At 38.9% G+C, this 72089-nt stretch overlaps 1 protein-coding gene across 2 annotated transcripts; it reads right to left on the bottom strand.

The window, feature by feature from the left end:
• Positions 1-11542: 11542 nt before the first annotated feature.
• On the bottom strand, positions 11543-68115 carry GABRG1 (gamma-aminobutyric acid type A receptor subunit gamma1). Of its 2 annotated transcripts, XM_081998996.1 has the most exons (10): positions 67893-68115; positions 50617-50765; positions 41689-41756; positions 41446-41481; positions 24695-24915; positions 21858-21940; positions 20446-20583; positions 20169-20321; positions 16859-17070; positions 11543-11866 (listed from the first exon to the last, which is right to left on the bottom strand). In XM_081998996.1, the coding sequence occupies exons 1-10, from the start codon at positions 67982-67984 to the stop codon at positions 11591-11593; spliced, it is 1428 nt and encodes a 475-aa protein (XP_081855122.1). In that variant the 5' UTR covers positions 67985-68115; the 3' UTR covers positions 11543-11590. The 2 variants fall into 2 exon arrangements, with proteins under 2 accessions (XP_081855122.1, XP_081855123.1); XM_081998997.1 differs by lacking the exon at positions 41446-41481.
• Between the last annotated feature and the right edge of the window lie 3974 nt (positions 68116-72089).

The following is a 72089-nucleotide window of genomic DNA, read 5'->3' as shown; positions in this document are numbered from 1 at the left end:
TTACCATTTCTTGTCAGATGACTTCACACCAGACAGAAGTCTCTGAGGGGTTCTTCAGACAGCAGGAGGCTGATATACTGCATTGTCAGACTGCTGGTGGTGTGCGGGGAGGAAAGGTCTTGTTTCTCATGTCAGTGTCACTTCCGCAGCGATCATCTCTCACCTTTTACAGTTTTCACCTGTGAATGTGTGAATTAAGTCAGGACTAAACAGAAAATGTACGGTGGAAGTTCAAAAAGACACAGGGATTTCTAATGCAAGGAAAAGAACCAGATTTGCTGAGGAAAGTTATGAGAAGATGGCAGCCAATAGCTCTAAACAAGGAGAAGGGGTGAGGTAACCTGAGGGGGTGTTTCCCACAGAAGGGAATACATGAGAAAGCAGAAGAGCAGCAGCTAACCTGACACAATCCACCAGGGACTGGTAACAGATTATGAAATTTTTCAGTTACCGATACGCAGCTAACATTAGCTACGGGTCTGAAAGCTGTTACCATATGCTTGCTGCTCGCTGGCCTGTGTGGGATGACTTCAGTGCTCACGGTCCCCTCTCCAAAAGGGGGCCCACGGCAGCTCCGTTGGCAGTCTCAGGGCATGCGGACTGGGTTACTCCCTCACAACAAGCCACAGTGCAGGACCTTTAGGGCATGAGAAGCTTCACCTAGTACTTTGGAAGGTAGCAGTTGCTTCTTCTTGACTAGGATTGTTAAATATCTACAGATTTCATTTGGACACTTCAACCTCCTAATCCACATTTGAAAAGAGCTCTTCAATTTCTACTGCAGATACTATTAGCAAATAATAATATTGGATATTACTGAGAAATATTTATTTATAATGAATTTTGTTTACTAATTATTACAAAGTAAAGTCTAATATTAGATACTACTAAGATAAAATAGATGTGAACACTTAAAAATTTGCTGCATTAGTAACTTCAGTCAGCAAGACTTATGCCCAACCCGAGTCTTAGCAGTCTCAGTTTTGGAGAAAATAATATGCTTTGACCCATGAATGAGAAATGAATTCATTTTAGCTCCTTGTAGGCATGTATTGCTGAAATTCACCCTATTGACAGTAATGAAAAATGTTTACCTTAAAAATATAGGTGACAGATTTTACTTTGAACTCTGTATTTAAAGGCATTGTCTAATTCCCTCATTCATCAGGTACTTCAATACTGTGGAAGCTAGAGGTCTGATCCTTTTGAGCTAAAGAGCCATTCAAAACATGTTCTCAGGGGCTTGGTGTTATGAAATACCACAGTTCATTGTACCATTTGTACAACGAAGAGGACAATAACAATACAAAAGAAAAAGAAAAATAGGTTCTATTATACCTTAAGTAACCTTAATAATTTAAGTAACAGCTGGCAAGACATAATACTGGAGGTAGTTACCAGGGAAAAAAGAACATACGATACTAAAAGGAATGTAGGCATTGCGGGGATCCCTGACTTTAATCTGAAAAGGATGTATAAGAGGCTGCAGAAATCTGTGGCATTTTCCAGAACTCTCAGATGCTTAAAGCATCTTTGACTCCTTTCCCAGAGTTTTTATGTTAACTGCATCCCTCTTTCATCACCTTTACACACACTGTTTAGAATGAATTAAAAACCTTTCCTGGGACTGACCACATGAGGAAGCTGATGCTTACAGGCAGATGCTTCCTGTGGGCCAGCAAGACCAGAGAAAAAAATGTATTTGAGGAAAATGATGAGTGATTTTCCCCTGGATATTTGCTTTCAGCCCCCAGCATATCTAATAGAAAGTTACAATCTTTTCTAAAATGGCAGACAAGACAGAGAAAAGGGAGCCACACATCGTGGCCCTGAGGGATGCTGGAAGGGGACGGAGAGTGGGATTAGCCAAGCTCCAGCTCTGGCAGAAGTGAAGGGGTTGTGAGGGAGAGCAGGACCTCTCCTCTTGGCAGTAACAAGCAAGAGATCTTTCATTAGCTCACTGCTACAAAACTGCTCCCAACCAAAACGGCTGATAAAGTGGAATTTTAGCTCCAGAGCTTTACTTCTGTGAGGTGACTGATGTTCTACTTACATTATTATTTCAGGAAGGAAAGAAAGGGAAAAAGGAGGAAAGGAGGGAGGAAGGAAAAGTTTTAAAGCAAGTGAAGGCAAAGCTCTCAGTCAGGGCCATGTATGAGACTATTTTCACCAGAATAACTGTTACCATCGTGGTCCTAAAGAGAAAAGAATGTTGTCATTTAGAAAATAAGTAACATCAGAAAGTAAGTAGCCAGGCACTATTTATTTTTTCACAGTGTAACCAATCAACTTCACAGCAGATACAGTAAAAACAATGCATTACAACTGCTTTACGAAGTTCAGTGTTGAAATTCTCTTGATTCTTATCAGTTTAAGAGACAGAGCACAAACATCTAATCTGTCCGTTCTGCACAGAAAACATGGTACTCAATGGTGGTTTTTTGGGGTTTTTTTTTGTGGGTTTTTTGTTGTTTTTTTTAAGAGTATGGCTTTCAGTGTTTTACATTTAGAAGACTACAGGCTACATCTCAGAAACATCTGTATGAACCACGCACCAGGGTGCAAGCACATTTCCATTCAATGCACAAGGACTAGTGCAACATTTATATGAAAATTCAATAGACATTACCATTCACAGTACAGTCACGAGCTATAAAACCTATCCTTCGAACTACTCAGTCTTCTCCTGGCAAGAGGTTTCTGAGATTTTGTTTTTTCTAGAAGTCCTTATAACCCAGCTCTCTCCCATAAACTTACTTCAGACATTCTGTTTCAAAGCCTTGAGCAGCCAAGCCCCTTCTGGTAATGAGGCCCACCAGCACCCCCTTTTTGAGTTTGTTAGTATTATTCCAGTCATCAGTCTCAAAGTCTCATCAGTCCTCAAACAAAATCAGCTTTTGGCAGCTGAAGTACTACTCTGCATGAGGTATACTGTTGTTAAAACAAACAAACAAAAAAAAAACCAACCACAGGGTGAAATCCCTTCATTTGCCTTCATCTTTACACAGACCTCAAGAAAATTAAAAAAAAAAAACAAAACAACCCCCCCCACACACACACACAGGCGGGAGAGAACAAAAGGCTGAAAATTCTAGCCTTGAACCATATTTGAACTTTCTGCAATGTTCTAGAGCAATCTAAACTTTACATTTATTTAAAGCACTATCAGTGATGCCTAGTTACTCACTTTTGGAGTGCTTTAAACTGAAAGCTTAAGGGATGATTTTTAGAAAGGGCTAAACATTCATGATCTGAAAAGCAGGCCTTTTTCATATACCTTAAACTGCACATTGGAAAATGAGGCATCCAAAAACTAAGGGTATACCAAAAAGTGTAAAACTCTGAGTCCATCTTTTACTGTGGTAGCAAAAGACTTCTCAAAATAAAGAGCAGAATCCATCTACCCTGCAAATGCAATCACAGTAACTTCCTCAGAACTGAAGAAATTTGCTCCTACCTATATCTATAAATCAACTTTTCACCAGAGAGGATTTTCATGTTTACCTTCAGTGATATCAATGCCTATCTTCAACCAGAACATTTGTGTTCTCCTTTTCTTCTTTACTAAAAAGGAGGTAAATTAAAAATTAATCCACAAGACTCATCAAATGGAGCCTTAATTATTTTAAGCTTCTGAACCACTTCTACATTCTAACTGTGCATATCTAAATGGTTTTTTTAGGACATTTTTGGTCACGTTTAGAACATAAATTTTTGGGGGGGGGGAGGGAAAGCTTGTTAAAATTACAATCAGAACTTGATTTGTATGTCAAAATTTTCATGTCTTTCCAGTCTACGTATGAATTTATATGTGTGCCTTTGTCATTGCCAATATAATTTCTACCACACTCACAAAGTCTCAGCTGTATGGGATTTAGCCAAGAGCATCATCAGTTTATTGTCTCTCAAGTTTTCTGGTGCAGCCATGCTCATTAATAATGTTGTCAAATATTAAAATGATGATATTAATGTTTCACTCTAACCTGGCAGACAGAGTTTATCAAAATGGAGAAACAACTAACAATAAATTTAATACCTGCAAATGTTTTAGTTTTGGCATTGCACACAAAAGATTACGGTATTTTAAGAGAGGCTGAAGAAATCATGTCTTAATCACATTAAAAGCCTGTGAGGATACCTTGATGTTTCTAGGTAATTGAATATAATAATGGATGAGGCTATACCAAGGCTATTGGAAAAGTACCAAATAACTGTAGAACTGTAAATATCAGCACATGTATAATAATAATATTAGCCCCACGAGAAGGTTTCTGGAAGGAAAACTGAAATGGAAGAATCAATTTGCATCAATATTGTGTATTTTAGATATAATCCTTAGAAGCAGCACTGAGACTTACACAATTTATCTTCATGTTCCATATTTTTTTCAGTAAGTTATCCACAAGGGCTTTAATAAATATTTTTAAAAGGAACTTTGATGCACAATATTGCAACATTGTCTACTGGTGCGAAAACACTACCAAATTAAATGCATGGTATGAATGTTCACTTAGGTAGTTAAAAATGCTAGCATTTCTTAAAATGAAAGAATGAAAAAAAAAAAAAAGGATGCATTAGTAAGGGGCAAACTGTGAGTCACTGAAACACTATGTGAACTATAGATGCTGAGACAGAGACTTGCATTAAGAGTATAACTGAATAATGGAACCCTAATATAATAAATACTGAGCCAAATAATCAATCAAAAAGTGTTATTTTTGAAGGATATTTCTGTACATTTAGTTTTTAGACCATACATTGTAATTGTTTATAAAACTTCAATGAAGGGGAATACAAATTACAGCAATATTATTTATTTAATTGGAAACAGCAATCAAGAACAGATATTAGATTTTTCAAGATAGGAATCACCATGCAATTGCCAGATTCTGATTCCTCAGTTTCATTTAAGGAAGTATTTATATTCTATAGCAATTTAAACTGTAAGTAAAGGTATCATAAGGCAACCTTTCACATTCACACAAAAAGTATAAGCATTCACAGTGGACAACGGGAAATACAAAAGATACTGTGAGGATGCACAAACCAATAAGATTTTTTTCAGTGATTAAAGCGTGAACACAGGTTGTATATTTACACTATGCCTATGAATACGCAAATGTCCACATTTACCTACCTTGGAAAATCTGAGCCATAGTGCAAGCACCTTCATTGTTCCTGCTCAGTGGCAGAGGGACAAACAGGACTTCACCTGTTTAAAATAACCATGACTGGTTTTCTGCAGATTTCACAAGCCAAAACTGTCTTGCTGTCTTCCTAAGGAGGAAAAACAATTCAAGGGGAAATAGACTTCTGCAGTGAAATAATGGCTCATCCGCATCCCACCCACAGTAGCTGGTTTTGGGTTTTGTTTTTAAATATCAGATTGGTAAAAGCAATATATCTTCTGCGGGGGCAGTACTGGTCATTGCTGCTAAAAGTCTTCAACTTTTTCAAGTCTAAATGACAAAGCAATCTTAATGCCGTCCTAAAGAGCCAGTCTGCCTCCTCAGATGGATCAGCTGAAAATCAGTCTTCCAATGTTTGTTGGCAAGACATCTCATACCTGCAATGCAGGTCAGGGAAAACTTCAGGGGGAAACCTATTCTTCTGAATTCAGCAAGGCTCAAACCACGATGATAAAGATCATTCTGTGAAACTAGAAACACCAAAGAATTGCTTCCAACCTGAAAAACGTTTGAGTCTCAGGTAGGCATGCAGAGGTGTACGGAAAAGTAGCTATCACAAAGAATTACAAGAGAGAAGCCTTATTATTGCAAGCAGGCTCCTGTCTCTCTTGATCCTGTCAGCTACTGAGACTCAGGCCCTGTTGTGAGTAACAAAATTGTCCTCATTTACGCACGATATACACCTACTATTTGGAAACTCTTTTCTTGACTAAGAAAAGGAATGGAGAGGAAGAACAAGGTAGAAGAGTTCACAGGTCTTCTGCCTTACGTCCCCTGTGGCTCTCCTCACACAGCTCAAGTAATGTTGACCTACCATAAGCAAGATTTGCAGGCAAAGCAAGATTTGTCACTGTGAAGGGGAAGGCAATTGCCCAGGAATTTTACAGATTTTTTTTTTTTTTCTTAAAGTGCCATGAGGCTTTTAAGATTCTTTTAGAAACTATATATTGCTAGCGAGCAACAAGGCCCACCTATGGAAAAAAGGGATAGATCCTTTTACAGGCCTATTCCAGTTCTAGCTAATATATCTCCATGGACTGCTGAGGTTTCCTCTAAAGCATTTGTAATGCTCTGGCTTTCTCAGTGAGATTTACTAGTAAATAACATCACAAGTGTAATATTTGCTGCCTTTTCACTAGCATCATAACAGATCCAAAAGACAACTCAGAAGCCACAATACTGAGCCCTGTAACAAGATTTAGACTCCTGGCCCAGGAGTGCAACCAAACCTCTCTCCCTATACCACACATCCCTCAGTGCCTCCTGACAGACAGTCAACTCAATGAAAGTGCTCCTGTGCAAAGGTAAACATTAAGTGCAGGGATGCTTCTCCATCGTTCTGGAAGTTACAGCACACATCCACCTTCTGAAGGTAAGCACGTACCCTATTTCAAATTATAGTCTAGCAGGCAGAAATCACCCTCCCTTTTAACCAGAAACCATTACCCTGGAGAACATGAGCTATCCTAGTTCATGTCTGATGTGATCACAGTCCACCTTTCCCACTCCCTGAACGAGAGAGGGACTCAATGATTGAATGCAGTCTGGGTCAGCTTTCCATTCCCAAAAGTTTTAGCCCTCAAGGGGACTAACAGTGGTGTAGACACCTGGGTACTAACTCTTTCCCAATGTTTATTGTACTTATTAATACTCAATAATTTAATAAAAGTTTTTATCATTAATACTAAAAGGAGAAAAAAGATAATCTTTTTCTGATTTAACCTGATTTCTGACTTTCTGTCTGACTTTTCACCAGGAATGATCACTCAGGATAACTGTCTATCGCTCATTCAGTCTGTAATTGATGTATAGGAAAGGCACAGGTTTTGGTGGGGTTTTTTATAAATTAAAAAAAAGAAAAAGATTTAATTATGTTGCAGATAGATGCCTGTTTACTAAATATAAGTCACTTAGATCCATGACAGTGGATTCTGGAATCACTTCCCCTGGCAACCTTTTCTCCCCCATCTTTCCCCTTCCTCCACACCGGCTTTCAGTGCAGATTCTCAACAGAATGAAATATGCCCATCAGAAGAGGCCACCCCTCTGCCTCCAGCTGCAAGCTCCCATCACCTGTCTTGGCCCAGAACAAATGGTCATAGTCTTGCATGTCAGTCAGATGACCCCACCCATCTTTTTTACAAAAGAGTAAAATAAAGATAAATTTTCAGGTTTTGATCTATCTGGCAGCATAGCTTTACAACCGCTATTGCTGGCACAAGTGAAGCAGAAGCAAGAGGCAGCTAAAAAAGGAAGGACAGATCTATTCCTTTCATTGACTTAAACCACTTGGGTAGCGATCCCATAGCATGAACCAATGCAGAGGCCTTTTGTAAAGCTCAGAGAATATTCTACCTCTCCCCATGAGTCAGTCTCCCCGACAACACATTCATTGGAGCATACAGACATTCACTGAGCTTTTTCAGAAACAGAAGCACAACAATTCTTTCTAATTCCTGCCCTTGTATTCTTTAGCTGAGGAATTCTACATTAGTTTCTATTTTCTACATCTATTATAATGACTACAAAATGCAGTATTATTTCACAAACATAAAAGATCACATTTAATGTATAACCGAAACTACAAAGAATTAAAAAAAATATTAACAACTACTTTAAAAAAATTAAATTAATTTGCACTAATTCTCAGAGTAAACTGAAATGATGACTGACGCAATTAAACAAAACATACCTTACTTTAGGCAGATAGATATTTAAATCTAGACTCCTCCTCTTGGGCTTTTAATTGAAAGGTCAAAGTTGTTCACAAATTGCAAAGCACAGTTCATATATCAATTTTAAACAAACCTTTTACTACCATAGCAAATAAGCAACAGAAATTTATAAACCCCATGTTGGAGGTGATTCTCCTTCGAAGTCTTACGCAATCCTACGTCTCTGAATGTCAGAAAATTGGATGAGGTTACAGCCTTTGAAGCACATCAACACATGTATATAAAAGCTCATACTTTGGTGGCACTGCCACTACAAAAAACAGATTCGTTCAGACACAGAAGACATGCGCTGAATATCAGTGAGGTACAACCATAGACAAAACCTTACCAAAAAATAACACTGTGCTGTACTCACTACTAAAACAGACAAGCAGCGAACGCCAATACCAGAAATATCAAGGAAAAGCCTCTTTTTTTGAAAACACATTTCACAAGATGCCTAAGATAGGTGCAGTATAAAATAGTTTCCCCAGACTTTCACCTCTCTGCCTTTATGGTAATTTCTCCTCTTATGTCCTTCTCTTTCGGTGAGAAAACTTCTTACTTAAGAGACTCTGGCTCACATCCTTAATGTTCAATCATTTGAGCTACTGAACACTTATTATTGAAATTAGTGCAAATTAAGCATATGTTAATGGCATCAATTCAGGACAGCATCATTCTTTATGACCGTACATAAGCACACACTTTTCTGAATTCTTGTCTAATTACAATACTGATTAGGAATAGGTTTAAGCATGTGCTTAAGCAGTAATGGTCAGAAAAATATGACTCCAAATATTGTGATCCCAGCTATCAGAAAACAAACTTTTATCCAGGTAGGCTTGAAAAATGATTGCAGCATCTAAGTCCAAGTAATTATAGTCTCTGTTTTTTGCCATTTTTTTGAGTATCACTTAGATTTCTTGGAATCAAGCGTTTACATGCAGATTTGAAAGAAAACACAAAGGACTAAAATAATACATTTATTACATGCCATGTTACAGTTCACTGCATTCCCATTCCTGTTTGCACTCACAGTACTGTGGGAAACTAAAATTATTTCATCAGAAACAAATGAAGTACACAGAAAAGTTTGTCAACAGACAGAAGCAAGTGTATCCATAAGCCAAACAGCCGTAACATTCAATAGCTTTAATACTCCATTACATTGTTTCACAGAAATTAGAGATGAAAGACTTCTTATCCATCCCTTGCCAATTCAGGATGTTTTCTGTTCTCCAATTCAGTCACTGGAGGCTGATTGGCAACTGACAACCACATGAATAGAAAAAGCTAACTAGATGTGCCAGAGGAGAGCGGGCTGTGAAATTTGTATTTCCCCTCGTGAAGTGCCAAGTTCTTTCAAGTTCCTTTTGTTTAAAGGTGAATTAATGAAACTGAGGAGCTCACAAAATCTGGGCCTTGTATTGTGTAGCGAGTAGACTGCTTTTCATGTAGACAACCAACATACTGCTGCTGGAGCCACCTTCATCCCTCCTACAGAAGAATGTGTTTAATGTGCTGTCAACAAGCATCAAACTGCACTATGGAATTAAAACTGACACATTTCCATTGTACTGAACATTTTCTGCAAATAAGACTCTAAATTATAGTAGGTCAGTGTTGTTAATGATGCCATACTTCTACGCTCAGTCTAAGAGTCAGAAGAAGTTGGTGCTCAGAAAGGTCACACAACAAAATGTCAGCCAACCTCGACAGCAGGCTTTCAGATTCTCTCAACCACTTTCATATTTCATCAACTAAATGCTGAAACAAAGTTTGCATTAAAATGGGATCTTCTCTGTTACACTTTCTTCCAGAATCACTGCACGTAGTCTTGCACTCTCTATTAAACTTCAGGACTGAACACTGCAGTAACATTTCATCTGAAATGTGTATCGCATATCATATCTTATTATGTCTGGTACCAACCAGAATATAAAAATACATTAATCTTTTCTGAGAAATTCAGAGGAGGGAGCACATTCAACAGAAATATTGGGGGGAGTCCTTCACGTATCATTTTCTACCATTAGCCATTAATCGTGTCTTTATCTCCAGTACTGAACATCCTTACCTACAACCAAATGCTAATCCCATTAATCCTCTTTAAAGATCTGTAAGGTCTTCTGTGTAATTCTGACTTTTACTTAATGCATATCTTAATTTTACAGCGATTTTGCAAGCTCACTTGAGACCAGTTTCTTTTTGAGAAAGGAGGAAAGACTTCACTTCTCCGTAATGAAGACAATGGATTTAAAAATAGAAATGAGTTACTAAATACTTCCAGCCAGCAGTAGTCAACACAGAGAAGTCAGTCCAAAAAGGCTACTACTGAAGAACTGCTGCCAAAGTGAACAGAAGCTCTGATCACAGAAAGGCTGGAGAACTCATCCCGTGATTTTGGGGGGATACATCCCATCTTGGAGAAGGATCTGCACTGCATGAGGGTTATTTTAACACCCCCCCTAACAGGGCTTTTCCATTAGAAACGAACAAATATCAAGGAGGTAATTACACAGCAATCCATAACACAGGTTCAGTAAATTCATACCGTTTGGCTTTGGCTTAGTGAGTAGCTTATATAGCAACAAGCAGAACCTACAAAATCGTCCTGTATGCAAAGTGGAGCAGGAGACACACTACGCTCTTAGGGCTGGAGATTTAACATAGTGGCTTTAAATACAATGAGTATAGCACTGTTACAGGTTTTCCAAACTCTGACGGTAGAAACTCTGCTCTCATAATGTAGAGTTATGACTTTTCCTCTGGCCCCAAGTATGAAACAGACAAAGGAGAGGGCAATGGGGAAGAGGTGAAGAGCACTATGCTTTAATGGCCAGAATCTCAGACGACATCAGTCTGGTTTCCATGAAATAAGTAATGGCAGCTGGGTAGGAAATTCTGAAAGTTGTAGCCCTCTTGGAGAATTTCGGGGAACTCACAACAGTGGAGTAATGGCAGATGGAGCACAGACATAAATGTAATCTGAGGTTGAAAGCCAAAAGCCTGTATCAATGGTCAGGATAAGACAAGCTCAGAATTACCCTTGGTTTTTTTGTGATATATCCATTTTTTGCTGCTCTAATCTCTGCATTATGTATAAATCTGAATGTGATTAATTATGACAATCACTCTTTTTAACATACTGCAGAGAACAAATGGCTGGTTGAAAAATAGAATTGTTCCATTTCAACTTTTTAAAATCAAGGATTAATAAAATCATCACCTTATAGATGAAATGGGTGAGAATAATTAATCCCATTTTATTAAGGCTTTCTTTGCAAAGGTGTAAGAGACGCTACAAAATTCATCTGCATTATCATTTAGGATTAAAATTGAAAACTTATATAGAACTGTCCGGTTAAATAACATAGCCTCTTGACTGCATTTTGTTAGAGCTGGACAAAAACAGGTGTGTGTTCAAGGCAAGTTAAATCTTAGAAGTATTTATTTTTAAATTTTCTCTTTAAAATAGCAGTATCAGTTCTATAGTTGATCACAAGAGGGAGACTACATCACCATATTTCCTCTCGTCGTTTCAAATTTTTAAAGCATCCAAACAATTTGAGACATTTTGAACCACCTCTAATCTTTGAGCTGGCTTTGATCTAATGCTCACTGAAGTGACTGTTAATGACTGTTCAATTAGCATTTTTTCTGAGTTTGTCAAACCTCTGAAATTTATAGATAAAGATAGCCAATCCAGTAAACAAGATTGAACAATGCAAAGGCAGTTGGAAAGAAGATTCGAGAATAGGAGTCAATTTTTGCAATACGGATGTGTATCCTTCCTTCTCTCCAAGATCCTGTGCGGCAGTCTTCAAAACAACAAAAGAAGCTAGCACAGTCTTTCCCTTCTAGGCACTCATATCCATAATCATCATCACGTTCAGGGAGATGATTAATGTTATTAATTGGAATTAGTGTTGATCCAGGTCGAAGAGCAATTGCAGGTTTCTTAAGAAAAACAAAAAAGAAAAATATAGTTTTGTGGGGGTTTTTTATCCTCAGATTAAATAATTCCACAGGCTTTCCATAGCAAATGCCAATATAAATGCATTCAGTACAATATACAGAAATTCTAATATTAAAGAAAACAGTTTGTGGAGCTTTGTGAATTATGAACTGCTGTATATAACTAGCTCATGCAGGCAAAAGATCAGGAATGATTTTCACCTGCCACAGCGGAAACTGGGTTGTTCTGGGATTTGGGAATAGTGGATAATTAGTTACACAGACAGGGTTAGCTGATCCCATCTACACAACACAAAAGAACATTTTGAAGTCAGTCACAGCTTGACAACTGGGTCACAAGCAAGTCCGCAAGCAGGCCATAAGCGTCATTACCAAGGGAATGATCGTTCTCCCATCATTTGGAATCTTTAGAACCAGAGTGGATGTGTTTCTGGAAGCTACATTTTCACCAAAAAAAAAAGTGCCAGTGGGAGCAGTACAGCAGTACTGGTGAAGTTTAAGAGAATGAGACACATAGGGCCAGGCTACATCATCTAACCCCTGATGTTAAATCCCTAAACAACATGCCCCATTTTATTAAGGCTTTCTTTGCAAAGGTGTAAGAGATGCTACAAAATTCATCTGCATTATCATTTAGGATTAAAATTGAAAACTTATATAGAACTGTCCAGTTAAATAACATAGTCTACTATGTTATTAGCCTACTACTACATAATTTCTACTTTAGAAACCAGGACATAAGACACCTTTGGAGAATGCCATTCAAGTCAGAGAAACTGATTAATTCAGCTCTTATTTCTTACTTTTACTTTCTGTGGGCATAACTCAACCCTCTTGCAGTCTGGTAAAAACTCAGTGTAACAGATGTTAAGGTTCATAAATAATTTCCATAGAAAAAATCTGGGTGCCCTATTGCCTAGTACATATACTGTTTGCTATTCCCTTTCCTGCAACTTTTGCCTTTTCACCTTCCTTTTACTTGCACTACCACAGCCCATCTTTCCCCCTTTTATTATTTTGTTTCCACTCAGTTCTTCACTCTTCATCTTTGTTTTCCTGAATGTTTAAAAAGACTCTCTCTGTCCTTTTTTCTCTTTCTAAATCTCATAGCCTTTTTAAACTACTCCATAATCCTCTTAATTTCACACCCCCACCTTTGGCATCTCTTCTAAAATCTTCAGACTGAGGATAAGGGTTATGTCAAGAGTACTCTTACATTGTCTTCTCACTTTTCTACTATCTCCATATTTTGTCATGTAAGGAATAAATACAGCAGGAAAGGATGCAGTCAGAAGAACTAACTGGGTGTTGAAGTCTAGAGAAGAATCTCCCTTAAACAATTATACATGATAGGCAATGAAAAAGTATAAAAAACTATGAAAAGCAGGAAGCCACATCGTTTAGATTTTTGTTGTACGTTAAAGTGCTGTTGTCCCACTTCCAGGGAATTACTTTGGCCAGTATACAGACCTCTGGACACCTAGGCACTCTGCAGGGACATTTCACCCAGTGTCCCAAGGGGTGATGTTAAAGCAGTGCAGCATCCACCACGTTTTTGAATAGCTTTATGTAACAGGTGTCTTTACCAGAGGAGGTTTCGCACAGACTGCTCTTTCAACACTTTTTAGACATGATGACCTAGGGAGCTAATAATCATCCTAAAGGACCTCATTATCCTTTTCAGTTATGACAAAATACTGACAACACTAACAAACAGCAGTTACATGCTTCTACCCTAATTTGAGGCATTACAAACAAGGCTTATTTTCACAAAACATAAAAAGTAAGTTCAAATTTTTTTTCTTAACCTACAAATCATTATTTTGTTGAAGACCTATAGGGAAAGATGCTTATTTCTGATTCACACCTACGCTGGCTTTACAAGGATTTTCTGACTACCGGTTCTGTCAGTGTGAGATTCATGGCATGATTCGTTTCTACTAGTAGGGTGAAACAGGAATGCCCAACTCAGAAACACCATGGGAAGAGACAAAAATAACAGTACTGCTTTTCACTGCTCATGTCACCAGCACAGACTTTAGCTGGCTACTGGATTACAGGTTTGAAGAGGTGGTCTGAGAGAGGCAGAAAGACAGTGCCATCTTATAGGTCTAACTACCTACAAGGAATAGATAAAATGTGTCTAAGAAAGAGACAATATGAGGAAAAAGGGGAAAAGACCGACACCTCACAAGAAAATGACCTTATATCAATTGGCAGAGACTTATTAAAACCCCAACAAACAGTAGTACATGCTGATTGTTCATGTACAATCATGTTTAACTACTGATATTGTAGATAAAACCCCACGTATAATGAGAAGCATTTATAATACACTCTGACAGGACCAAAACCAAATTACTCTGCGTTAACACTAACACACGTACAAAAGAAAGCCATTGTCTATGGAGATCATAGCACAGGTGATACATTCTCTTCAGGTGAAATGATGATCAGAACAAGATCCACAACTAATTAAACTTAATCCTTCCTGCCCAAACTCATTATCCTTACTAATGTGGATTTACATAAGCCAATTCATACTACCTTTCTTGAATGATGCCAGCACATATTTTGTAAGATAAAACTGCTGTAATCATCTGTAAAATCTCACCATTTTTTCACAAGATCATCTACTGCACCTTATTGGCATAGTTCCTGGAATAATAAGCTTTTATTGCATTTTGCAATAGAAATAGACAACCTATGCAAGGCAAGTTTTCCAAAGAAAACACACCTGTAAATGAGAACTTTTCAGAAGGAATTAAACTGGCTATTTTAATTAAATTGGTTTTTTGAGTTACATATCCATAACTACAAAAGAAAAAGAATGAACAGAAGTCTCTGACAAAGATAATGGCGGAAAAAAAAGAAAAAAATTGTAGTTCTATAAATTCCCATTAATTAATCAGATGGCTTCTTTAATTGTTCTATTTGGAACAAGAAATTTTATAGCTTTTTATAAAACATCGCAAAAAAACCCTATTTCTCAAATTGGAATCCTTGCATCTAAGTATATTAAATTTAATTCCCCCCTATTTTCAAATAAGCTCTTATCCAGTATGGTCTTATAGCCATAATGTGCTGAAACATATGTAAAGCATTCTGTGTGAAAACATGGTTGTTTTTCAACTACTTAGAAATAAAAAGCATACTTTAAGAACACAGTTAAACATACCTGAACGGTGTTTTGAGGGTTATATTGCTAACTTGAATCTTAGTCCAAACTCTACATTTTAAATTGCCATACACACTGAAAATCTCAAAGCATTTGGTAGATTATTGCACAAATGGCTGATGTGTGAACAGATTCTGGAAAGTCTCGTTACTCCATTAATAGAGTACACTTGCAAACCACTTCAGGGGCTCTTGATCTGCCAGCAGCTGATCTTTAGTATCTTCCTGGTTTGAATAACCAGTATTTCCTCCCCTCTTCTTCTTCTCCTTGTTGTGCGTGCTGAGAGCAGACCTATTTCAGGTCCCTGTTCCCTAAGTGTTGTTGAGACCTCATTGCAACAATCACCTAAAGTTGAATCTGCTGTGCTAACACTGGGAAGTCCCCCAAATTCTGCAGCCTCTGTTACCTTTTACCCTCATTGCTCAGCCATGGCCCTTGCCAAAGCCTGTTTTCCATCCATTTCCATCCACATTTGCTTCTACCACTAAAAGGAAGGAGGTTTGAGGTCTTTGTTTTTCAGTTCTCTTGGCTGTGCTGGATTCCCTGAGGATCACAGGGATGTCCGACCAAGGCAGCATAGGGCAGTATTAACTCTTCCCCACTAGCCTTGTCCTAAAGACACAGCTGATCCACTCGGACCAGGTCACCCTACGAAACGTAAGGGCTCTCACTGCCAAGGTATTAAGCCAGGGCAGCTCTGGAGTGCCCCCGTAAGACAGCCTCCCCCCAAAGAAGGTGCTTTCTGACACCGGTCGCAGGATGGATGTGGTTCACACCAGGTTTTCCACATTTCCATACCTGGGCTTCTCTAATTTCGTTTCAATTTCTGTTTGAACTTACACAGGTGGTATTCAGCCTTCAAGACAGCTGATACTTTGACTCAGCTATGCTCCAGCTTCCCCTGATTAAATGATCTGGAAGGGAGGGGCTTTATAACATTGTCCTTCCTCTTATTCTCTCCAAAAGATGACTACAATCGAGTTCCAGACATTAATACTGGTGTTCAAATGAATAAGCGATTTAATGCCTTTACCTCAATGTTGTATTAGTTTAAAGAATAGCTTTAAATATTTGTGTTGGCTTCCAACAACATATTCTTTGGAAGTTCCAGTATTCTTACTACACAAACAGAAAGCTTGTTCCTGGGATATGTGGGGATTCACACCATACAAATATCAACTTCTAAATGTGGAAGGTTCATTTTACTAGAAAGAAACATGGAAGTAAATGAAAAAAAAAAAAAAAAGAGTTAAAGTAGAATTTCTGAAGTGAGAGAGAGTCAGAATACTGACCAATAACAAACACTTTTTGCTTTACAAAGCTAGCAAGGTAAGACCCAAGTTAGGTGATGCAGATCCAGACAAACCCTCATACCTTCAGTCCATTTACATTATCTTTATGGCTACAGTCTTATCTATGGTTCTCTGCCAGGTGCTGTTTTCAGAAGCACTGTGCCCGGACAGAACTGTCTCCATGGGCACACACTCCACAGGCAGCTCTAGAAGCACCAAGGGCTTTGGCATGGCATGGAAGCATGGCATATCACTCTCTAGCTTAGGCTCATGTGTTCTCATTCACATATGAGTGGAATGATCTAAAACCTTTGTTCATTAGTGGTATTTATAGAAAATGAGTACAATCCCCCAACTGTAAAAAAAAAAAAAAAATAAAATATTAGTGTTAATTATCTTTGAACATTAGCATTAGCCCTTCTACTTAAGAACCAGTCTGTCAACATTTATCCTACAATAAAGAGCATTCTGTATTTTTTTTTCTTGTTTTTTGGTTAAACTTACTGATGGCTTAGATTTTGCCGCTTTTTCTTTTCCTTTGTCCCCTTTTCTGTTGCTGGTAAAGTAATGCAAGGTGCCATATTCCATCAAGGCAGCAAACACAAAAATGAAGCAAACTGAAACAAAAAGGTCCATTGCTGTGACATAGGAAACCTTTGGCAGTGACTTCCTAGCAATTGTACTCAACGTTGTCATGGTCAGCACCGTTGTAATGCCTGTTTGAGAAAGAAATAAAAGACGACAGGAAGAGAGAAGTGTATAAGTGATCCACCCATATTGCCACAAAAAGATCCTCAAATTAGCCCCTAATTCATTCACGAGGCATACAAGAACTGAGCCACAGCAGGGTTCACCACTGATCACACCCACAGGCATCGGTGCTATTGCAAGAAGCCATCCCTATGGATCCAGCGGTCACTGTGGGATCATAGAAAAGGCAGCACATTTCCCCTTCACTTTAAATCCTTCCCCTTTTCAGCACACTGAATAAACAATGGCACTAAGAAAGTTTGTGTGATTTTATAAATCTGTTATAGAATGAACACATAAAACAAATGCAATAGACAAACAGGTACAAATAAGCACACAAATTTTATAAACACAAAAAAAAGTCTTTTGGCTCTTGAAAGATTAAAATGTATAAAAGGACACATTCAGAAAAAAAAGTTGTCTTACTTATCAACTATTTCAAGCTTTTAGAAAACACGAGAAAAAGGAATAATGTTTTCAATTTTTTGCTTCGGACATGCCGCTGATCAAACTAGGTGACCTTCATGGCCTTTCTGGTCTCATTATCTAAGTTACTAGGTATTTTTTCAATACTGTGTCTAAAGTAATAGAAATTGTTTCCCTTGATTCACTTACATACAAGTTAATTAAAAGAACAAGCTGGCCTTAATAGCGATGTGTTCAGAATCTCAACTATACCACTCTTCACTGGTGTAACATTTAGAGGGTGTTAACACTTTCTTCTTATATTTGATGCTTCAGGGAGATGCAAAGCCTTTTTCATAGTAGTCCAAAATTAAGATGTGACCTTTCCTTTTGAGAGCAATATGTGAATACACAAATAATTTGTTATTTACATGCACAGGCTTATTGCAAAAAATATGTTTCACCAGTCTAAAGCTGTCTATGGCTTTTAAATCAAAGCATGGAATCAGGGGTCACTATGGACTCATCCTGCAGCAGGAAAGCAGTGGTGATTTTGCAACAAATTTCCCAATGAAATTACATGCCTAAAAGGGCAAGCAGACAACCACAGAGTTTTTCAAAAGTGCTTTGCTCCCACTAGGTGTTTTTGAAAATCAATTAAATATTTCTCTGCATAGTTAAATACCTAAATACCTTTAATCATCTCAAACTTTTTGATTTGGGATACCACAACCTGCCAGGATCTTTCAACATGTAAGAAAAAGGCCCAAGCCTTTTTGCTGTACCAGACCTCAGCCTTCAGATAGGAAGTCACACCCACCATTCCCCTCACTGGCTTCTGTTCAGAGAGGACAAAAGGAGACGTGGACTTTCCCAGTCCTCTCCACTATGCGAAAGGGATACAGGGGGTTTCATAGGGAGGAAACCTTCCACAGCACGACTGCTTGCCATGGTGGACCTTGCTTAGTTTGGGCTTTCTTATCTTAATTTAATTCTATAAAATTGTGTCTATTTGACTGATATTCTCTTTCTTCTTCACTGGAACATCTACATGTGAGAGAAGTCATCCTACAATCTGTCAAGCAATGGCTTCTGCATGTTCACACAAAAGCAACTCAGAGTTAACTGCAGGGACCTGTAAATATGATACTGTAAACGTCTGTAGTACATCTCAAGTAGAAGAAGATTAGTGCTGCTGAAGTGGGAGAATGAACATTCTAGCTTAACCATGAGATCAAAGGCAAATTTGCTAGGTTCATGGCACAGAAAAAGTACTCTGTAAAAAGAACAAACTGGATACAGACCTAACAGGATACCAATGCAACAGTTTTTCCTGTTATAGCTAGTGTCTTTCCAGACGGTACCCAATGTCCAATGATTAGTCAAAGAAATCTTACAATAACTTTCTAAATCTAGATTTGAAACTATAAAGCGATAGTTTCACTTATTTATTCAAGATTTTAGACTGTCTTCACTAAACTGTGCAGTACTTTTAAATAGCGTAAAGTTAAGATCCAAGACTGATTTTCTTCTCTTACCTTTTCATTAGGCTACTGAGCCATGCTCATTTTTGCTTACTTTCTTTTTTGACTCAATAATCTGGCATGCTTGGCTGCACAGTGGTCCAGTTTCAGTGGGAAAGGCAGGGAGTTAAAGCCTGGACTCACCCTTCTGGTAGGAAATGCTCCTATAACATGGGAATGGTATGTTCACAATCCTATAAGCTGATGAAGAAATTAACTCACATGTTTCATTTCCTAAGATACATGCTCAGCTCTTGATCTTTCCCCCAAAACAGGTCATACTGCTGTCACCAGTTTTACTAAGAGCACCTGTCACTGCTAAGCTCAAAGTTGCTATTGTGTGTGCTGCGCACCACACGCACCCCTGTCTATTGCGTTTTATGTAGGGACTACGGACTCTTCTCCAAGGCAGCGCATGAATCCTAAACAGTCAAACGCAGGAGACTGACACCATGCTAACCAGGTCAGCCAAGGTGACACTAACACAGAATTATCTCTGTAGTAGAACTTCCAACACACTTCAGTACTGTTTGTAGGAAAAGCAGGACAGTGAGTCAGTTTTTGTGAGTTACATGCTTAACTGCTTGAAGTGCAACTTTAGTTGCAAATTTTCTGTCCTATCCTGGCCTTGAAAGAACAACTGAATAATTTTGATTATTAAAAAAACAACAGTGATAAAGAAACAAAGAAAAAAACAAACACCAAAAAACAGAAAAAAACCCCCAACAAAAAAAACCCAAAACAGATCTTCATGATTTTTGCCTGTACAGTAATGACATCCTGTGTTCCATGATGCTAAGTGAAGTTTAATGATACTTGTCAGACTAATGATTGCCATATCGCCGTCCCTGGAGATGACAGAATATAAAGGAGAAAAAAAAGTATTTATGTGAACAGCAGCAGATCCACAAGGCTTGGATCAGGATTTCCAGATTTCCATTCTCAAAACTCCCTCCTTAACCCCTGCTGTGCAACCACAGCAGGATACTCCTATTCTCAATCTTGCAGTTCAAGAGAAAGGGTGACCAATGGTCACAATCTGAAGGGGAATAAACTGTGGTTGATTTACTCCCTGCTGCAGATTTGTATTCCTGGGGAGTACCAGGCACTTCAAGGTTGAAAAAAGACATTCTTACCTAGAGAGGTCCTTGCAGGAACTGCATCCTTATTGATCCAAAATGACACCCAGGAAAGAACAACCGTGAGTATACAAGGAATGTATGTCTGAATAGTAAAATATCCCATACGTCTGCTGAGATCAAAGAAGATTGTCATAATAATATAATCACCTATAAATTAAAAAAGGAAAAAAATACTTACATGACATTGAAAAGGGTTTTCAGTTGGACGTTCATCTGTTAGTCTTGTTCTACATCAATGTTACATTAAATAAAACTTAATATTTTGCCTTACCAGACAAGGTATGAGAAATTTCAGTTGTATTTCGTAGGCCTACAAATGCAAACTGATACAATCTCCAGTATTTTGGATCTGCCACTTCAACAGAGGTTTTCTTCCATTTGTATTCAATTTCATTTCTGGGATATCCATCTAGAATAAAAGAGAGCAAATCAATCATTGAGCCACAATATATACCAAAGCACGTTTTGTGATCTCTGAAGTTGCTTATAAACTAAACCAGGGCTATACATAAAGTGGACCAGAGAGAAAGCCAATCTATAGTCCACCTGATACACTTAAAATTTAACCACAAAATATATAGCCTTAATTTTAAGCCTAACTAAATGTATTGTCAGTCAAAACCTATGTAAATACAAATGTTTAGGAAATATCTACACGATATTCTGTAACTCAGATCTGAAAAACTGGCTCAGAATCATCACTATGAATTAATACACATTATAATTAAAAGACCACAAAGAGCTTAAAAGGACAGACACTTGTTAGTACATAACTTCATAAAATTCTTCTTGATTTTTATTGAAAATTTGTCTATTATTCCCAGAATGGATTTTTGTGGCCTGATTCATTGCCTAGTACTTCAACTTTAAGGAAGTGCAACCTTCTTGATTTTCATGTGCCTCACATGTTGCCCCACATTATCTTGCAGAAAGGCAGAAATGAAATTAAGCCAGACTCACCTGTATGGCACAACTATTTAATCAATGGAGCTACCAAAGCTCATTTAGCTGGTAGCACTCAAGAAGGAAGTATTAAATGAAAACATTAATTTAAAAAGAATCACTGAAGTTTGATTTCATTGCCTATTAGGTTTCACATTTAGGAATAAGTCATTTAGTTGTGTTCAGGTGGTTTGGGTTTCTTTTGCCAGTAATAGTACAATTCCCTTAGGAACTTTTTTTTAAAATATGGTTTACATTAAAGAAATGAAGCCTAAAAGTTGTGTTTCTTGCTCACATAAATAAGTTCCACTGAACGGAGAAGGATTTCTTATGCTGATTAAGCATTTACAGGAACAGGTTGAAGAAGACAGATCTTATTTTTCCTTTTAAGTATACCACAAGGAACTAATTCAAAGCTGGCAAGTCTGGCAGGCATAAAAAATAAAGTTCTTCCAGGGCAATAAATTTCCATTAACTGAAATGGGCATTGTATCAGACTCCTAAGCAATAAGATTATTTTTAAAGTCGCACCGAAATGAAATGCATGTAATTCAACTCATTCATTACTGCATTTAATAATACATTAAATAATGGAATAAATCTAATCAAAACATAAGCAAGTCAGTTCTTCCCTTCACTCCAAGGCCTTAAAAAGTACTCACTTGCTCTCTTGCTGCCAGAATTTAAGGAAATTTAAAGCCTGAATGTCAAGAAAGAAAAAAAAAGTATTTTACCACCTACAGCTTGAAAACTCCAGTGGACAGGAGTGTTCATCCATAGGAAAGTTATGTAGCTGAAGATAACATTCTGCATTAATTGTCAGCCTAATTAGAAAAGGAAGGGGAGGGGTGGGGGGAAGAAAAAAGATTATATTGAAGTATCCAGACACTTCAGACTAGATAGTAAAGAACATGCACAGAAATCAATTTTGCCAATTAACAGATGTTATGCATAGCCAACTGTGTATCTGCAAAAAACATCCAGCATCGCCACCAAAGAACAAAAACTATCATCATACACAACCTGAGGACCCACGTTGTTTCAACCGGCATTTCAAGCCATTTCAAAACTTTCCGTTCATTTGGAGGGATATCTCAGCTCTCTACCAGAAATAGGGGATAAAAGGGAGGGACTAAAGGCAGGGCAAGGAGGGGAGTTTATGATAACAAATAAAGAAAGCTTCTGAAGAACACATTTGTCAAGCCAAATAGCATTTGGCGTCATTCTAGCTGGTGGCTATATACATGAGAGAGAAAGTGGGGACACTCTTGGGCTTGCTCTATACTCATGGAAGCAGCTCTGGTGAAGACAGTAGTGTGGATAGGAATGAGTAGATTTGATATTTCCACTCATTTAATGTCTAAGGCATTCAAGTAATTCACATAACTAATAGACATTTTAGAAGTAGTTTAGAACTCGTAGTAGTATCAACTGAATCACTTGTTGCTTTTGAAAATACTGTCATAGATTCCCAAAGAGCTCCAAACAACCAGTGCAAAACCCAGTTCTGCTAACTTTCACTAGGAAGCTAGAGTAAGGAGCTAGACTCCAAACTGCCTTCTTCACATTTAAAATACCTCCTCCTTTGTTGTTAACACTGTGAAGAAAGTCAGAATGTCTTCTAAAATCAACTTTGAAAATTAACATAAAGCTTATGAACTTGGCTGTATGCAATACTTACATACTAGACAAAAAGGGATGGGGAAAGGAAGATCTTGCCACACTCTGCCTGAAAGCTCTGTAAGTCTGTGAACAAAGTAGTTATTCTACAAAAAGTATCACTAGGACCTTTCTAGAAATTTATCCTGACCCAGAGAAAGGTTTATAAGGGAAAGTGTATTTCTTGCCATATACTGGGGGTAAAAAAAAAAAAAAAAGAGAACCCCCACACACATCACACACATTTCCAAGTAAAACACTTGCATCCCTCTGAGGATGCTCTTCAAATTTGACAACTATGGTATATGTTGCCTTTCTTTTCCATTTTCAACCTTTGGATAGTCAAAACGCTTAAAGAAAAAGAAAACAAAACCAGGCTTTTATTAAAAGCAACACAACTAGATCTGGAATCCCTGATGGGCACAATGGACAGACCAAGGACTACCCTCAGAGGAGGCTCAGTAAGCCTGACTAACAGTGCACCACATCTGTTCCCTGAATTACCAACAGGGTAAGAGTGGTGGTATGGGGGAGCCCGTGAACCTGGAGCACTGTCAGATCCTATTATTATTCCTTCAATAACCAACGTATGAACCTCTCAATGTTTTCCACCTTAGGCAAAACTCAGGCCATATCCTCACCCATACAGAGGTTTGCCTGTTGCAGTGCTGGGTGAATACCTGTTCTGCTGTTTTATTACCAGCTCATTGCACTTCATAGTTCATACTCTAGCACAATAATTCTAACTCATTGCTCTGGGAGAGCTCACATGGTTTTTTTGGTTGCGTTTGTTTCTTTGTGCTACTTAGATGCTGTTTAAAAGAAATTGTGCATTGAAACCGAATGGACAATGGAAGGGTAAATAAATTGGCATGTCAACAGAAGAGGCTCTCTAGGGATTTTTATAAACACCAGCATAATAAACTGTTTAAAAAGTGCTCTTCAGAGATATTTGTATGCTCTCAAATGAAGCATACTAAGAAAAAAATTCAGTGAGGAGTATCCTTTGAAAACATTCTAATCGTTATAAAAGAAGACTTTTATAAATTGTTCATACAACACAACTAGCCTGCATATGAAAACAGCATAAATGACTGAAAAGAAATTAATTAAAAGGTGCTACTTTTTGTTTAAAATAAATAAATAAATAAACTTGTTAAGAGCAGGATCAGATTTATGGCATCCTCTGCATGCACTGCTTCTTGATCAGCTCCCAATTTATTGCAAGGTTTTTTTAGGCATACTTAAAAAATAAAATTGAGAGATGACCCTAAAATGCTTTCTGTAGACTACAGCCTTTCAAGAACTGTTTGAAAAGTGGCTCAAAGATTAGTACAGATAGCCTAGACGGTAAACTTAAAACCAGCCCAAGCATACCCCATTTGCCAAGAAGAATTATCACCAACATGTTTGCTTATGCCTAATTTGGATGAACAGACTTGTTAATTTTAATAGCTTGCAAGGGTAGACATGTTAAGGAGTATATGCAGGACTGGGGCCTTAGCTTTAATCAAACTTATGATTTTATTATCTGAAGCATTTCATATTTTACTTACAGAATATAACTTGGTGGAAATTAGATACTGAACTATTTGAACAGAAAGGCTGTAAAACAATTTATGACCAGACCATGGTGCTACATGCTATATAACATCTTTTTTCAATCTTGCCTGTACCTAAATGAGATTAAAATTTGCTAGTCCCTTCAACTGTCTTTACACAGTTATCTAGGCAATGTAGTTCAATACTATTAATTTCATGGTTTTCATGATCAAATTTTTTTTCTCCTTTAGTAAACTCCTTGCAAATTTTTGTGGTCCAGAACAAAAGAGATGCCAAGGATTTGATCCATATTCATTATTTCCATATTCCTAGTCATAACAGTGTTATTTTTTTCTACCCCGTTAATAAAAACCCACCTTAGAGTGTATAATACTCTTCCATCACTCCAGATTCGAAGCAAACGATTTGGAGTTGTAATCCAGTGAGCATCAGATTTCCTTGAGTTCCGGAAGAAAGTGTCTGGAATCCAAATTTTTCCAACCATATTGCTATTAAGCATAAGTACCTTCATTGAGCTGTTAAATTTTAGACGACTGTCATACCAAGTCTGGGCAAAAATTATATCTATAGTGTATTCCTAAAAACAGAGAAACAACCATATCTATGTATATGTTTACCAAAGTCTGAAAGCCAATAATTTTTAAGTCATATATAAATCCGAGGCCACTTCTTCTATTCTTTTTTGTATTACCATTTGCCTAGCACACAGCAGCCTGTAACCCAAAGAGAAATTACAGGCTGACAAAAGATACACACAGCCTTCTGTCCATACCTCCTTCCCCCTGACACACACTGATTAGCTAAGGAAGAGGAGACATGATGGGACCTTGCTGTAACTTGGAGGTCCCTGCACAGTGTAACCATCTCTGGCGGCCCTAGAGAGAAATTTAATGGCAACCTTAGTCCTTCAGGGATGGACTACATTTGGTAAGACAGAGATTTTACATCTCTTAAGAAGAAAACCAAATAAAACTTATCTATTTTTTCCCAAACTTTTCAACATGCAATTTAAGATCCTTCAAGAAATTTCAGATCTTGAAAAATTCATGAATATGCGGGAAGTAAACACCACAGTCTGCCGAACTATCTGTTACCATCTGCCTCATGTATCTACCTACATACACACAAAAGTATACATAATCATAATCAGGAAGGAAATTTCCCTAAAGCAATTCCACTTTACTTATTAAAGCCTCAAGAAAGCTCTTTTTGTGATAGAAAGTTAAATTCCTCAGTAGACTTATGGCCAAGAAATAAAGGTGAAAAATAAAATAAAGAAATAAATAAAAGGAAAACCCACAGCCTTTTAATGAGACAATTCTTGACACAGCAGAACTTGGAGGAGATAAACATTACAGATGCAATGCAATATTGTTTTTCAAAGAATCCAGCCAGTTGTTCCTGCACTCAAGACAAAGGAGCAAAGCAGCAGCCTCTTCTCTGATGTGTTTGTCACAGCTCCAGACCACAACTCCGACCTTAAGGGCAACAAAAGTCTCTGCTTGTGCTCCTTCCTGCACCGCTACCCCATGAGGGCTCCAAGGAGAAACTCAGCAGGGAAAAAGAGCTGGAGCCCAGACTTAGACGCTTGCTGTTGGTTATAACCTCTCAGTTACAGGATGAGTGAGCAGTGGGAAGAGGGAAGGAGACAGTGGTTCAAACTCTTGCTTGAGCCAAAGGGGTCAATACCAGTTTACTTGGTCAATAAAAACGCACAGTGCAGACAGTCAATTCTGTTTTTAAATAAAATAAAAGTGAAAAGCTTTTCTGGTTGGAGTGAGATTTTTTGTTCATTTTAATTTTAAATAATCACAGCAGCCAACTGTGTGAGTTACAGACTCCTCACTCATTCCTGCAACTGATACCACCCATCTCCCAGGCAAGTTTGTGAAATTTGGCACTTCATCCTTGAGAAGTGCCGCGACAGATATTCCAGGACTACCTAAATCTCTCTGTTTTCTCACTTCTCCAGGTTGGAGAAGAAAAGGTTCAGGAAATAGAGAGGCAAGAAGGCGGCTTGCCCTTGCTCTGTGATGTACAGCAGATGAATCACCACCTGGACTGTGGTAACTCAGTGACTCCCAAAGGTTATGAATAGCAAGTGTATGAGGCAAAGGCTGGAGGGACAGAGGGAACAAAGGACTAATCAAAAAAGCATTTTAGAGATGACTTAACTCTAAAACTCTGCTTATTCCTTGAGGGGCACTACTATCAGGGGAAGATTCTGCAAGTCAAAGCAAGTCCTTGATTATTTTATTTCCATAAACAACGTTCAAGACACCTGTGAAAACCCAGGGCCTGTTTAACCTTAAAATTCAACTTTCTGTGCTCATCTATAGTGGTTACAACTGGAAAGGAAACCTGCCTTGCTGTAGTGTAAACGAGAGCCTGAGGCAGTGCACCAGAGAAGTGTTTTAATGGGCTTAAATGAAACAGAATGAACAAAGATTTACGTGTTGCCTTTACAGTACAAATAGGAGGAAAAAAGAAGTCAGAGAGTGAAATCAGCAGACATGACCAAATGTATGAAAAGAGCAAACTGTGAGTTTGAAGGTGCTACTCTAAGGAGCCACTTCACAGTAGTGAAGTGGCATTGTCCGAGGAAAAGAAATTCATCAAAGAGTCATTACAACAAAAGCCACCCAAAGCAAGAAAACTCAGGTTTTCATAGAAAACCAACCACCCTAAAAAATTTAGATAAAAAGGAAGAGGAGCTCACAGATAAGTTTGAACACACAAAGTGAAGGAACAGCCTCAGTGGACCCAGATGCTTGTATTCTCTTACCTTTCAGTATTAAATGTGCAAGGTTTTATTATACCTATATATTACAGGAATTGTTAAAATAACATTTTAGAAACAAGAATTGTTAAAATCCTTCACGATGCATTTATCACTGCTCAAAAATAATCTAATACATAATAGTTTAATATCATAAAATTAGTAACTACTTGTTTCAAGTATCTTACTGAATGTATTGCAAGAGGTCTAATTGCTAGCCTCTTGTCACATGCCTGCAGAGGGTGGTCCTCCATTTGTAAACTGATACTTCAGCACCCAGACATCTCCCTCCCTCTCAGGAGTCAGGCAACCCAAGGCATAAGCCTACTGTTCATCTCACCTGAAAGATGTGGACTTGCAGCCTCACGGTGGGTGGCAGCAGCAGTTCACCCCTCCTCTTCAGCAGGGACCCAGAGTCAGTGCTCTCTGATTTCTCCCGAGAACACTTATTCCACTTCTAATACCTGCCTTGGTGGACATTACTACCTACTTCTTCAGCATACCTACTTGTCCTATGCCTCCCTGAGAGCTGTCTGTCTTCGAGGGTCCATAACACATCCTGAGGCTGCATATATTCTTCACACAACGCGTCTCACGTGGGATCAGATTTTCAACCCATTATATCTATACTGTCTTTCACTCAAGTGAACTTAGCATAATGTCCAAGCACATACACGTACTCACATTGTAGAAGTGCAAGGCATGTGAAAATGGGACGTAAATGTATATTAGTCTCCTTTCTGAACAGACAGGTGTCATTAGGTCCAAATGGATCCCAAGCAGTCACCAAGCACAGGCAACCATATAGGATGACCAGACAACTAAGAATCTGGCAGCATGCAGCTGTGACAGTATAGAGGGCAAAAGGGAGGGCAAAAACCTGAAAAGGGAAACTACACTAGGGAGATTATCAAAAAAGTTGGATTCTTTCTGAAAATCTAGTTTTGAAATGTGCCTGAAACTTTCAGATTTTATGGATTCATACATTGAATTCCCTTAAATTTTCACCTCCCAAAAAATATTTTATATTTCCTCTTAAGAAGGGGAAATCTGGGGCCCTAAAATTTGTTGAAAATGAGGTAGAAAAATCACTATACTGTCTTTTCTGGGAGTACTTTGTTTCCAAAACTAGATGAATAAGAGCCCTATCTTTGTTTAGACACCATCTAAGCAAGCACAACAGCAGCCACATTTATACAATATTCTTTTAGTGTGACAAATCTTTCTGATCAACTATTTTGTTTTCTTGCTAAAAGTTAAAATTAACACTCTTATCACTACTTCTATTAGTCCTTCATAAAACTCATCATTCAATGCCGCTGTGTAACTAACAAAAATTGGTTTACTACTCTCTCTTTCAAATGAAAATAATGATAAAATAGCCATGCAGAATAAAATGGAATCAGTCTATGGCTGTGTTATTCACAGACATAGCAAAATGCGTATTTATTCATATTTAGCCTCACAGGGTTCAATAAACATGGCACACGTTAGCTCATATTTGGCATTTGATTAGGTCACTGAACTCTTTTTTGCACAGCTGGCATAAAGAGCCCACCTGCCTAATTATTTACAGATAACTGCAATCCTCCTCCATCTCTTTCCTCTCTGAAAGATCATAACAAACTCCAAAAGCTGGGAACACAGTGACTAATCAGAGATTATCATTAAAGGGCCAGGCAGTGAACAAACTGAATATTGACAAGCAGGTGTATAGTCTGAGGGAAAATCATTTAATAAATAAAAGCAATTACTTCAAATAAAGTAGGAACAGCTACTATATGGGAATAAATGGAATCCTCAACATCAGTTTTATTGTCATGCACAGTTCGATTACACTCAGACATGAAAATGGGCCAGTGGTATTTTTTTTTTTATTGGAAAGCTGTGACAGAAAAGGAGGCATATACCATCCTATACGATTGTTTCGCAGTGCAAACCATATCACATGGATTCCAACATACTATCAATAAGGATGGAAAAAATCTCACAAAGCAGAAAAAAACATTTTTCTTGGATATTTTGTCTGGCAGTCTCACAACTGATTTGATATTCCACAGTAAAAAGTGTGAAGTCAAGCAACAAGGAGCTGAATTGTTGGCTGGATTATGTCAACTGCAACACATTTTGTTTGAGAACAGGAAAAAAAAGGCCTAGTATTCTGGGGCCAAACACAAAAGCAATGAAAAGTCCCAAAACGAAACTCTGAACTGAAAAACTGTTAACTGCAGGCCTGCAATATAGTTCATTACCAGTGAATTTCAGAGAAAAATGAATGACAACATACTCCTGTCATTTCATCTTCGCTCAGAAACCCACCCCAGCGTTTCTCCCAGATTCAGAATTTCACCTGAAGGGCACCTGGAGTTTTCTGGAGTGCAACAAGTTAATTCAGAATCTGTTTCATAGGGAGCCCCTGAACTCAGTTCAATTACCAAATGTGACATGACTTCATCTTACTCAGTTACCTGAGCTTCAAGATATTTTCCCCACGTTTCTTCATTCTATCCAGCTTTCTAATCCTTTAAACTGGAACTCAATGTGAGGGAGGCAGGGAATTTTACAGGAAAAAAGAGGAAGAAGAGGAAACTGAAGAAAGCATTCTACTAACCTATATGTTTTGACATTACAAGATGCGATTTAATATCAAAGACTCAGTTTAATATGCGATTAAGAGGTTTAAACAACAAAGCAAATCGTAGACAAAACTGGCAACCACTTGCTTTCCTAAGAGGTAAGCACCAAATAAAGCATAAAGCATTCAGTGTGCTGCCAATAAACACTCGTAACCTTTACCTTTTCTCTCACCCAAATACCTCTGGACATCAATAAGGGGCTACCAAGTAAACCTATTTTTGATGTATAACTGCTCTTAATAAAATGTCTAAGATGTGGTCGCTCTCCCTACTGGGTTACTTTAAAAGCCCTTTAAAAAGATTTTTTTAGCTGCTTCAGGGCCAACAATGGTTTCACAGCTTGATCCTCATGGTTGGGACTGAAACAAAAGTAAAATTTCTTGTTTTGGTAAACCATTTTAGTTTGCTTACTAGAGCAATCTAAACCCAATGACCTTAGGGTGAGATCTAAAAGACCCAACAAATCACAATGATTCTGACATGCACCTGTAATATTACATTAATGATACGACAGCTGTGGAAGAGGTGGGGGCTGCAGGAAATACACTGAACAGAAGTGCGCAGCATCTGCTCCCAGAGTCTTTTAACCAGTCAGATTGTTGTAATTGTACAGATAATCACACTGGAAGATGCTATGAGAACATATGCACAGGGTAAGTGGAAATATGGCAAATCATACCTACAGAAGGTGAGGGGGTACAATGGGACCTACATAGTCACAATACGGAAAAAATCTATCACTCTTCACATCATAATTTGGAATCTGTGTTTATCCAGTCTTTATTTTGAACATGCAAAGCGACAGATGCAAACAACAATATGAATAAAAGACCAGATTTATTTCAATACTTTGTAGATTAGAAACAATAATTAAAATCTTGCCAATAGTCAAAAGATTAGCTAGAAAGGTAACTTAAGCACTTCAGCAAAATCTCTGCTTTTACTTCATCAGCTTAGATTTTGGGCATTTGAAGAGAGCATAAGAACAGGAAGTAGATTAGATATATAATCTATATACATTCCCACACTGAATATGATACAAAAAAATTTTGTTTTGCTTTTCTATTGAAACTTGAACATTCCAGCCACTGCCACTCATAAACAAACATTAAACTACAGAAAGAACCAGAGAAGACCACTCAGAACAAAAAAATCAGATATAAATACATACATACATGTATTTGTATATAAAACTCAGACCTGAATACTTATACAGATTAAGGGTTTGGCTTCAAGGTTGTCACTAGTGATTTATTGACTCCATTAACTGCACTTTCTAAATTCTGCAGCTACATCTAACTTCCTGTAACTAGACAGACTCAAGCAGTCAAAGTTGGTCCCACAAAAACTTCAGTGATAAAGCTGCACATTACTCAACCATACATGGTTTTCTCCAGTTTCCTTTTATAAATAAGCTATAAAGCCTCAACCTTTCAGTATGGTGCGACTACTTCTAAAGCAAGATTAATGGCACAGTTACTGTTTGCTATTTTATTTCCATGGTTTTCCTGCCATGCTCCAAAATCCCAACATTGATGGCAAAGAGACTTACCTGGGTTTGGTTTCCACCCTGCAACTCCTGTAAGATACATAATCCTACATGAAATACAGCACTCCTATCAGTTTAGCTTTCTGGTTGATGAGGCAGTCATGCAACTCCAAACGTCAATCATCTGCTACACTGAAGATACAAGAGCATGAACAACTGTTAAGAACTTCCTAAAAGAGTCTTACTCTTTTACTCTTTACTGAGTCTTTACTCTACTTACTGGCCGCAAGGACATAATGCTAAGTGGGGATAACCTTCTACAATATAAACGATACTGTTATTCAAGAAGGTGAAATATCATGCAGCACTTATTGTACGCCAATGGAAGACAAACTCCAAAATAGTCCAACAAAAAGTGTTTTAAATGTGCATTCTCCATGGTGCTCAAAATAACCATCCAGAATGTGCGAGACTTGAAATTTAAAAACATACACCAACAGAATAAAAATAACTGTCCTTGTTTCAGCTGGGATAGAGTTCTTATTTTTAATAGAAACTAGTATGAGACTATGTTTTGCATTAGGGATGAAAAAATGTTGACAACGTGCTGATGTTTTCAGTTGTTGTTAAGCAGTCAGGGACTGACTGTCCAGCTTTTCATGCCGGCCTGACAGCGAGCAGGCTGGGGGTACACGGGAAGCTGGGAGGGGACACAGCCAGGACAGCTGACCCTGACTGGCCAAAGAGATTATTCCATACCATAGGACAGCATGGTCAGTATATAAAGCTGAGGAGAAGAAGAAGGAAGAGGTGGAGCAGGGACATTTGGAGTTATGGCATCTGTCTTCCCAAGAAACCGTTATACTTGATGGAGCCCTGCTTCCCTGGAGATGGCTGAGCACCTGCCTGACGATGGGGAGTGGTGAATGAATTCCTTGTTTTGGTTTGCTTGTGTGTGTGGCTTTTGCTTTACCTGTTAAACTGTCTTTATCTCAACCCATGCGTTCTCTCACTTTCACTCTTCCGATTCTCTCCCCCATCCCACTGTGGGGGATTCAGCAAGTGGCTGCGTGGTGCCTAATTGCTGGCTGGGGCTAAAGCACGACAGTCCTTTTTGGTAACTCTATCCAGCTGAAACCAGGACAATAATGAAGGCCAAGATCAACAGGCAGGGAAGTTACATTCACTTACTAGCAAAAGCACATTGCATTTCCTAATAGCTATTTTGTCAGTGCTGTCACCCCTGCTAACAAGGGAGTTGGGCAACACTATTTCCAAGAGCAGGTCTGCTTTCTGGGCAAACAGCTTAGAGGTGCTGCTGCAGGAAAGGGCATCCAGACCATTCCCCTGCTTTGTAAAGTGGACTTCCCATAACATGCATTGCGAGGAGAAAAATCCTGTTCCTGTAGCTGCTCAGCTTTTAACGGGGGGTGAGGTTTTGTAGTGTCAGCACAGATCCTGGCACCAGCCACTGTAGGGGTCAGTGGACAACAGCCGCTTTCCTCTGGACCACAGCAGCGAAGGAGGCAACAATAACCTGTATGGTAGGAGCCATTGCCAAGGACAATTTCTATTGCAACAAGCTGTTACGAACTATAGTAGCAATCAAAGTGCATCCCCTGCTTTTTTTCCCCAAAACCCAGTTTAAATCTAGGCCAGCAGAATTATTCCCACAACTGGAATGCAGCATCACAAATTTCCACATAGACAGACGGATTAGGAATTAATGACAAAGAACAGGTACTTAATGTTCTCCAAAATATTTATCATCTAATTGACACAAAGATAAGAGGCACAAGACAAAGAACTAATTGCAGCTTGTCTCGGGTGCAGACACAAGGGAGACAACTACAGCAGAAGCAGACAGAAAGTATTTGGAGGGGATATTAAGGCATTGGAAGCAACAATAACCTGTACGACAGAGCAGCCAAGCAGTCCATGCAGTTTTTTGGGGGAAAAGCAGGAGTAAAGCAGTGTTTGGGTTAGCTTCAGCACTAGTCAATGACTTTACCTTCTCAGTGAAGTGCTATGTGCTACTTATATTAACATTATTCTTGGTTTAGATCATCTCAGATCACAACTGAATTGTGCAGGCACTTAATACTGCTTATACAGGAAACACACCCTCTGCAAGGAGCTTAAGGTTTGAATTTGACATAAAAGACAAGATTTGGAAAGACAATGGAGACATAAGTAACAGGAAACAGAACCCAATACCACTCAGAATTGCAGGTAGTGATTTTAGGACAACAAAAGCTTAATAGTTTGTGATATTTTGTAGCCTCCACAGAGAGGAAAAAAAAAAAAAACACAAAAACAAAACACAAAAGTAAGTTTCAACAGGAACATGATGAGAAACAATGAAGTGGCTTTGCAAAAATTACAGAAAGATTCTTTCAAGCGTAAAGGGTAGACTGGGGGGAAGTGGTATGAAAAGTTGAAAGAATGGGAGTGGGAGATAGTGAGATCTGCAATAAGAAATGGACTCTTGGGGGAAAAAAACCAATAAAATGGCTGGGGATATGCTTTGAAGTGCCTTGAAAGTGAAAGGAAACTGTTTATGTGTGAGGATCAGTGAAAGCAGAGCCGGAGGAAGAACCTGAGCAAGAAATGATTCTGTAGAAACAGTGGGAAATTCTCTCTGTAGGACATCTCTTGATGGTATGAATGGAAAAAGACTGCAACTGGGAAGATTACCAAAATACGTTATCATAACAATGGGAGTCTGAACAAGAGACTCTGTGTGATGGATTAGAAAATAAATAAATATAAACCCCCTCAAAGTTGCTTTGCAATCAGAATTTGCAAGACTCCAACTGAGACTGTAATCCAGGTTCTAAGTTCCATACAATGTAGAAAATTTTTGAGATTTCAGGCCTCAGTGACATGCAAAGTAGTGATTATCCACAGCAACTGAGAGTGTGTAAGGGGTGAAAAGTGGGGAGATTTAAAGCTACGATTTAGCCATATTGATCTAACTAAACACCTATGAACAGATATGAGGGACACAGGGCAATGTCTTAGATTGGACAAAAGGAGACGCACAGAATAGCAGGCAACTGGCACAGAACAGTTGCCAAATTTGTGCATGAAACTACCAAGAAGCAGTTGAGAGCAGAAGAAAAGGTGACCATGAAAGGCATCCTGCGCAGAAGTACCAAAGGAAGAGCTTTAAGAACCACATTCACATCAACACTTAAATAGATAAAGTAATGGGAATACAGGAAAAGAAAGTGCTTGCTCACAACACACTGACAGACTGACCACAGATAAAAAGGAAGAAGCTTTTCAGAATTGTTTTCTAGCCCCAACCATGTCCACAGCTCAGCACATCTGCTATTTCTTTAACAAATTAGCGTTATGCAAATACAGAACACTAACATCTGCAATCTCACATACTTCAAAGGCAGTTTGGTTATTGCTCTGGCTGTGGATGTTAAGAATCTGACATGACATAAACTGTACTTCCAACCATTATGCTGGCACACTCTACTGATGTCAGGGGAGTTAAGTCAAAGTAAATTTTTATTATTAATACTGAAAGCATGCCAGCTGTGGCTTAAGTGATACAACAGTACTATGCAAAACCAGTATTGCCTAAAGCATGAAATAGTCTAACATAAGATTTAAGAATAAACCACAGCACAAAAAGACTGCAGCCTTAGATTACAGCATTGCTAAATGACAAAGACAAATTAGGCCATATTTTACAGCACAGAGCATAGATTTTTCTTGTGTCTTGTGTAGAACCTTAACTACCTGTCCTGACTTCGTATCTTTTAAGGAACAACAGGTAAGCTGCAGCTGAAAATGAGACAAGCACTGAATGCTATTTAAAGCAGGGGCTGAAAAGATGAGAGTACTCTGATTCGGTTTCAGAAAACTACTACAACATTTGTCTGTCATACAACGGCTGCCTTTCCCTCATCCCTCACCATTCCCTTCAAAATGATCATAGAAACTGGAAGCAACACAGGAACTGCTGTGCTGAGCCAGTATTAGCAGAATATTGCCTGTACTTGGCCAATTCCCCTGAAACCAAGTAGGGCAAGCTTAGACCTACTTTGCAATAGCAGTAGGCAAACTAGCTGCCCACAAGAGCCAGGCTAATCAATTTAGGCTAATTTTTTTCAGAATAAAATGAAGAACATTAATGAAATTGTATTTGTGAAGTATTACTCAAGTTGCTAGAGCTGTTAAAATAAGAAATACTAACAGGCATATGGTTTTTGACACTTAAATATGTTTCATAACAAAGAAAAAACAATGCTTAAGCCTACTGAAGGAATATGTACTCAGCTGCTATAAATGAAGACTGTGTCCATCAATCTCAAACACTCATCTGAGTAACAGTCAATTAACTCTGACCACGTGCAGTGCTGTCAGATTGGAATCTATCTTTCCTAATCAAAACAAAAGAGTAAGTTGGGAAAAAAACCTACTATTATAGCCTAATCCAGAGAAGATGCTGTACAATAAGAAACAGGCAATATTCAAAGATTTGCTGGTACTTCTGTTCTGATTTATGAACAAATATTCCTGCCATTTCAAAAAGAAAGGAACCACTTTGCATAAAATGCACACACCTGGCTCTCGAAAAATTTGCAGTGCTTGCACACTGAACCCACACAACCTTGAGGAACCTCAAAAGTTCTCAAACACAGGCAGGAGTGCATCTCTCATGCTCTTCCTCTCAGTTTGTCAGCATAAGGCTCATAGAGATGATGGTTCTCCTCAAAACAGCCTTCTTCAAACATGAAAGCAATTCCAGCCTCCAGGAGAAGCTTCAAATGCAGTCCACAAAACCACAACAAGCCCTATCAAGCAGTGTTCACCCAGGCCTGAAATATTACTACACACTGCAGCATTTGGATATCACTGTGACTTATTATACTTATGTTTCTTGCATGGAACTGTCTACTTAGACACACAGCTCTCTGTAACAGACAGACAGACCGACAGGGAGGAAGAGTTCATAATTTTCCTTTTATACACTTCTTTGTTTGTATTTTTTCTTATTGTGTTTGTTAAATCCTTAAGTCAGCATGACATGGTTCACAAATGTAAACTGAAGTACATGCCTAGGTATCTGTAGTATCAGGGCCTTGTTAATTCCAGTACCTCTTTCTGTCTCTTTCTAAGCCTCCTCTTTCCTTCACACTAGTTATTGTTCATTCAGTAACGAAACATTTAACATCATTCAAAAAGAAAGTTAAAAATACATTGATTTACAAAATAAATCACACCAAGACTGTGCATCTTTGAGTACCGGATTTCAGGGTAACTTCAGATAATATATCTTTGGGTCATGATTATTTATATTCTAGTGTGCTTAATGTAAATTACCTGGCACTGTAAAGTAAGAGTACAAAACCTTCAAACCTTCAGTACAAATTTAGTGACTAGTAGAATAAGTGCAGTGACACATCTGACCACAAAGCATCCTCCACAAGTACAATAACAATGAGCAATCTGTATCAGGATACAGATCACATTGTTACTTGAACACCTTACAAAAAAAAAAAAAAATTAAAGATCTGCTGCTAGTTACTGCAACCTGAGAATGAATTGAAATTTCAAGTCAAAGGATACTTAAAATTCACCATCAGCACATTCTACAAAAAGTCAAAAATGGTACAATCTCGAAGGATGCTGAGGTGCTAAAGTGTGTCCAGAGAAGGGCAACGAAGCTGGTGAGGGGTCTGGAGCACAAGTCTTATGAGGAGCAGATGAGGGAACTGGGGTTGCTCAGTCTGGAGAAGAGGAGGCTGAGGGGAGACCTTATCGCTCTCTACAACTACCTGAAAGGGGGTTGTGGCGACGAGGGTGTTGGCCTCTTCTCCCAAGTAACCAGTGATAGGACAAGAAGAAATGGCCTCAAGTTGCGCCAGAGGAGGTTTAGATTGGATATTAGGAAAAATTTCTTCACCGAGAGGGTGGTCAAGCATTGGAATAGGCTGCCCAGGGCGGTGGTGGAGTCGCCATCTCTGGAAGTGTTCAAAAAACGTGTGGATGTGGCACTTCAGGACATGGTTTAGGGGACATGGTGGCGCTGGATTAATGGTTGGACTTGATGATCTTGAAGGTCTTTTCCAACCTTAGTGATTCTGTGATTCTGTAATATGACAGGAAAAATTGTATCCTAAGACTGCCCAGGCCATGCAGTCTGTGTACAAAAGTAGCACATTCTGTATTCTGGGAATATCTGATTCGCTCAGTGGTTTAGTTATCTTGTTAAGAATAACAGTGCTAGGCTTCAAATATCGCCTTCAGCCTGCAGTCACTGTAACCTTCAATGGATAACTAGCAAAGATCCTGCAACAGAAGCCACATCATCTGCAGAAGAAACATAAATTTTGGGAAGTAACAAGGAAACCAAACTGCTTCAGTGAACTGCAGTCCTAGGAATTTATCCTGGAATTTTCAGTCTGGACCTTCTAATACCAAGTTCCATTAATAAATACAAAAGCTGAATAGAGAGCATCATCTGCACCCACAGCAAGAGAAGAAACAATTATGTAGCACTCACACTAAAATGGCAATGATAACATAATGTTTCAAAATGTTAAATCATGACTTAGAAACACATGAAAAACCAAGGCATTTTAAAGCATAATTTTGTTTCTGAAATATACATATGTATACCCTTACACACAGATAGGTATAGACAGAGAGGTAGAGCACTTCTTTTGGCTAGTTTGTAACCTGTCAGTCATAATGTCTATGTGCCTCTGGAGAAATGATCTGCCTCTTTCTACCTCTTTACTTGAGTATTGCTCTAATATTTACTATATGAAACTCAAATAAATAGTCCTTAAGGATAGAGAAAGTGTAAACTTTTCTCTTTGCTCTTCATTTTCGTCACAATGATGCAATATTGCTTCTTATTTAAGGAACTGCTCCTGTATTCCTTCTCCAAAAATATTTCTCTCATTTGGGGTAGCAGTCTTTTATTGTCATGAGAGTTTTGATCAAACAGAAATTACAAGATCAGGTATTCTCTTAGTTAAAGGAAGGTAAAAATGCCCCTCCCAACCCACTGAATTGCACACTCACATGGTCTTGTCAAACCACAAAAGCTGTGGCATTGGCATGGTTCTCTCCTGGATCCTTGGGACACCAGTAGCACAAAATGTTATGTATTCATGAACACATAGAGATTGGGCAAAGAATGCTAAAGAGGCCCACCAGGCAACATGGATCAACACGCATTTCTACACAGGGACCATATATCAGACTCCTACTTGTACCACCAGAGTGGGTTTTTTCATCTTGGCCCTGGTTTGGAAGGAAAAAGAAAGGTAATAAGAGCCTAGTGCATCTACATTAAGCGCTCAACTGAATGAGTTTCCACATAGAGGAAAACCAGGCTCTAAATATTTATTGGATGTCTGAATTCTGCTAAGGAACCCCTAGATCACTGCAGAGCTGTTGAGGATCAAGACTTTGTCCACAAAAATGCATTTAGCTGCATTTTACGTGATTGTTGCACAATACATAGCACAGGTTAGCTCTAAAAGACAGATTCAAAAATCTTTAGACTTAATGAGTATTAGAAGCCTAAATATTCCGCTGATAAAGGCACTTGTTAAAAACGTTTACTTAGGTGGCAGATGCCTAAAGAGATCACATGCTGTAGAAAACCATCTCTTAAGCATGGGGTGTCTATACCATCTATAATTTTGTGTAGATCTTTGTGAAACCATGAAAGCCAAAACACAACAGTCTTCGAAGACAAATTCTAATGAACGTCATACATACATTTAAAATGTCCCTTTTATGAAAGTGAAAGTCTATCAGATAGCAAGAGGAAAATAGACTGAATTATAAAAATAAATCAGTTTCCTCTCATAACATATGCTCTGAAGCTTTCAGAAAAACATACTCCCTTGATATGCTGCTTCAGCATCGTTGTTAGAAAAAATGCTCTCTACATCATGCCATATTGTATCCAAACTAAATAGTTAAAGGACATCATTTGCCAGAGTGAATTAGCATACCTGGCAAATGAGTAATCCCATGGGGAATCACAGATATGTGTTCTCACATTTAAGTGATCAAATGAAGGGCTAAGCACAGCCCTTGAAATGGAAGCAATTTTTGGATTATTGGTTAACAATCTCAAGCAATATTGACTCAAGGGAAAGTGCCTTCCTAATGAAACCAACAGCTCACATAAAAAGAGCTTACAGGGTCAAACCTGTAATTATTTTTTTGCTGAGAATGTTGTTTTCCAGATTAAAAACATCTTTTTTTGAAACCTTAATCAAATTATTTGCATATATATGGTTTCATTTATTTTCACAAACATTTCATTTTTGTAGTGATGTTAGACACTCATATGATCCAGGTTCCTGGAGTCCAAGCCCAGTGAAAACAACTTGTCTTTTATGAAGGCCATAATGCCCTCAGACTATAATTTGAATTGCTAAGTAGTTCTCTGCCCATTTTTAAAAACCATAGAATAGTTTTTAAAGTTCTATGTCTTAATGATATTTACATTATTACCCTTTAGTGGCATGCTTCATTGTTATCTTTTTTTTTTTTTAACAGAAATTAGAAGGTTAGAGAGATAAACATTCAGCTGATATACGTTATATCCATTAGGATCCTGCTCACTAGTGAAGTAATACGCCTTTCCAATATGCTGCTATCCTTACCTTGGACTAAAAGCCAGTATGACTGGCTTTTATTAGTGCCATGGCAAGAGCATCACCACCCAGCTCTCAGACAGCTCTAGCAGATGTGGGGAGACCTCTAAACAAGTGACATGAAATAGTCCAATGGCTGAGATATCATTACTGCAAGCGTGACACATGACAACGTTACCTCCCAGGCTCTGGGCTGAGCAAGGAGAAGGCAGCTGTGGGCACAGGAGAGGCCACGATATATAGCAGCGGGAAGATTGTCCAGGGGCTACAGAGACAAGAAGAGGACATAGGAGGTGGGGCAGGGCTATCCTGCAAAGCCAGCCACATGCTGGTTCTTTAAAACTGGAAAACTGAAGCTGTAAGCATTTATCGTTTTCAGCTCCACTGGCCACAGGCTGAAGGACTTACATGGGTTACTGGAAAAGGAAGCCCGCACTATTTGCTATATCCTCCTTAAAGGTAGATGCCTGTCCACACATTTTGCTCCCACAATAAATTCCTTCAGAAGAGGATAGGATGGAGAGAAGCAAAAGAGAAAGACTGCAGTAGGAAGACAGACAAGATCAAAGACACTCCTTAGACCACTCATGGAAATTGAAAAGTTTCCCCCGCCCCATCACTCTTCTGCACTTTCATGCATTTCTTTATGCACAGCCCTGGCCTGAGACATGGACTTCCCTGCCACAGCCCCAGGTAAAGACAATCCTAAGCTTGTTAGACCATTACGGTGGAATGAATATCCTTCGCCACAGATCTGCATCATCTACCTTTGGCACCTTTATCCTCAGTATCTAAGTACCTCTGGTTTTTCCTGCTTGGCTTCCCATCACCCAAGCATGATGGCAGACGTGTAAACCACAAGATCCTTAACAATAATTTTAATTAATTACTGTGCTTTCACCAAATGCTCATAAGCCCCCTGCACTGGCATACTCCAGCCTCAGATTGAACAAAACACTACTTTGCCATGCAAACTCAATGCTGACAGCAATTCTGCAGGGAGGAAGAAAAGGAAAACGGCAGGAGGAGGATGAGCTCAAACTTGCCCAAAGGCCAGTCCCTGTCTTAGTCCTGGGCAGCAGTCCGCAGGAGAAGTCATGCAATGAGGCCTTTCTAGAGCTTCCAGCTCCACCATTTCATACAACGCACATCATGACAGAAAATCTAAGTGGTTTAAGAAAAGGCCACAGGCTCAACTTCCTCATAAGTGCTGTTACTTCAGTGTTGGTACTGAATAGATAGGTCAGATCTCGACAGGTCTACTGGAAACAAGATGATATGTACTGCTTAACTTCTGAAGAAATCAGCTATGTGTGTGTGTGTATACTCTGAAGAGGACCCATAAGACTAAGACATGGGAAAAGGAGGACAAGAGTTACTTCCAAATTTTTCTTTTTATGAATTGGAAAAATAATAATAAATCACTGGAAACAGTTTAATTCACAAATGCTGGGTCAATTGTTATTTTTCTTAACCTCTGAAGAGTAGCTCCAGGAAATTATACTGGGCCAGAGATAAACCAGGTACAAACATACATAGTGAAAATGCAAACCAAAATGAGGACCTGATACAATGTCCCCTGTGTGGCCTCTTTTTTTTTAAAGAAGAATTTTTTTTTTAAATTACAACAATTTCAAATAGAATCTAAACATGTTTCTGTAATAATCAAAATCATGTCCAACAGCATAAGAACACACAGTAAGAAATAAAATTATTTGAATGAGATTAGAATTATTTCATAATATTAACCCATACATCATTCAGATAACGTTTTCTGTCAATAATCAGAACTTACCATATTGATTGGGTCAACTGGGCCAATGCTGTTAACATAGACATCTGTTTCAATTACCGTAGTTCTCACTAAACAAAACAGTAACCATAATTAAATATGTAATTATTAACTCTGTACATTATTAGTGTAATTTAACCTATTTACTAAAAAAACAACAAATCTGAAATTCTTTTATTAGGTTCAGAATAATTAAATCTCTGGTTTGTTCATTCTGTGAAGGACCATATATGATTTGGCTCCCTTATTCCATACGAATTCTTGGAATTATCAACACGAATTTCTTACTTCATAATGCGGCCCCACCTGTTCTTTGTGAATGGATATGGTAGATATAAAAGGTATAAAAGGTAAAGGAAAAAAAGCAAAAGCCAAACCAAAAACTGTCTTCCAACATAAAAATTTAATCATAAACAGAAGAAAAATGTTTGGAAAAAACTGCTTGTACAACAAACCATGGGGTCTGGGAGCAGATGTGTTTATCAGCTGTAAGGAATCAATATGCAGTGCTTTCTGTCGATTCCTACTGAAAACACGTAACAAAAATAAAATAACTTTTCACCACGGATTTCTTGAATTCATGCAAATGTAGCACACCTAAGGATTACTAATATCCTTTCATCAGCTTGATTAATACACTGCTTCAAAAACCAAATTGAAAGCTCCTCAAGTGAAAGTAATTTAAAAGTTAAACACTTCCAAACTTATTTTTTCGTTAAAAACACGGGGAAACCACTCTCACTGGGCAGACAAAAATTAACCGTTTTAAAAATATATTCTCTTACAGAATATACTCTCTTACTTTGTACACTTACAGAAGGGCACAAAGTCTAAGAGACTTCCCACAAAAGTCACATCTGAGGTACAGGTGGCACTGGTAAGTCAGTTTTTTCCTCCTAACTGGTTTATAGGGGAAAAAGGTACAGACAGAAGAGGTTGGGATACATTTTAACTTCATCAATTTACCAAGCATTTTCTTCTAGCTTGTACTGGAGAGCCAGAATGTGGACACAAGAGGACATATGTCCTAGTCCCCAGTGGAATGAAGAGAGTTAATAATAAAGCTCTGCTGGTCTTTCTCTCATGATCTGGCACGTTAAAATAAAGCATCTCTGTCCATCTGCAGATGGAAAAGGGGGAAGACACAAACAAAAAGACACTTTGATTTCATAGGAGAGGGACCCTATGTCATCGGATTTTATTTCTTTATACCGCAAACCATGATAAATTGCCCAAGTGCTTTATAACAAACCTAAAATCTTAAGTAAGAGGATTTTTCAAATCTCAAAAATCTAAAACTTGAACAGACACACAGAAAGAAACAGAGTATCATTAACATCCTTGCTAGCTACAATGACAGACAAGTTACACTTCTTAAATATCCTAAGATACCTCTTCCCTGCCAATCTCACTTGCAAGGAAATTCTCCCTGACTCCAAATCCAATTACTGGTGTGACCCTGAGCCTGACAGCAAGACACACCAGTGAGGCTGCACAAAGGATTTTCTGTAAGACCACAGAGCACAGAGTCACTTGATCACCACCCTGTCCCCAGCATGCTTCACAGAAAGTTTAAACAGACTCTGGAAACCAATTTATTTCCTGGGGAAAAAAAAAAAAAAAAAAGTAGTTCCTGAGCTGCAAATGTTTTCAATATCTGCAGGGCTCATAAAGGAAGGGGGGCAACACAAGAACTTATATCCACAGACTGAAAAGTCAGAGTAAAAAAAGTATATAATGCGTGTGTATATAAACACCTATGTATAATATAACATATTTTACATACACCACATCTCGCAAACACGTATCTACTTCCTTTAATATTGCAGACATATTTATCTATATAACAGCAACCCCACTGCTAGACTACAACACAAGGGTGTGGATCAAAGTGTATCTTGCCTTATTTCTCAAGCAATGCTGAATCCACTATTTCTTCTCCATATTAGTAGGAAATGTTTAATTCTCCTTAGTGTTAGGAAATCTTGTTTTGTTCTGACATTCAAGCCTTTGACTCCAACTTTCAGCATTGCCTAGCCATATCATAGAATAGTTTGGGTTGGAAGGGACCTTTACAGGTCATCTAGTCCAGCCCCCCTGCAATGAGCAAGGACATGTTCAACTAGATCAGATTGCTCAGAGCCCCGTCAATCTGACCTGAAATGTTTCCAGGATGGGGCATCTACCACCTCTCTGGGCAACCTGTGCCAGTGTTTCACCACCCTCAGTGTGAAAAATTTCTTCCTTATGTCTTGTCTAAATCTACCCTCTTTTAGTTTAAAACCATTAACCGCTGTCCTATCACTACAGGCCCTGCTAAAAAGTCTGTCCCCATCTTTCTTGTAAGCCCCCTTCAAGTACTGGAAGGCTTGCAATAAGGTCTCCCTGGAGTCTTCTCTTCCCCAGGCTGAACAACACCAACTCTCTCAGCCTGTCCTCAGAGGAGAGCTGTTCCATCCCTCGGATCATTTTTGTGGCCTCCTCTGGACCGGCTCCAACAGGTCCATGTCTTTCCTGTGCTGAGGGCTCCAGAGCTGGATGCAGTACTGCAGGTGGGGTCTCCTCAGAGTGGAGTAGAGGGGCAGAATCAGCTTCCTTGACCTGCTGGCCACCCTTCTTTGGATGCAGCCCAGGATACGGTTGGCCTCCTGAGCTGCGAGTGCACATTGCTGGCTCATGTCCAGCTTTTCATCCAGCAGTACCCCCAAGTCCTTCTCAGCAGGGCTGCGCTCAATCCCTTCATGCCCCAGCCTGTTTTGATACCGGGGGTGGCCCTGACCCAGGTGCAGGATCCTGCACTTGGCCTTGTTGACCCTGATGAGGTTCACACAGGCCTGTTCCTTGAGCTTGTAATATCAAACCTCTTCATCAGACACAAGTACCTACACACGGTGATTAATGTCACCTCTGAAACCTGCCTTCAGTATGCTGAACAGTTCATACTGCATACTGCAAATGTAACCTATAGGTAACTTGTCAGCTTTAACTTCTAAACTTTCTCCATTGTTTCCAGATTCATCGTGGAAATGTGGACACCAGGACTGGAAATGTTTTGTAACAGTGTTATAAGTGCTGCTTGAACATTTCCAGATTTCTACTTATTGCGTTCCTTTTCAGAAGGGGACTTATCTCAGGATAATGCTCAGGGGATGCATAGCTAAGACCTTATACTACAAAAAATATCTGTTTTCTCCTAACTCCCTGCTTCACTATGCAGAATCTCACACCTTGAAATATGACCAACAGACTTCCTCCCTGCCTCCTTTTTTTCTTCCCTCTCAATTTTTGTGTCTCCACTTTTAATGAAGGAGTAAATCATTACCCTGCAGATACAGCCTCTCCCTTTCCAATGGTCTTTGTGTTGTCTGCCAACTTTACTACAAAAAATTCATTGCTGAAATAATTCAAAATATCATTATTCCTGATCAAGACTTTCCTATGAGACCCTACTATATACTGCCCAGCCAGTGATATTTCCTTATTAACAACTAAATTTTGAGATCTGTCAGTGAGCCAGTTTTTAAGGGGGGCTACATCAATTTATGAAATTCCAGCTTGCAGAGAGCAGTACTTGATCTGCCACAAGGGCTTTCCTGTAATGTGCCACGGAGTTCAATTTGCCTTTTCCATACTGCTCTGAGTAAGATTATTAGCGCTATTAAGAGCCAGTAAAGAGTCTGAAAATCTGCCTCTGTTGAAATTAATTTAATTGACCCAAATGATCCAGAGAAAGATGTCCAATTCAAGAAGACTGGAAGAGGCTGTTTTGCTACCTTGGTTGTTCTGTGTGGTACGGAGCAAAGTACTTCTGTGAATTAGAAGAAAGAATTCATTCTTCTCGTGTTCTTGAACTAGAATTGATGTGAGACCATGAAAATGACAAATGCTGGAGGAAAATGCATTCTTGATAGTCATTTGACATCCATATAATTACTATTGTTCATTTACTCTCCACAAAGCACTAACAGAGAAAGATGATTTTAAGATGTTTCTACAGTGAATACTTCTTATTTTACTTTAAAAATTTGGTATCAGCCTTGAAAATACCAGGAGTAAGAAGGTGGCTATTTAACACATCCTGTATGAAGTGCAAAACAGTACTGTAAACTTACAGAAGCTTCTAGGGAAGGGGACAAAGAGATAGCACACTTCAAATATTTACCCCGAAAGACTATATGAGCCAGGCTAGAGTAAAGTAAGAAGGTGAGAGGACAGCAGACTGCATACTCAACAGAGAAAAAGAAGTGTACAACGGGGCAGCTGCCCCTAAGGGATAGTTCATCAGCTCCTAACGTAGCTGAAGCACACAGGGAACCTGCTTGCTAAGCCCGATCTACAGAGATCTGCTCACATTTTCTAATTTCCTGCTTTGACATCTTTTCTTCACTAGACTAAACTTCTCTTCTGGTTTAAAAGGTTTGACTGGTATTGAGCATCATCTTACACAAGCACATAGCTAAGGACAGGCTTGTCCCAAGAAATAAATATAGTAAATAAGTCGTTCTTGTGCCTGGAATTCAAGAGCAAGAATGAACTTCCCACCAAGCAGCAAGATCTGGAAAGATGTCTCTCTCAGCAGGTACAGACAACTACCCTACTAGAAAGCGATGACACTGCATAACGCCCAGGCTGACCCTGAGTTTCAGTTCAAAATCTGTATTTTGAAAAACGTTTACTCTCTATTAGAAAAATCATGGTGATAAACATCTACCTCAAATACTGACAAACTATTTTAGTAATTGATCTCACTATCAAAAGTGCCTCTTTTTTAGCCTGTATTTATCCAGACCCAATCTGCAGCTTTTGGTATTTGAAATATCTCTGCCTGGTACATTGAAGAGCTCTCCTTATTGGTTATCCTCAGTTTATAAGACACCATCTCCTGACAAAAATGATTGCTATTTTTGTGAAAGTGCAGAACATTGCACTTTTTATTGCTTAATAATGCTCTATTTTCATTATTCCAACCCTCAACATTACCCAATAGCATGTTAGTTCATACAAATTCACTAATTCCCATAGTTTACCACAATTCCCCATTTTGGAATGAAGGACTAAGATATATCACCTTTTTTAATTATTACTTATCATGTTATTTAATTTAAACTAAGAACACTTTTGATAATTTCACACATGCTTATTTTCTTTAAGCATGTTTTCTATAACTCCTCATTAATTGCCTAAAGAAGCATCTCTTCTTGGTGATAAAGCAGTTATTCAGCAAATAAATTAGGTGACTGCCACATTCAGGAATAACAGGGGCCTTCAATTTGTAATAGTTTTTAATGGAATAATACAATTCTTACAACGAGTTACCTAAGAGCATTACTTACATGGCTATCTAAATTGAAAATTCAGCCTCAGGTGTCTACAGCAGGTTTCCAGCTCCATCTCTGAAGAATTTTTTCAAAGTGATTTTGATGAAAGCAGAGCTCTATTCTCCACACTTCTTCTTTTACCTTTTTATTTAAATGAAACCCATCTTAAGCAAATACTCCTGCCCCACCACTTTTATTATTTCCATTATTTTCTATGCAGTGCACACATCCAGTACGTTTAACATTCACTGCATATGCTCTTCTAGATCTTGCTTTTGCATTTCAGTTTCCTTCCATTCTTGCAAAATATTCTTCATCTCAGAATATGTACCCCTCTGCCTTTACCTGATATTTTCTTGCTTCTTCAGGCTTATTACTCTCCTGCCTGTATCATCCTTTCATCAATGATACACTAAGAGCACCTGTTCAACAGAATATCCCCTTAATATCCTTATATTTTCAGAATTAGTGCTTCTATTAGTCTCTTGAAAATCCACTTTTTGTTCATGTATTCTTTATATCCCCGAGTACATGACTTTTCACATTAGTGCACTGAGATGCAATTACTTACCCATGCCCTGCTTAAAGGGCAATTACAACTATCCAGATTTCTCTAGGTATCCAATTTCTCTATGTCCATGAGCAATCATCCTCACCATTCTTAAAAATTCTATCAATGCTGACTCCTTTCAAACTCTTGATTGAAAAACACTCCATTAGAGTTGCAGGTATGTGATGATTATTCCCTGGTTTTAATTAAACTTTCAGATTGATCAGTTGTGTTTCACCCATATAATACACAACATTGGACATGAGACATATCTGGAAAAAATGTGCTGTACATTGATAGGCTAATGTTAATATATTGGTGTGCCAAAGGTGTGAGAGAAGGAACAGTGTGCAGCCAGAATTCTTTCCTTTAAAAAGGAAAGTTGAAAAATAACAACTACTTTGATGCAGGACTGAAGCAAAAAGAATGTGGTTATAAAAGCTAAACAAAAGGTAATGTTCCAGTGCAAATAACACTGCTTTATTAATATATCAGCACTACAAGGTTGTATTTGTAATTAAAGGGATTTATACTACAGATAAGAGACTTCATCTGGTAACTACTATTACTTCGTACTGAGCAGAAGGTACTTTAATACTAGTTCCTTTATGCTCCAAACATGACAAAGTATATTACATAAATTGAGTTAAAGACTAGTAAGATTAATAAACACAGCAAAGGGTAGCAGTTAAGAAATCACTACAACTCATGGATATTTGAATGAGAAAAACAGAAAATGTCAAAGTGTGGTTTTCTATTAAATTTCAGTTTTGACTCTGACTTTTCAATTTTCATTTGGCTCTCCTTTATCATCTCCCTCAACTGACCACATGTTTAACAATTAAACCCCTTATCTCACTCTGAGATGCTGAAATTCTGTGTCAACATCAAGAGGAAAACAAAATTCTGCTCTAGTATTCAAACCCAAGAAGTCCAGGTTCAAAACAAAAAATGTTGCTACTGTAACTGAGCTTCGTAATTCAATAGTAAAAATGTTCTGTGGGATATTATAGCTCTGAAAAATAATTAGAATTCCAGTTCAATAACCTCGTTGCACAAGTACTGACATATACTCTGACGATGCGGAATCTGACACCAGATCTTATCCACATAATTGAAGCAGACTAACATGAATGCATTATAGCCTGATTTTGTTTTTCTATCTGCTGCAGTTCCCAAGCAGCTGGACAGAATGCAACGCCTTCACCTGAAGTTGAAAATTTCATCTTATGTTGGCCAAAATCTTTGCCTTGTGGCAGAAGTCTGCGACTTCCCCTCCATCCAGAAGAGAGTCAGTCTTAAAATTTGTTCTCCTGGCAACAATGTGAATACTCCCAAATGTCTCCTGCTCTTACTACTCTGGCTGATTATTCATGAACCTTGTGTTTTAATGTATTGGATGGAGGCAGGTCCCAGGTAGCAAAGGTCAGATTGGTACAGAAGTATTGAATCAAGAGAGCAAAGAAGAAAAAGAAAGGGAGCATTTATGTGAGAGAAGCTAGAACCAAGTGTCTTCTTTCAGTTCTATCAGCAACTGATATCTGGAATCCAAAAAGCTGTACATTGAGTTAGTCACAAAAAAGCAGAGTTCTTGCCCTATGAAGACTCAGTATATAACCAGAAAGGTGAAGGTAAGGATTACACCAAAATTCTTCCACGCCCATTTTAAATCCATTTGACATGTTAGAAGAAACTCATCTTCCTCTATTTTTTTCTATTTATTTCTAAGTTTTATGGGGAGAGAAGAGAAACAGAATTATCTTTTCTTTCATCCCCACCTACCAGGTAATCATTAGAAGGAATCCTAGTGGAGACAGTTTATTCCCTCATAATCCCTTTGTTGTCTGTTGCATCAAGCAGTTGGGGAAAAAAAAAAGTGATGCTATACATTTGTCACACATTGATAATTTAAGTAAAAATACACTGGAAGACCTTTCTTGTTTCTAAATGTTTGCAGTAATTCAGTTAAATGAACGTGAAGACAAAGACTCACAACAAACTTCATGAGATTCACATGTGATTATATTAAGACAGTGAGAGAAAAATTGTCATTCAACATCTTCAGGGTAACAGTCAACAGCAAAACAGAACTAAGAAATTTGGGGAAGAAAACAATTTGTCATAAGCTTTCAAAAGAAAATACTTATTTTGAGATTGCATCTCTCCGTTCTCCTACATAAATGAAACAAGTCTAGATTGTTGTATTATTTATCGTATAAGTAGCTTACAGACTTACATGGCATTCCTTTGATAGGGAATGCCAAGTATTTAACAAATAATTATGTCCTCCACCTCTCCCTTCACAGTTCAGAAAACAAACTCAGAGAAAATAAATTATTTTTCTTAGTTTGATCCAGAATGCATGAGGTAGACAAGAGCTGGCAAGGTTTCATGTATTCTGTGTTCTCAAAACAATACTGTTCCAAATATTTAATAGTTATATGCAAATTGATGCTTTGACTATTGAAAGACAAAACTGCCTTCCTGCTAGCTGCAAAGTTTGATCTATAGTCATGCAGTCTTCCTTCCTATATTCCTTTAGAAAAGGTATAGTCCTAAGTTATATTTTTAGATTCTTATGAAGTTTTTCAAAATCTGCGCTAAGGGAAGAAGAGAACTGGATCAAGTTAAAGCTGCTCAAAATACACACTTACAATGTATTTTCTACAATAAGAGTAAAAATATCTAGGAATAATTCTTTAATAAACTCCTACAGATTCAAGATCAATTTTTTAAATAACCACGGCTGGTTTATACCTACAATTCTTTCTGTCGGAAGACCCTAGTTAAACAAAGCAAACTATAATTGTCTTTTAATAATTTATTATAGATTGCCCACTGTCCCCAAAAAGCAATACTTTAGATAAGAAAAAGAGATTGTAAATAGAACATACAAAGTCTACTCTTGCATTATTTTTACCAGTTCCAGAAAACCATTGCATTTTACTGCTGTTATATTTAGCTTGTTATATTACGTTTTAAAAATTGTATTAAGTGGATCTTCGACAAAATGCACACCATCTCTGTTTTGCCTCTACTTACTGAATTATTTTATGGGCTTACCCCCAATATCCGGACGAAGTTTATTGTCATATCCTTGAAGTAAGGAGTCCAGTATGTGAGTTACATCCCCACCATGAATCTTTGGTGCAAGGACCCATGTTTTATTCACTGTTAGATCTTCATCGTCCTCATCATCTGCTTTATCAGCTCTACAGTGAGTGAATTAAAAAAAGGGTTAGGAAAAAAAAACCCAAAGAGTGAAACTGAATACAGAAGAGGTGAAAGAAGAAACTGATAAAATATTGAACACTATTTAGAGTGTTCAATATTTGTAAAAATCCAAATGCATTCTGGTGCCAACAGAAAGAGGTGGGCCCTTATTTAAAACACCAACATTTTGTTTTATGATAGTAGAGAGTGTAAGCTAATAAACATGTCAAGAGAGGCATTAACACATCACCCATACAGAAAATTCAAGCCGTGAGTCAAACCCATAAAAGAAGCAGTAGGCATCCTCTTACTGTCAGCCTTTTCCTGTTTTAAAACACAAAATGTAATTCCCAAGCTTTTCCCTACAGGTATTTCATTTTCAAATCATGGTACTAATATTTCTAAGAGATGCTTAACCATGGTAATAGATACATCTTGGTGTCAAGAACATTAAGAGCTTCTCCTTCCTAGTAGCCTCCGTTCTAGCTATGATATAAAAAATAAGACTTGTATACTTGTCCAACTCCATTCAAATTTTAAGAAAGCAAACAAACATTACATCCATGTGCTATGACTAAACATTCACAGAAGCTGCAGTTGTGTCAATTATGCATCTGCATGTATACATGGTATAGTTAAAATGCTGTACCAGTCCTTTCAGTTAAGAAGATCATTTGTTAGCTACCTATTTTATCAAAATGAAACAAATGTACAAGGAAAACACTTACACATTCATTTGTTGCCTATCTTTTAATTAGATAAGCAGCAATATATAGTTAACCACTAAGTCATTAGGAAGAAATTTGCAATACCTTGGTTGCATCTGCAGATTCACTGAGATGTCACCAAAAGGTCAAGGAATGCCTGGAAGTAGTTTTCTTTCCATTTGAATCAAATGAGTGTGGACTTAAGTATTCCTCCAGTGCTAAAGTTTGCAATCTATATTACTCATCCAGCTTATTTCAGGGAACTGCTATGGGCTTCAAGTCAAGCAAAGTGCATCAAACTGATAGCAATAACTCTGACAGTCACGCAACGTATCTTCACAAATGGACACTGGCTAGCAGCTATTACAGAACGTATGCAATCCATATAAATCAGTTCCAATGTTAACATAAGCACAGATATTCCAGTAAAAGAAAGGAATTAAATTACTGTCCTTGTACCAATTTGTGTTGTACAACAAAACTAAAAATGTCACTGCTATATTATTAGGAAGGGATTTAAGGACTTCTGAATTACACAGATATACACTGCCCTCAAAACTAAGGGTGGAATTTTTCAGTAAATTTCCTACAGGAATGAAGACCACCAGCATGTTCCATGTGGAGACAACACTACGCCTTCAGGGGTAAAGGACAGAAAAACTCAGGAAAGACAGAGATGGAGTAGACACGTCTGGCTTTTATTGCACTCCTTCGTGGGAACGCACCAAAACAGTCTGTAAGACCTTGCATCACCTCTCAGGTAACACTAGCAAGTCTCATTGAAAATCAAAACTATCACGGCTGTGGAGACTGCTCAGTGGTTTTGGTATGCCTGCTTAATTTGGGAATTGCAACAGGGGGCTTGCCACAGCTCAGTAGGTTCCCAAAGGATGAACAAAAGGTGCTGCTCGGGTACCAGGACTTCCACAGCTAGCTTGCTGCAAACAAGTTGCAAGAGTCTATTATACCTGAAAGTAATATGCAATCTAAATACAAGGTTCACTGACAGCTTCCCCTGTAACACTCTGAAAAGTGCTTTCATTCTTTTAAATTGAAATGCACCGTAAAATACTTAATCTTTACTGCACTACATAGACATTATAGAAATGTCAGATATTAAATATTTAACATTTCCCATTAGCAGGATCCCACTAATGGGAGCACTAAAAGAAGTAGGAAGCTAAGTTTTGTAATGTACATTCTTTTTCCCTCAAAGCTACCTATTGCCATCTCTTTCATGTTTCAGTATCACGTGGCTTTATATATATATTTGGTCTGCTTGCACTTTATGTCATCTCATTACTATATAAATTAGCTTATCACTGTTACGAGTGCAGAAGCAATCCTAGCCTTTCCCCAGGGGCATTAAGATGATAAGGAGTCCTCCATCCCACAAACAGCAGAAAGTACAGTGAAACTACCAGAGCTCGGCACAGACCCAGGGCACCTGACTCACAGGATCAGCCCAATTATTTGCAGAGAATTTAAAGTGATGATGACACAATTTTGTCCTGCTTTAATGCTCTTTCCACATAGTCAGTAAGAATAACATAGATTTAGTCAAAACGAAAAGTACAAGAGGACATGCCATTCCCACCTAAATCCAAGAGAAGTTACAACCATGATACCTCCACTCACAATTACTCAAATATCTTGACATTTTGAAGAGTTCTTAACTTTATTTATAGGTTCACAGGACAACTCAGGTGGGAAGGGATCATGGGAGGCCTTTAGTCCAGCCTCCTGCTCAAAGCAGGGCCAGCTCTGAGGTCACAGCAGGTTGCTCAGGGCTTGATCTGGTTGGGTGTTGCAGACCTCCAAGCATGGAAACTGTACAACCTCTCTGAGCAACCTGTTCTCCACTTCCCTCTTTTCCGTTATTTACGATATTTAAATAAACTTGAAATTAACAAGAAAAAAAATACAAACACATTTCAGATTTTCACCTTCTGTCTTCCTTGACTGGAGGACTTCTGGTCCTCCTCCGATTTTAAAACTCTGAACTACAAATAGGTATACAGATGAGAGCACTGATAGCTCACAGAAAGCTATTAATAATGCTATTGCAGGAGGAGAGGGAAAAATTCCATCCCAACATCTGACAGCTTTTCCAGCCCCTACTAAGTAAATCCATTTTAAGGAGGCACTTTTATTAGAGGCAACATTTCTTTACTTGGTGTCTGACAAGAGTCTTGGCTTAAAATGTGCATTTCCTACTGTTTACACAGAACTATCTGGTTTTATCTAGAAAATATTGTACATTGAAAAAGTGCCAGCTGCTAGAAAAGAAGCATGTTACACTTCTATACCAGTACACTAGGTTAACAAGAGCTTGTGGCTCACTAATCCATTAGCTAAACCAGCAAAGGAACCAACGCAAATCAGAAATTAATATAACCAAATGTGGAGGAACCAGACTATCACTGTTCTACGCCGTGAAAGGAGCTGTTCTTACGCTCTCTATTCCCATCTGACTGGCCCTCTCAGGGATGATTGACTGTGATTAACCCACCTCGCTACCAGAATACCATCTTTTAAACTCTTCTTTAAAATGCACCCACTGAGCATGCAATAAAGGTCTCTGCAGTGCTGATGGCACCCAGTTCTACACTTTTGATTCCTAAGCCGTAGCCACTAGTACGCAGCCACAGGACTGAGATAGGAAAGGAATGATGCTGGCTGGAAAAAAGAAGTGACCAGAATATATAGAATGCCTTCTGTATGCCCTCCAGCAAAGCAGAGCACACAACACCTACCAACTTGAATTCTCAATCCAGATTGGGGGGGGGGGGGGGGGGGCGGGGAGTTGCACAAATCTCCCCCAAAAGAACACCTAGACACACAGAGGCAACAGGACAGACACTGGGTACATATTCATTTCTAGGAATCTGAATTATTGATCTTTGTGCTACTAAATAGATTTGAACTGCTCTGCTTCAAAGGTAGAACCCCTTCAGATTTACACAGTCAGCAGGATCAGCTGAGAAAGTGTTATCAGGATCTTACCAAGGTTGCCAGACCATGTTCTTTAAAGACACATTCACTTTGGAAAACAAGATGGTACAAAATTGTAACTTCTACCTCAGTTTCTGTGTGTCTCACATTGCAAAGTCCAGCTTTTTCTCCAGAGTTTGGAATGAGGTAGAAGGAAAGACAGAAGACATCAAACTTCATTCCAAACCAGAAAATAAAATGTTAAATTCAGGTATGCTGTTCAAATATTTAGCAACAGTTAACTTGGTCTGAGCACCTTTTCACTTCTTTGCAGTTAAAATAAATTTAACAAACCCATGAAGATTAATGTCAATTAACTCCACCCTCGCTTTAACAGTAGCACTTTCCCCTCTCTCTCTCAACCCCAGGAAGAAAGGCAAACTTAATTAAAAAGGAATTCTTTTCCTTTCCAGGTTCATCTAAAGGTTATTTCACTATACACAGAACATAATACTTGATCCTCTCCCTATTTACTGTAAAATATATTTTTTTCCAACAAAGTTCACTCAGTAGGTCTTCTTCAGAATGTCCGGAGAGATGATGATTTAGAAGAAAAATATGACATCAAACATTAAAACATTTCTGTTCCATGACATGATGTGATTTTACATCAATTACTGCAGGTGTTAATCTTAATTTTAATGATTTTATGAACAAGAAAGAGACCTCACTTCTTAATACTCTTGTTGTTACAACACTTGAGCTAGCATCATAAACTCAACAGTAAACTGCATGTATACAGTTAACAGTAATTAGTCAAAAAGTGCCCTAATTATGCTCTCTGTCCTTCAACTAATTGGAGACATTACCATGACTAATAAATCCCTGAGCACAAGTGATTAATGGCTAAATAAGTCTTTTCAACATCAGGCAACATGCTCATCTTCAGACTTTAATATCATAGGTCTTTGTTCTCCTTTAACTATAAGAAAAAACAATCAGATGAGCTTTAAGTTGCGATTAACATCTGTCAGGTTATGCGATGAACCCGAAAAAAAAATGATAGCGAGAGTATCACGCATAACAAAGTACTCCATGTAGAAGTACATGTATAGAATAGGTGGGAGTACTTAAACACAGCTAAGAATCAATTTAGTTGTCCATTCTCAGGTTCCTATTCCTACCCAACACACCCAAGGGTTCCCGGTCCTCCAAGCGGTGTTGATTTCTGTAGTCTTCTGGAGAAGCAGTAGAGACCAGGCAGGGAACTTTAGTCACCTCCACTGACACTTCATGCTTGTGCACAAGCAACTCAATCAAGCCCTCAGTGGCCGTGAGGTTTAAACAACCCTGCACAGAGGCTTTGTCTAATTTGGAGATAAATTGATAAATGACCAAGGCATACTCTGATGGTCATTTAATAAATAAATAAGGGAAAGTCAAAGTTTCAGATAATTTCAGTGCTGAAAGAGCTGAAAGGAACATATCATTTTCCTTTTTGCCTTACACATGCAAACGAAAACAGTAAGACTATTTGTGCTAGCTCATTTAGCTGAGGATCTTCTCCAACAGCATCCAAAAGCAGTTGCTTCAGGAGTTTTACTGATACAGGGGTAGGGCACAGTGACACATCTAAATCATGAAACATGTCTTAAGACAGCTGTTATTCACTGGCTGTGCTTGCCGGCATATTATATTTATGTCCTCTGTCTAAGTATAATACAATTTAACCTTTACTTTCAAGTACTTTAAAAAAACCCAACTATTTTTCTCAACTTTCAGACAAAATGGTAATGTTTCACAAATTGTAAACATGGGACATTACTTTGTTAGCAACAATACAGCTTCACAGGTTTGTCAAAATACTGCATTTAACCTGAAAGTGCTTCATAAGAAGTCAGTCGAGGCAGACAACATTTCCAGGGAAAGCTTCCAACCAATCAAACATTTAACCAGACACCACCTTACTCCAGAACACCGAGCGTGACATGCTTGTAACGTGGTAAAGAAGTATATTTCACGGCCCCATCAATGAGAGTTCAGAGGTCATCTGACCTATCCAAACTCCACACATGGAAAAAGACCTAAAGCATTGCTGAAAAATGACACATAGTCACTGATACCCCAACATCCAGACTCAGTCATTTTTACAGAGGCTGGTGATGATTCCAATTCAGAAGCTAAAAAAGCAGGTACTTAGGCATGTGTCACATGAATGACCAAGGCATAGGACCAGGTATAGATGAAAATCTGAATCCTAGAAGGATGGTAAGTTTAAGCAGTGCCTGAGACAGAAGAAACTTCCTTACAGAGAGAGCAAAACACAATTTCAACATGGTAGGAATGAGTAATTACTCTTATGTCAGCAATTTAAAATACATATTTACATATTTCCTTGGATATTCCTAAGATAAAACAAGGGCCTCACACAGACTTGCAGTACCCTTCAGAAGCTGAAAAATGATTGGGACTCCTGCACATACAAAAATATCACTTCTTTTCAGTAACAGCAATGGCAGCAGGACCACTTAGTCATGACTGCTAGAACAGGGCACAATTACATTTTTTGTAAAAATATTTTCTTGAAAGCTTACTTCCAGTGCTAGCTGTCAGTAGTGGATGGTTTAAACACCTCTCAAGATTTCTCTTCCAAACTTGATGGCTGACTTCATACTCATCAATTCCACTACATTTCTGCAGAAATCAACTCTCTTTTGCATTTCATCACATCAGTTTCTTCACTGATATGTTTTATTCATCACAGAAAATTTCTGGGAAAATAAGCATAACTGCAAGCAAAGAAATGCAGCTACTGAAAATATGTCTCCAGAAAGCATTACTTGCTCCTCTTAGTCCTGTGGGATAGAGTCACTGATGTTGTATTCCTTCATCTTTATGCTTCCTAAACTGGTTTAGACACTTTGTTGACAAAAATTTTTTGACAAAAGTCTCTTTTCCCCCCACCCATTCCATCTCAGATGCTTTTATCAATCTATTTCCCCCTCTTTCTGCCTTGCCAGACTTTGGCATATTCTTTTTTGTGTCAAAATGTATTTCTCTCTCCCACTGAAGTATGTGTTACTTATTCCCTACATCTTTTTTCCAGTATACCTACCACATACTGTCAGGTTAATTCTTCCAGATACACATACTGTCTTGTGCTCTTTGCCTTCTCTAATCTCATATTTGTCTGCTATTTATAATTTCCTGCCCTGTTTCCTCTTTCTCTTCTCCTTCCCGAGTTTTTACTGAAGGGATGAGTCTGGACCTTAAGTCAGCAGTAAAATAATCAGGGAAAAATGTGGAAAAAAATATTTGAAATTCTTATACAGAAAGAAACATTAGGTTTTTAGGATAAGCTACCTAAAGCAGTTCACTTAGTATTAAATAAGTAAAGCTTTGTTTAAAAAGAAAAAAAGAACAATCATAGCACTAACAGAATAAAAGCAGGTACCTCTGCTATTCATTCCCTGTAACGAAAAGTGTTGCCTACATATTTGAGTGCTTAGACTATCAAACTTGTGATATCTTAATGCACATCACGGACACCAGGTGATCAAGATCTTTGAGTCATTCCGGCTTTGAAGTACATCTCTAAAAGATATGAAACATTTTCTCCCCCACACAATAACATCAGTACAATTAACTGTAGTCCCAGCAAGACCCTCACTTAAAAGCACTATCACATTTCTTACAAAATGATCTTCAACATCTCTGTCATACTAATATAATAAAAACTAATCTGAACAGAAATTACTGAACAATACAACCAGACTTAACTCTGAATATTTGGTAAAGACACAGCCTGACTGCAAAGAACATTCATAGAAATGTGAATTTTTAATGTTAAGAACAACAGGTATTATTAAAGACGTGTTCCCAAAGAACAATTTTGTTCTGAGATCCACACAGATTGCTCTCCTCCAAGTCAACTTGCAGATAATGCTACATACGATTTGAAATTACAGTCGTCAAATTTGTTATTAATTCAAATAGCTTTTAAAGATCTCAAAAAAAATTATCATCTGGACTCAAAGCATCACAGACATTCTTTATCTATCAGTCTTCTCATATAGTAGAGTTAATCTTCTTTCCTTGAAACTTCATCCAAATATTGATATGCTCAGACCAGTATAACTGCTGCCTCTACTCCTATCAAGTTGCAGTCCAGAAATCAACTGAAAATTTTCCTCACATGTTTCTGTCCAAGTACAGGTAATTGTGCAAGTTCAGAGCTGCTGGATTCTCAGAAATATTCAGCTTGATTAGTATAGTTATCTCACTTTGACCATCTTTACCTCCATATGTGGTCACAAAAATATACCTCCCAGTTTTAGAAAACTGGGAGGTATATTTTTGAATAGTAGTAGAGTAGAAACAACTACCTGTTTCTGCGCCCCTCTCTTTTATGCTATACAATAAAGAACAAGAACCTTGCACAAGTAAGATAGCAAACCATACTAAAAAAATAAATAAAACAAAACCAACGAAGCTGATTCCTGGCGTTTTCCACAGAATCACACACTTTAGAAGGGATTTGGAAGTCAACTTCCACTGAAAGGAGGGCCTATACTGAATTCAGACCAAGATGCTTATAGCTTAGTCCAGTTGGGTCTTTGAAAATTCCATGGACAAAGATCCCACAATCTCACTGGACAACTTGTTCCCCTGTTTAATTATCCTCATAATGAATTTTTTTCTTTATATCTAGTTAGGATTTCCCATGCTGCAATTCATCAGCATTGTTCTTCATCCTCTTCCCATGCACCACTGCAAAGACCCTACCTCTGTCTTCTCGATCACCTCCCCGTAAGTGCTGGGGGCCGCTGTTGGGTCCCCCCAAAGCTATCTCTTCTCCAGGCTGAACAGCCCTCTCTTCACAGAGCAAGTGCTCCTGCCTGACCAGCCTTGTAGCCCTCTGCTGAGCTCCTTCCAGTTTAAAGGCAAAACTGGATGCAGTATCTAGATGCAGTTTCACAAGTGCTGAGCAGAGGGAGATAATCAGTTGTCTCAACCTCCTGAGCGTGCACGTGGTCACACAGACCAGGAGGCTGTTGGTCCTCTTTGCTGCCAAGACATCATGCTGTCCGCCAGGAACTCCAGGTCCTTTTTGACAGAGCTGCTCCACAGCCAGCTAGTGCCCAGACTGTCCTGCTGAGGGGGGCTTCCCACCCAGATGGAGAACTTTGCCCTAATCTCTGATGAATATTAAAATGTTCCTGTCAACCTATTCTCTCAGCCTCTCCATCACCCTCTGAACAGCAGCCCTGTCTGCAAAATTATGAACTTGGTAAAAACAATCTTTCAATGTGGAAAAAAATAAATTGCCCTCAGGAAAGGCTATGCTAATATCGTTATTCCTGATGCTCTCAGCAGTTCTTGTTCCACCCCAAACAAGCGAGGAAATAGGACACACTTCTCACTTCTCTTTCCTCGCATCAATTATTCCATGTTCTGATTACAAAATTGCAGAAAGTGTTGTGTGTTTTATTTTTGTTTAGAAAAACTGGGTAACTTATTGACCTTAACACCCGTATTCACAGTGTAAGTACACCTCTTCCTCTGTTCTGAGAAAATAATGACTACAACATCTTAAAGCAGTTCTTTGCCTAGCAAAGTACTTGAAAGTACCCATTGCCTTCAGTAACTAGGTCCTTCTTTTTTTCTAATACTAACATTTCTAATGCTAGCTGAAAAATTAGTAGGGGCCCTTATGCCGACTATATTTTAATCTTAGGGATCAAGAGCACTTTGTCATTGTAAAAGTTTTAGCCAAATATATATTCATCTTCCTCTACAAAACGTCTTCTAAAGAAAGCCCTCCAGCCACTGCATGCAACAAAAGTAAAATTTATCAGGAAGATAAAGTAGGCCTTAGGATAATATGTACTGCCTTGACTGAAACTGAAGTCTAAACCTACTAAAATTATTAGGGAGACTTATTTCAGATAGATTTGAATGAAACCTAGGAATATAAATCGTTAAGTCTTATCTTCTCCGTTGGTAAGTTTTATCTTCTTTGTAGCTTTTGGCCAGACCAAATAATTAAAATGTAAACAGCCACATTCCACTGTTCACCCAGACCAAACAGCAAGGAACAAATGAAGATTCAGAGAACAGAAGATAAAAGGATAACTATAGCAAATTATAGAGCCTAAGTAGATATAACTAAAAAAGGACAAATGGTATTAAATAAAGGACAAAATATCCCCAACCTGCTAAGGAAGAACATGATGATGAAAAGGCATCACCCCTCTGCATAGCTGAAACATGTACTAGCCACAGCACTATCAGATCTCCTGGGGGTTTCAGACTAGGATCACCACACAAAGACAGACATGAGCCACGTGTCAGCACCCTGTTCAAGAGACTGCAGATCTCTATCTGCACTTGACTGATGAAAAGTTAATTGTCATCAAGTTCAGAATGAACTGACATGTTGTTGATGGGTTAAGTGCCTCGATCCAAGAAACACTTTCCATAGTGGAACTAGACTTGAAACAAACCTAACATAAATGAATGCTGAGAACCTCAATAAAAATCAGTTACCTTAATTAAATGCCATTCCACAGTCATTATAACATTCACCAAATTGTAAAGCCAACTTAGATTTCTACTTTATAAAATGTCACCAGCACCTCAAGAAATATTCAAAATGAGCTCTCTTTTATAAGGCATTTTCAGTCATCTAAGCTGCTGGTACTTCAACATATTCATGTGAACATTTGTTCTAATAAAATTCATTCCATATTTCCTGCAAAAATCTTTGGGTAGCTAGGAATCTGCTACAGCCCTTCACAAAAACAAGCTTATTTGAAATAATTCCAAGTTCTAGTGCACATGTGAGCAAGTATCAGTCTCCTCCCACAGGAGGCATAGAAATACACGTAGACTGAAGTAGCAACAGAACCAGAGACTTGCGCTGAACCGCGCACCTAATGCCACAGTTGTGACACATAGGTGAATCTGGCTTAAAATCATAGAAAAAGCCACACAGCTACAAGACTAGGCAGTAACAACATGTCCCCAGGAGAAATACAGTGAATGAGTTCTACTGAAATTTTAGTGCAACTGTCATTAGGCAATTATGGACTAATCCAAGGGTCAATTAAATTAATGACTAATTGTACAAAGAGGTGAATATACTTCATAAGGGCTAATGTAAATACCTAAACCAGGTTATAAAAAGTTTGCTGTCTCTCTCTCTCTGCAAGCAAAATTATCTCTTCTCCACTGTAATTTCTTGTGTATTAAATATCACACATATCTTTTGCAAGGGTATTCCACCTCTTGTCAGATGGTGACTAAAATTTATGGCTGTCAGAGTTGTCCCCTGCTGGATGCAACCTGCAGGCCATCAGCTGGATGGCCCTCGTCAACAGAGCAAGAACCTAAGGTACAGGTCCATAGCTCATCTGCAGCAGGTCTGATACAATCCAGTACATATTTAATGGCTGTATGCCGGTGAGATCAAGTACCTTTCTTCCCCAGGGATGACACTGAGGGTACTTTATTTTTAAAAACAGCTACATAATTTATCTTGCCATGTAAATATGACATTGGACAGTGAAAAAAAAAAAATTGTCGTGACTTATAGTGACAGAGGTAGCCACCTAAATTAATATTTAATACTACAACTTTTTCCTAATGTAAATCCCATCCAGCTGAACTGTATTCTGAAAGATAAATTGGACCATAATATTACATTAATAATAATAAGAATTAATAAGACTTAATCCCTTGCAGTACACTGCCTTAAATAAGAAGAAAACCATTTTAAATAAAAGAACGAACAATCTATTTAAGACCTCAAATAATTTAATCCAAAGGGGATGTACCTCATGTTACCTCAGATCTTTCCTATTCACTATGTCTGCCTGCCTTTCTGCAAATAAGAAAAATAACTGCATATAAATTTAGAAACACAGAATTAGCCATTCACACCTTACCAGAGATGAATGCAGTGACACAGAAAAGGATTTGAAGATCAAGGCAGAAAGCAAAAAGAACATGAGGTACACAAGAGCAGTACTGGAGCTAATCCTAGGATAGAGTATCTCAGCAGTATGAAGCAGGAGTAGGAAGGTAATATTCTGTGTGTATCTGCCATTAATGAGGATAATGTTTATATAATCTACCCATTTTTGAGGTCTATTCTTCAAAGAAAAAATGGAAAGGGTTTACAAAATGGTTAAACAAACAATTCAATATTTTCTGAAGAAATTTAAGTAGCTCAGTTTACTTATCTGAGAGAAAAATGTAAGCTGTTATCAAGTTGCCTCTTAAACTATATATACCAGGGAAATAATTCTAATAGGAGTTATTATGACTGTAGCATGGGTAAATCCAATTCAATGGAAATCTTCACTCTGTGCAGAGTATCTCTGATTGTGGCACATTTATACAAAACTTTAATTTGGAAGGAGATCATTCATCCCGCAACAACTGCTAGGTATGTAACTGCCCTGCAGCTTCCCAATCTCTGAGAGGTGAGGAAGTTTCTCTGAGCAACTATTCTGCAACATATCATGAAAGACTAGGCTGGAAAGAGAAAGCAAGCAGGACGTTTTCTGATCAAAATGCTCATTCCTTTAAGAGTTTTCAGGATTCATTTGAGGTGCTTTGAGTTCTCTTCAAGGTAAAACTTGGCAGAGACACACAGAGCAAGGAAGAGCTCTGGTGAATGGCTTCCCTGTTGAAGAGCAGCCAGCTGCAGACCACACTCCGTTCCTGAATTGCTGCTGCAGCCATGGGTCTGCACCCTGCGGTTGCCCTGCAGAACCAGAGGTACGGACAAAGAACTAAATTTCCCCAGAGAGATGGACGTGGGATCCAGCGGCTGAGCCAGATGTAGCAGGTGGTACTGGGGATAAAAAATCTGTCTTTTTCAGCAAGCTGAAGGTGGCAGAAGATCCACTGGCTGGAAGCCAGAGAAATCTCAGACTAGAAATATTGTAAAATACTTCATCGGATTCATCCTCATCAAATCTTTATGCAAGGACTTAGAACAGTTATACTGAAGCAACAAACCTGATGCAGAAGCCAGGGTAAATTCTCCAGTTTTGTTTATTCTGATATCAGACTGGATTATCACAACAGATCCTACTGACTTGAACATCCACCAATGAAAGCATATTTTAGAAAGTATTTCTTTTCATTTTGGCCATATGATTGAGATTTCCCTCTTCTTTGAATCAAGTTCTGTTCTGGTCAACTCCTGATGACCTTTCTAATCCCTCCAGTCACCTCTATTAGTTCAGTGTTGTTGCATGATTTGCCATTTTCAGTTTAGACATGTAGAATCAAGTTTTTACATAGGCCAGTAGGCCGCTGCATTCACCACACTATTTTCAGCCTTATTAACAAAGTTCACATACGTAAAACTGCAAAATCAGGGCTTCCGTGTCATCTCTAGGTTAATTCAACTGCATCTGAATTACTCCTTGTAAATTATTACCATTCAGAGAAATTATTAAGAGATAAACATCAGTGTCACTGTCAGACACCACCCTTTGAAAGGTTCCTGTCAGTATGCTACATACTGTCATTTATAATTATCACTTCTCTCTATTGCTCTTTACCAAATAAGTTATGATGTTGTTACTTTACCAATACTGTCAGTTTAGTATGCAGTGCAAGAAAGGGCTATGCGGGTAATTAAAAAAGCCCTAGTATTCTTCTCTCATAAATGTAACCACAAAAATGGGTCTTTGCCCATCTTCAGAGATGTTCACCTTTGTTTTTCTGTGAGGCCAACATACATGACTATTTAAGTATATACATGATAGCACAAACCAAGACAACTCACTTTCAAACAGTGCATGTGCCAAGTCCATTTAAGTAGTCCTACCTACTGGCCATAGAAACTAGGTGTTGTATTCAACCCAGATTATTACAATTCCTCTACAGCCTCAAAGGAAAATCACAGATCCTCTGGTCCCCTTGTCATTTACTGTGTGGCCAGACTTATGTATCCAGAAAAAAGTTGACCAAAGCCAACAAGTGCTCACCTGTAACCTTTTCTATCCAGCTCAGAAAGGCATGAATTGGTAGCAAGGGTGCTCTTATTCAACATCAGACATATTTAACAAACAGAAAACTAAAAATAATTGAAAATTTAGTTCAATTTGCTGAGAACCTTTTTCTTAACATATTGCCATAGTCTGAAGACTTCCTTTAAATCCATCGTAAGAAAATTATGTGCAAAGAATATGAGTATTACCCAATATTTATGTCTCATTAAACTTTATACTAACAAAAGAAAATATTAATAAACTTTTAATAAAATAAACCATATTTTAAACCACTGGGGCTGCTAAATAACGAGTTCTTCACAGTCACATCATGAACAAAGCACGCAAGAGTGACGATAATAATGAATAAACATCACAAATGTTCAAATGAAACAGTAAATCACTATTATCAAGCATTAAGAAACCCATGTTGTTATGACAGGCTTAACTCTGATCCAGGAATTTCTATGAGAAGAAAACATAGGCCTTATTATATAAGTATTTTCCTAAGAGAGACTTTAAAATGGAAAAGAAAGTATTAGTTGACATTTGCACCTGCTGACAGTTACATTGCAATGGAACATTTATCATCACTTTTTAGAATATCAGTTTACAAAACTAAAGGGAAGGTACGGCCAAAATTAAGTTTATAATATACTGTTAGGGATGCTGACCAGCGCATACCATTTAAAGCAGTATAAAGTAGAAGAAATGTTATGGTTATGCTGCACCTGTATGGTTACAGCTAAGGAATAATATTAATTATATTGTCAGCTCTTACGCTCTCTTTATGAATTTTCTATTTATTTGAGTTCAACAAGAATAATGGGTTTGCTGAACATTTAGGACTGCAGTGACTGCTGAGTAACTACTCTTTTCCTGTGCATACCTTATAGAAAGGCTCGCAGCCCAATGGTAATGGTTTTAAACTAAAAGAGGGTAGATTTTGACTGTATTTAAGGAAGAAAATTTTCACAATGAAGGTGCTAAAACACTGGCACAGGTTGCCTAGAGAGATGGTAAATGCCCCATCCCTGGAAACATTCAAGCTCAGCTTGGATGGGGCTCTGAGCAACCTGATCTAGTTGAAGATGCCCCTGCTCACTGCAGGGGGGGTTGGACTAGATGACCTTTAAAGGTTCCTTCCAACCCAAACTATTCTATGATTCTATGACAAAAACAGTGACTTCAAAATACTGACTGTGAAGTTACATCAAGTGCATTGGCCATTCTGGTCTGTTTGTGGTGCATGTGCAGAACTGGGGGAAAACAACTGTTTTATGGGACAGAGTTCAACTGCAAAGAATCCCTTTGGTGAAGGAAGTTTGGTCTAATATCATGCTTTTAGGGCAGTGCATTAAAAGGATAAACTCTTGGTTGGACTCAACTTCCAATTCCTTGCTTAGGCTTTTGCTCCATTAGTTACACCTGAAGTAACTTTACTCACGCTCAGCACAAAGCACTTTGTGTATAAATGCATACTAGAAGTGATGCAATTTGCAACCTTTTAAAAGTATGTGTTGAAAAGGTGGGCTGGCTCCTGCAAGAAGTTTTTTGAAAAACAGCTAGAATTGGTGCAGCCTGGTCTATTATTGAGGAAAGCATTACTTCTGTGTTGTAGTTTCAATAAAAAGCTTTGGCTGAAACTACAGAAAGGCATCCACAGAAGAAGAAAAATAGTATTTCCATGCCACTTTGTGGTAGGCTGCTAAAGGGCACTAGAGCACCTGAGCTCTCTGCAAACACCTCTGAGTTGTAACGCACTACATACCAGAGAACCAGGATCTGAAAAGCATGTCCATTTGTTGTCACTTAAATAAAAAAAAAAAGGAAAAAAAAAAATCTCTCAAGAACCACCATTTTCCCATGTAGTCTCTGAATGAAAGGGAAGTCTGAAAATAGTTGATTCAGATACATGGATATTTATGCCAAAGGTTCCATTTTATCTGAGATCTTCTGGGGCACAAAATAAAATAATGCATGTAAGTTACATCTTTTCTCACTGAAAACATCTTATCAACTGATTTATAAATGCTACCATTAATGAGATCTCTACATACTAACCTACACCTAGTCCTGCAATCACAGCCATACTTTGACAAGCAAAAAAACCCCAACTTTTTTTAGCTAGTCCTCCTTTGTAACTAAGTCTTTAAACTGATAAATCAGCATTCATATTCTTTTCTCTCAAACCACTTGATAATTTCTTTCATACCTGAGGTTACAATACATTCATTAAGAAACATTCTGAAGATGCACAGCTGCACTGGTATAATTTCCATCAATGCTTTTAAAAAATATTTCCATAATATGCCAAGGTTTTAAAAGACACAGATTAAGAAAAGTCTAATCAGTGGTGTTCCTAACTCGGATAACACAGCAGCCTTCTGAAGACGAGAGATGAGCTGAGATCAACACACTTCACACAGACTGATAAATCACCATTCAGTATGCGAAAGAGGTCTACAGTCTAACAGACTTTTTAAAAAGTGTTTAATAGATTTTTTTTTTTGCCAGCCTTTATACCACACATTTGCTATATCCTTTTAGAATGATAATTTGGTCCACCATTTATGACAGACACACTGCGCAACAGGCAAATACCCTTTCAGTATTGCCTTGTGATTTTCATGAGAGTATAACCTGTGGAATGATTCACATTAGCTCTCAATTATTTCTGGAGTTGAATGACCAGACTGCTTTTTGTTAAATTGTTGTGGGTACTAATAACTCATTTGCACAACAGTACCAAACTGCCGGTTTTTCTTTGTAACTCTCCCTTAAAACGCATGTTTCCAACTTCTGGGACTTGAGCCGCTGCCCGGCACCATCCCACGCGTGGGCCCAATCCCACTCCCGAAGGCTGCAGCAGGGTGAAGAAGTACCAGCACCAGGAGCAGTGTCCCCACCTAACCACCGGCTGCTGGACCCGGCTTTTCCAAAGAAGCCGCCAGCGCCGCAGTCGCTCGCCGGCGAAACTCCAGCCTCCTCTCCCGGCGAGCGAGCGGGGCCGGGCGGGCACGGCGGCGGGGCGGTGCCGGCGCTGCGGTGAGCTCGTTGAGCCGGCCCGCACCGCCGCCCCCCGCCTCGGGGCGCTGGGCTGCCCCGCCGGCCCCGGGCCGCCCCCCGGCCCCGCTTCGGGGAGGGGGGGGACGGGGACGGGCTTTTCCCAGCACCGAGCTGAGCCCGGACTCACCAACTGCTCAGCGAACAAGTGGAACGCGGCAGAAGTTTTACTTTGGCGGTGCCGGCTTTCCCCGCAGCCGCCCGCGGGACCCGCCGCCGGAGCACCGGGACCTTTTTTTTTTCCCTTCTTTTTTTTTTTTAAGTTCGGCGGTGTGTAGCACGCCCCCTCCTCCCCCTCCAAACCCGTCCGGCCACCCTCGAGCTCAGCTCGGGGCGCGATGCGCAGGTAGCCGAGAGCCGGCGGGAAGGTGCGGGCTGCCGGTGCGGGGGTCCCTGCCGTACTCACCCGCTCCCCAGCCGCACGGTCAGCAGTAGCAGAAGCAGCCGGGCCCCGCGGCGGCGGCTCCAGCGGGGCGCGGAAACCCCCCATGCATCCATGGGGGTGACGGCACTCTCCCTGCCCCGAGTTTTCTCCGGAGAGGCTGGGGAATAGCGGCCCTGCCAATCCCACCCCCCCCCCCCCCCCCTCGGTACACGGCAGGCAGAGGGAGGGGAGCGGAAGGGGAAAAAGAAAATAAAATAAAACACCCAAACAGGTAGGAACCCACTCTACAAGGACCGAGCAACTCGCCCAATAGGCTCATCAGGTTGCTCCATAAATTATCCTAAAAACTGCTGGGCGAATCAATCCCTAGCAGAGGTGGAGCCTCCTTTACTAGAAGGGAAACATGCTTGGGAGAAAGGGTGTCATCCACTTGCTATTTTCTCCAAATAGAGCTTACATATGTATAAATACACATAATATATAAAATGTTAAATATATATCTAAAGCTATTTTTTGTATATATATTTAATTTCTTAATTTATTTTTTAAAGCTACTTAGAGGGCGGCTTGCAACCTGAGAAGCAGCCCCTCGCCCCCGCCAAGAGGAGACCCGCAGCCGAGAGGAGAAGCGCCGGGGGATATGCGCGGCCCCCCACGGGGACTACGCGGCCCCGCGTCCGGCACAACCCCGATTTTGGGGAGGGCGTCACCAGCCGCGGGGAAGCGGGTACCCTCCAGCCCCTCGTCCATCTCCCCAGGAGAAGGGGCCCACGCCCCCAACCACGGTCCCTCAAGCCGCGCTGGAGGCAGGCGGCATGCTCGGCGCACAAGTGCAACCGCGGGAGTTCCGCGTACCCAAGAAACGAGAATCGCGCAAGCCCGGAGGCTGCAGGCGGCTCTGCGCGGCCGCGGAGCGCCCCCGGGGGGGAAGGAGGAGGAAAGCGGGCGATGCGCGGTGCTGCGCTATAAAATGCGCCGGGGCTTGCTACAACGTGCAAAATGCCGCTGCGCTTTTTTTTTTTTCCTTCTCCCCCCTCCCCTTTGTTGCTTCCTCCTCCTGCCTCTCTCGGGAGACCTACGGGGGAAAGTAGCCAAAAAGAAAACAAAACAAAAAAGACAACCCTAATATAACCCCCATCAAAAACAAACACGAGGCAGGAAAAGCCTGCCTCCGCCGTGGCGGAGACGCGCCGGAGGTTCCGCGACTGCAGCACTCTCCTCCGGCCGTGGGGACAGGCGGTTACATCCCAGCGGGACTAGCCCTTCAATAAAGCGTATTTCTTTGCACTGCTTCAGTGACTTTGCACGGATGGTCCCTGAATGTCTCCCCAACCCATTTCCCTGGCTCCGGAGATGTCCCCGCTTGCAGCTCTCTATGGGGCACTCCTGGAGTAACCGCCGCTGCATGGTTCTCAGCGTGAGGAGCAAACCGTCTTACAGTCATCATCATCATCCTTTGAGTCAAGATGTAACTGCACGGAAACGTAAATAATCTCCCCTTCAGTGGTTATTCCGATAAAAGGCAATTCTTTGTTTTGGGTTCTCCTCCTTCTTTACACTTTGTCATCTGATTATTATTTTACATATACAGCTTGCAGCTGCTTTAATGGTTAAAGAAACTCACCATGCTTCAGAGGGCTGCAGTACATTAAGTGAAAATTCAACGACTTGAAAATTAATAGCCAGTCCTGGGGGTACTGGCAGAAGGTAAAGGCACATATTATTGTATGACCTGAGGTCTCTTTATTGGTGGATTAACACAGCAGGCAGCGTCCTAGCGTGAAGGCAGAGGCATGAGCTCAGAGGAGAGAACATGCATTTATTAGAGAGTAAGGGCAGAAGCAGCTCCTCTGCTGCAGCTGGTGGCACTGGCTCCAAGGAGTAGGACTGGTGTCCCCCGCAGCAAGAAAATAAGCACAGCCCATCCCCAAGTCCCTTTCTCCCTGGGAAGTCCTTTTGCCCTGAAAATAACAATGGTCTTTAGGTTTATTATGGATTGATCTGTCAAATTGACTGTATTTTGCAAAACAGGCAATGAACTCTTCTTATGCCTTTGCATTCTGATGTTTATGGAGCCATTAAAGCTCTTTACCAGTCTATAAAATTTCATCATTTAAAATATATTACATAATTAATGTGACTACTGAGAAAGTTTGACATAAGAAGTTTAAGGGTACTTACAGGATTACAAGACATCTGGTTTCTACATAAGCAGTTTGGAGCATCTATTTAAAAACACTTAATTTCACCCCTGTCTAGGTCCAGCATCTTGTTAGCACTGCAAGAGGTGGAGGATTACAGCTAAAATAGCATGTAGCATGAATAGTGAGAAAATAAAAATTTTCATTTGATTTCTGGGTTTAGAATGCTAAGGCACATGAAAGTGCCATTAAAAAAAATTTGAAATAAAATTAGCACCAATGAGATTTCTCCAATGACACAAGACAAAGGATGATATCAGGACAAGCTGGTTTCAGATAGTCCCAAATCTGAATTTTCCTTGTATCTTAATGTAAACAATAGAAATCCATGCCTCTCAAAACTAGAGAAGAAAATATTCCGTAAGTAAAGTGCTAGATGGAGATAGGTATAAAAATTTTGAAAGGCAAACAGGAAACAAGAATAATAAAAATTCTTTGACTACCAGAAGAAAACTTGAGGAGAAATAAATCATCTCAGATTGGCTGTATTCCTAAGGAACAAAAGACGCAATAAAGAAAAACTGCAAAATGGAAAAGAAGATATTGAAGAAAACCACGGGAAATTACCTAGATGAGTGTGAAAAGAAGGAGATGCTGATGCAGGATAATAAACTAAAGGACAGTGAGTTACCAAGGCCTGCTGATATTCATCAGCCACTTGGCACTGGAACAGCTGACCTAACAACAATATTTAAATTCTCAGTTAAAATCATCTTCTCCTGCTAAGAGTAGGAGGGCTGTCTTTATAAAAAAGCATGGAGGTGAAGAAAGGGGTCAACAGTGGTGTTTCAGACCTGCTAGGCATCACTTCAGAAACAGAAAATTGAACAGTGCTAATGTACAAGCAAAACTGTAGGATTCAGATCACTATTATTATTAGAGGCACAAACGAGAATGGCTTCTGCAAAGGAAAACCATGGTCTGTCTAACTTCTTCAGTTATATTTAATGAGTCCGTGAAGAGAAGAACAGGGCTACATAATTCACTGTCTTTCAAAACCTTTTAAAGCCTATCAGTTATTTGTTAAAGGAGCTGCATAGTTACAGGGTGAGTAGGACAGTAATGCCTTCTTTCAGAAACAGCTTGAGACTACTATCAGAGTGGTTAACTTTCCACATTAAAAAGATGAATCATGAGTTCTTATGAACCAGCTCTTGAGATTATTTTATTTAACCAATTCCTCACTGAAGTAATGGTTTTAAAGACAAGAAACAGAAAAATTTGCAGATGAAAGTTTCAGTTTTGTTAAGTCTATAGAAAAAAATAAAGAATACTGATTAATTCATCAGAGTATAAAAAAACTATTATAAAATGGGAGGTGATATTTGTTGGAAAACAGAAAAAGAAAAATAATTCAAGCGTGGAATTTGGTAACAATTTTAAGTACCTACATGTAAAATCACGTCTCAGCCCTCAGCTCTGCTGCTGCCTGGTAGTGGAAGATCCAGAGAAAACAGTTATATTTAACTGCAAAATTTCTCCAGGACTGTAGAGCAGCATCCATACAAACACCCAGAAGAGTACTAGTCTGAGCAGCTCAGCACCTAAATTCTGCCCAAGCTCACCTGAAGTCTTCTTCTACCCTGCAGGTTTGAGGAGTGCAAGATAACAGGATAATGGAATGCAATGTGAAAGTCCCCTAAAACACAGCCAGGGTAGATCAACCCTTTCCTAACTTCTTAAAAGTGTAAGAATTTATTTGGATTCCATACAAATACACCTAACCCTCTGGCACTGTAAATGGAGCAAACGCACTTAGCACAAGCTTGTGATTTCCAGTCTGGAAGCCACCTATTCAACTTCAAGGTACCTACAATCTGTAATGCGTCTAAAATGGCATGAGAAAAAATTGTCATGCTTAAAAAAGCAAATAGAAGGAGGAGGAACAAAAAAAGTGTGGAGGTGGCGCTTCGAGACATGGTTTAGGGGGCATGGTGGTGTTGGGTTAACAGTTGGACTTGATGATCTTGAAGGTCTTTTCCAGCCTTAATGATTCTGTGATTCTGTGAAAAAAAAC

Source organism: Phaethon aethereus (genome assembly GCF_964289735.1).
Source record: "Phaethon aethereus genome assembly, chromosome: 4".
NCBI lineage: Eukaryota > Metazoa > Chordata > Aves > Phaethontiformes > Phaethontidae > Phaethon > Phaethon aethereus.
Note: the sequence above shows the minus strand (reverse complement) of the source record. Positions and strands in the feature narration are given on the sequence as shown.

What these genes read in the sequence shown, in the direction of transcription:
- GABRG1 (XM_081998996.1), bottom strand. Translation starts at nt 67,984, where the DNA reads ATGGATGCATGGGGGGTTTCCGCGCCCCGCTGGAGCCGCCGCCGCGGG. An exon ending in ACCGTGCGGCTGGGGAGCGG is followed by an intron (nt 50,766 to 67,892) that starts GTGAGTACGGCA and finishes CACTCACTGTAG; the next exon opens with AGCTGATAAAGCAGATGATG. An exon ending in TCCTGCAAGGACCTCTCTAG is followed by an intron (nt 17,071 to 20,168) that starts GTAAGAATGTCT and finishes TTTCTCAAACAG; the next exon opens with GCATTACAACGGTGCTGACC.